General features: G+C 37.8%; 1 protein-coding gene across 1 annotated transcript; it reads left to right on the forward strand.

Annotated features, from left to right (window-relative positions):
- The first annotated feature begins 5,724 nt into the window (after nucleotides 1-5,724).
- On the forward strand, nucleotides 5,725-59,128 carry LOC149278858 (pituitary adenylate cyclase-activating polypeptide type I receptor-like). The gene is made up of 15 exons (XM_089501666.1): nucleotides 5,725-5,796; nucleotides 8,207-8,309; nucleotides 17,978-18,085; nucleotides 24,893-24,925; nucleotides 26,505-26,608; nucleotides 27,842-27,939; nucleotides 30,375-30,507; nucleotides 33,627-33,780; nucleotides 36,610-36,670; nucleotides 39,142-39,211; nucleotides 40,372-40,463; nucleotides 44,105-44,176; nucleotides 51,580-51,709; nucleotides 51,804-51,845; nucleotides 58,940-59,128. The coding sequence occupies exons 1-15, from the start codon at nucleotides 5,725-5,727 to the stop codon at nucleotides 59,126-59,128; spliced, it is 1,461 nt and encodes a 486-aa protein (XP_089357792.1).
- Nucleotides 59,129-72,089: the final 12,961 nt, after the last annotated feature.

The following is a 72,089-nucleotide window of genomic DNA, read 5'->3' on the forward strand; positions in this document are numbered from 1 at the left end:
GCCGCTCGTGTTTAGCTGTAATTTTCTTCTTTCCCGTTTACTGAACCCACACACATTAGATATTGTTTTGATTATATCATATTATTTACTATTAAAAAAAAGTATAAAATATGGGGAAAAATTTAGAAAAAAATGACTGTTTCTAACTTTTAATTGAAAAATCTTTTACTCATCTATAAAAGGTAATGAAAAAACCTGCTAAATAGATTCTACTATTTGTCCTGAGTTTAGAAATACCCAATGTTTTTATGTTTTTTTGCTTTTTTCTACACATTATGGGGCAATAAGTACAGGTAGTGTTTTGCTATTTCAAAGCCATTTTTTCCAAATCTGGTAATTCTTCCCCCCGTGTGCCATTTCGGGTATCTTTGAAGCCGGCCAATGCAATTTACCCCATCAAGTCATATATTTTTGAAAACTAGACAGCCCAGGGTATTCCAAATGCTAGTATTTTAACCCTTTTCAAGCACTAATTCTACCATCAGCCTTTGTCAAACTTTGTGGTAGTAATTTTTTTGCATTTGTTTTTTCACACACATTTTACTTCAGGTATGAATAAACAGGTTCTGGTATATGTCACTATCATAAAACACCTCAATATGTGTTTAGCAACATCTCCTGAGTACAGCGATACCTCACATGAATGATTTTGCCAGGCTGTTTGGGGGTAAAAGGGCCACATTTGGGGCATGGGCATTTTCAATGTTGAACTTTGGCGTTTGGCGATCAACTGCCCATGTCCTATTTGGCACATCTTTGAGCCGGGCCATTTCAGTATGCCCAATAAAGCCAGGGGCGTACTAGAGTATTTGGCACCCGGGACGGATCCTGTAAGTGGCACCCCCCCCACACCAAATGTAAAGACATCTACAAAATTATGTTAAGAATATTTATTGCACCAATTAGTAAACTGTATGTCAACTGTAAACAACAAGAAATCTGAAAAAATAAATTTAATAAATAAAATAAATTAATAGTGCTTTCTTTAATAACCCTCAAAAAAAAACAGCGTCCACATTGCCCACATAGAACCTGACCAGCACCCAAATTACACACACATAGGACGTGCCATCTTTGCCCCCAAACAGCCCAGCATGAGTCAGCATTGTTCCCAAACAGCCGAGTGTACGCCATCTTTGTCCCATAAACACGCTACCTGTGCCATCTTTGTCCCATAAACACCCTGCCTGTGCCATTTTTGTCCCATAAACACCCTGCTTATACCATCTTTGCCTTTTTGACAAATCAACTATACACCTATGATTAACACAAACACTTTTACAGTCACTCACTAATTCACTTTCATTCACACAATTCATTCACACAATCATTTATTCTTTCACACAAATTATTTACACATATTTATTGATGCATTCTCACAAATTCATTAATTCTCTCACTCATTCACACAATTCATCCACACATTAATCCATTCATTTTCGCTCTCTCATTCTGACTCTTTATTTCAATATTCTTGCTACCCTCCTTTCTCCCTACCTACCCATTATCACCCCCTTCTGCCCTATCTACCCCTTCTCACTCCCTTCTCCCTATCTACCCCCTATCCCCCCGTCTCACTCCCTTCTCCCTGTACCTGTACCTGTACCTGTATTCAACCTGCAAGTGGAGCCAGAGTTCTCTAGAGGGTCTGGAGACCATCTAGCGAACTTTTGCATCTTTAGTGTTTTTTTTCCCGGGCCGCCGACATCTTGCGGATGGTGAAGACTGCGTGCAGCTGCGGCTGTGACCGCTCTCCGGAGCGGTCACAGTCCATCCTGGGGTAAGTGTTTGGTGTCGCTGGATGCCTCCTGATCAAGGCATTCCAGCTACACCATTTAAGTTTAGGAGGTGATCGTTGATCGCCTCCTAAACGCTTTTAAAACGGGCGTCTGCCGCCATACAATGTATGGCGGATGTTGACGCCCCAGAGAGGGGCCAGACATGGCCTCTGGTGCCGATCGTGGCGTTGCTGATAGCCTCGAGGTCGAGGCATTACAGCAACGCCGTTTGGGTGAAAAAATCGATCACGGATCACGGATCGATTTTTTTTTAACCCGTTTTAACAAATGACGGTCCTGGCACGTCATTTGTCGTAAACGACTTGTTTTTCCGTGACATGCCCGGACCGGCAATTGTCATCAAGGGGTTAATTAGCATAAGTTTTTTTTCTCCATATGAGTCTGTGACATTTATATGATTTATAAATTATTATTATTAAGTGCTTGGTAACTCAAATCTTACCTTTTCGTAATTAAAAGTTAGCTTCAAATAATTATTAGATAATAACCAAATAAATTACACATTTCGTTAGAGGCATCAGGCGGACGAATCGGAAGTTATAGACTATTAGACACGCCCCACTGCCCGCCCATTGCCACAGCCCCCATAAAAGATAAACTGGTTGGGGCTAGCCTCGCTCGCAATGTCACTGGCCCTGCCCACTGAGGATGTCGGCCCCCACCCTCCACCGTCTTCTCCAAAGACCCCCAGGTATTACTATATATATACCCCCCCAATCCACTCCAAGTCCTGGATTATAATAAAGAACTAATATTCTAGAACTATTCGTTTCATGCATATCATCAATAGATTCATTTTATTTCCAAGTTTCTAGAGCTGGAATGCTCCTAACGCAACTACAACATTAAACATCGTATGCTTGTCAGAACTCATTGCCTGATTTCGGTTAGAAATACAGTCAGGGTTAATTTAATTCACTGGCTGTGTAATTTGTATTTATGACGGTACATTTTACTACTCAATGTTTTCCAAAAAGCTATTCAGTTTACTTATAGATAGTATTATCTATAGATTCTTTTATAGATCCATTATTTTTTTATTTTTTATTTAATCAGCCTCTTTTACCACTAGAAGGGCTTTTCTTATTAATTCCTCAGTACGAGCCACAGAAATGGTATTTGAATAAATATTAATAGAAATAATCTTTTAAAAGTCACGGAAAGCAGTTTTTGGAGCAGTTTTCATTAGGTGGCACTCAGGAAACATTCGTGAATCAGAACGTCGGCTCGGCGCTGGGAGGAAATGTTAACGCCGACTGCAATGCAGGTGTTTTCGTGACGGGTAATAATTCAGAGAGACGCTTGCACCTAATTCCTGGATTCTCACCCGCTAAGGACAGGAAATTCCAGGAATGTTGTTATTTATCATCAGAACGAGTATTTGTTTAAGGGGCTAAAGGACAAATAAACATTCACATAACACTTTGCCTTCGCGATAATACAGAGAACAAAAGCTTTATTGTCACTTAAAGCCTTCATACAGTAAGCGGTCGATGCAACAAAGTGTCGGAAAAAGCTTCGCAGGGTGTCGGGTTGTATAGCGAGAGGCATTAGTAGCGGGAAGAGGGTTCTGACACTTTACGGATCTCTGCTCAGACCTCATCTAGGGTATTAGAGGCAGTTCTGGAGACCCCCATCTCTAGAAGGATATGTAAAAGACTAAGGGATCTCAGTATGTCCAGCTTGGGGGGAGGGAGAAGAGAGAGAAGGGGATGGGAGATAAACATTTAAATGCATAAAGGGATTTAACAAAGGAAAGGGAAGTTTATTTAAAAAGGAGGAGAAATGTTAGAACAAGAGACCAGAATCTAACACTAGAGGGTCTGAGGCTGAGATGCAATGGAAGGAAGTTTTACTTTATTGAGAGGGTGGTAGGTAGGTGGAACAGCCTCCCAGCAGAAGTAGCAGAGGCTCCTGAATCTAGACTGGTTAGATTTGAGACTGGTTATGGTCCTTAACCAGTTTACAGCAGGAAAAACAGGCAGCTATAATGCACTTTAATGGATGTGATAGCTGACTGGTCCCTTTAAATGCATGGAGGGATTTCACAGAATCCTCCCAATATGCATTTGCCTATTTCTCCTGCCCCCAGGTCCTTAGCTTGCAGGAGATGGGTTTGGCTGAACACATCTACTCAGCCAAGTACACGCACGCTATACTCACCTTGCTTGTAAGAGAGTTCCAGGGGGCATCTAATGAGACCCCCCACACACACATTCGCAGAAAGTCCCCTACCAAATCAGTAAAATGCCATCACATGTTTCAGAATTGACACTCTTTTATCTATAGTCAGAGTTTTACTGTTAATGGATGTCAGCGCTCGCTGTTCTTTTATGAGAAAGCGCTGGCCTTTTAACACTAATGAACTCGCGCATGTCGGCAAATTCTTGACTTGACCAAAAATAAAATTGCAGCAGAGTAAATAACCCCCGTGGGAACGGTTGGTGATTGAAAAAGATCTTAAACGCTACCAAGGGGAAAAAAACAAATAAAGACAGTGTTACAGGAGCGGAACGCGTCATCGTCTCTTAGATGTGTCACGGCAAAGGACAACACAGAAGCCTTAAAAATAAACGTAGGATAAGTATACCTGGGAAGTTTTGCTAGTTTTAGTAAAATCCACAGAAATCCATGCAAATGGACTTCAAAATGTATTTAACATTTGATAACATTCACATTTCTGGTGCTGGGAAGCAGAAGTTTTGGCGTCAGGATGCAAAGTACACAAGGATGACACAGATGGAGAGTCCAAGTCTAGGCCAAGGTCAAATACCTGATGATCAAAGATAAATAAGTCGCAGCCCAGGTATATATTGGCCCCTGAGTACTCGATGAACCACAGGTGTGTCAGGAACGGGAACAAGGAGCCTCCTGGTGGTGACTGGATCTAATCTTAAGGTTCCTGATACCCAGCTTCCACGAGTCTACAGGCCAACTTCTTCTCCCTACTGGTAGAGTAGTGGCCTCTGGTCTTGCCAACCCATGTTGGTTATGAGGCTCTAGCTATAGTATTTCTTTTTATTGCTTTGATTTGATCCTTGCTGCCTTGGACCTTGGCCTATACTTCTGGCCCTCGTACTCCCTGACGGTCCACAGAACAGCATAGAGTTAATACAGAGCGTGATGATGCATCTGGTGGAACTTGCTGGGCATTAAAAAAGGTATTTAGAATGAAAGACTCATAGACTGATGTTCAACACTGATTTCCACGGAAACGGGATGAAAGCCACAAATACATTTAGGGTGCCACATAGTTTTTATTTTCAACTCCTTTATGTTCCATGAAAAGGTTCTTCCAGGAGCCAACTCGGAACAATTTTAAAGACACAATGCCTCTGTGATTGCGCACGCATAATCACACAGCCGGATCTTCGTCGAATGCTCAATCTGAAATAATTGCCAATCAATATATCTATGTACATAAGCAGAAAGGATGTGATTACGTTCGGAATGGCAGACAAAATAAAACATTGGATTGTAGACTCTTAATTCAACACATTTCTGGATTTTATTTTAAAAGCTCCTTGTTTAGTTTTCCCGATGTCAGCGGACAACAATTCCCATAATGTTCAATAAGCAGGGACAGGTGACCATACCCTGGCTTTTTTGCAGCACAGTCCTGATTTTCAGGCAGAAGTAACTGTGTCTTAGCGGATCTCCCTCATACCCGTCTTGCCCCTTTAGCTGCCCAACTGTCCCACTTTTGGGGGCAGTGGGGAACATGGGTTGTTTAGGGAGGACCTCTGATCTCCCCTTGATGGGTCCAACGAGTTGAATGCCTGTGGCTATTCGGGTAAGGCCGGTGGGTGGCCACTTCTTCTTCCCTTCCTACTTCTGAGTATAATCCTACCGACTTCCAATCCTCAACTCTTGCCAAACCCCACAGCAAGGTGTCCCGATTTGGTTACCTGCATTGTTGAAGGGCATGGATGACCTGGAACAAGGAGGCGCTGGATGTCTCATGAGAAAAAGTCCCCAGTATGTAGAAATAGGTCAGGTATCTGCCAGCAGGAACAACTAAAATCTAGACATCTTTGCACGGGTGAAGGAGAAGAGAGAGAACTTCGGGGCAGGACCTCAGCTTTCCTTGGGGTAGAATAATCCCTTCCTTTTCGACCAAATATATCCATCACAGTAACAATGACTGCAAACTCACAAAAGAATAAAACATATTTAGTGTTTATGGATGAATCTGGTTATGTTAGGGACAGCTTCTCTTTAATTGCCGTTCTACTTTTCATCAAAATGCCTTCATGAAGAGTCCAACACAGACGCCATTAAAATGACGTCCGTCATTGTACAAGTTAAGCCAACAGTTATGTGGATCGTCATATGAAAAGCACATTTTTCTGGAAATCTCTGTTATATATCATTATTTTGGTTTCCATGCTGTTTTTGTCACTGCGCTGCAAATCCAATCTCACATCAAATCACCACGAGCACAATCTAATTTAAAAGACAGTTGAACAGAAAGCAGAGACTTCTCAGGAAATTAATCATGAGTCTGTGTACTCTAATGCAATCCGAGTTTCCACTTTATCAACGATCTCTCCCCAATATTTTATCACGGCTCCAGTCCGTCGCGGGAGTGCAAGGTGTTGGTCAAGATAAGTGGGTTTGAAGGTCTAAGGCAAGATGAGGACAAAGCTAGTAACATTTCCTTGAAGGTTTTATATGTTTTGAAACCATTTTAGAATGTCCGTGGTAAGCAAAAGTTCGGAGTTGTATGTTGTTAGCCATGAGGCTAATGCCCGGTGGGCCGTTTCCCGACATTAGTCCACATGGGCCCAATATGGCGCTCCATCACCAGATTGGGTTCTGTAGTGTTTGGCCACGGCCTTAAAGTGCCAGAGCCACCCCACCATTACCAGTCCGGTGCTGTTAGACTAATTAGCTTATTTTCATTCCATGGCTAACTGAATTGCATTAGATCGCAAGCTTTGAAGACTTACATATGACTCTTACACCTGAAGGAGAGACCTGAGTAGTCTTGAAAGCTTGCAATCTAATGCATGCAGCTTTTCATTTTGCTTCCTTTAACTATATTATTTCATTTATATTTTGACCAATCATGAGATATCTTATTATCGAGAAAATAGATAGCAATACAAAAGGTATGGCTAATTATGCCAAAGCTTGCGGGTTCCAATCTATTTAAATAGAGAATTCTGCTTTTAGTCGATCCTTGTAATAAAGCACATTTGTAGAACTACATATCTGAATAAATCAATGGAATATTTTTCTCCCCCAAATGTATATAATTTTTTCCTCGTCGGTAAGAGAGAAAAAAAAAATGACTAAACCACTTTAAAGAGGGGATAGCGTTAGATTTTTCTTGCGTTTTATCTAAGTGGCTGAGAAATGACTGTAATTTAAAATGCTTCATGCAGTATTAACGGATACGATTCCAAACCAATCTAAATCAAGTCGCATAGTAAAGCCCGTGACATTCTAATGCTCTGTACACCCGTTCACGGATATCAGGCAAACCCGCCATGCAGAGTTTGTTTTGACACGATTGTCACAGGAGCAGAAATACACGTATGTGTTTTTTCAAACCGTCATGTTAAGAGCTCCACAGGATCATGTAAAAAAAGAGATAAAAATTGTAGACATATCTGGGGCACACAAGAAATGTTGTGATGACTTCTAACAATACCAGTCAAACTAGCGTCACGTAATGTTCTTTTTACCAATATATTTTAGTATGATTTTTTAAGGGTAAATATATGTTATTATTATTATTTTAATTTTTTTATTTATGTTTTATTATTATTACTTTAATTATTGTTTTATTTATTTTTTTATTATTAGTTTCATTATTATTATAGGGAAAATGCAGGAAAATATGTTTTCTATAAATTACTAAATGAACTTCATCCCACATCCTGTATATATATATATATATATTTTAATTGTTAAAATATGGCTAGTAAAGGTCAGATAATAAATATAGTATTATCAGTATCATTACTAGTTGATATCCTATTGAATGCCCAAACCCTTCCTAGAAATAAATTATTTATTCCTGTAACAAGGTGCCTTATTCCTATTTTTTTCCAGGAAATGCTTAATTGTCACGTGACACAAAAACCGTGCACTGATAGGTTGCTGCCATAAAAAAATGAAAATACTTCTTAAGAGTATATGTGTTGTTTAAAGCTTGAGAGAAAAGAATTAAACGAGCCATAAACTAAGGTTTATTTGCATAACAAACTAGAGATTACAGTAAATGTAATGTATAAAGCAGCCTTTTCTGCTTTATATTATAAGACTCTATTGCAATATCGTGCTTGAATCATAAGATGCGTAACATGACTGTTATATAAGTGTAAAAAAATGAAAATGATTGTATGAAAAAAGGAGATAAGATGTCTTATATGAATATGTCTTTTTTTTTTTCCGAGGTGTCTGCCATGCACCCATATTGTATAATAAAGAAGGAGCAGGAAGCCTGCTTGGAGAAGATACAAGCATACGAATCTGAAATGTGGAACGACACTGTGCCAGGTACAGATAACCGTCCATTGGTTCCGAATTATTAGCCCCCCATTATACATTCTCATTTTTACTATATACGGATGTTTTTATGATATTTCCAATGCCCCTGTTTCTTTGTAACCTTTCTTTTGATTGGTGCAGAAAACAGGAAATAGAAGGTGATGTAGATAATTGCCCAACGTAACTATTACATAATGAGTTTTACATCAGGAAAGCTAAACTTTTTTTTTTTTTTTATTACAAATGTGTTAAAATATGCATACCGGGTATAATCCCAGTCCCAATTCAGATCTTCATCTACCCTGCTGTCCTACTTTTGGTTGTCCTGGGGGGTCATTTGGGGAGATCTTCTGACCTCCCCGATCAGTCCATAAAAACTGTGACATCGATAAAAGCTGTATCGCAGCTCCCACATGGCCACCTGGCAAAGCACTTGAGCAATACAAGGAGGGACGTAAGGGGAGGAAAAAAAGGACAAAGGGATTTGGGTCACCAGGACCTTTTCCTTCTCCTACTTTCTTTTTTCTGCCATACGCAAAGAGCTACCCTCCGGTGCTCGGCTTCTCCTGGCATGGCAAGTGTTATATTATCATAGAAATACGCCACAGCCCGTTGAAATGATTTCATTTTATTTCGGAATTTTCATTAGCCGGGAATGGCAGGGACCAAGGGAATTTCAATTCAATTTGGAAGTTGACACCTTCCTGAAGGATGCTCTAATTTATCATTTAGCTGCTTACTGCACAATTGGAAGGATTCTAGCTTGTTTTGAGCGCGATGGTTTTCCACTTATGTGAAAAGCCAGACAGCTTTTGGCCATCGCTCTAACGATCGTATTAAACGCCAATTATAAATTGCACCATTACGTGTTTGCCATTAATTTGTTAAATACAAGGCATTCATTTTTATCGGATGCGATCTTATTATTATGTATATTTTCACATTTAGTCCACAGAATTCTATATTCGCACAATTCAACTAATTTGCTATATTTTCATGGCTCCTAAACATCCCCAATCAGTCTGGCCAGTCCCTTTGCCTGTTTCCACATCCTTTCTCTCTCATTAACGCTACTGATGGAGTTGTTGGTGAAGCCTGGATTATAAAAGCCTGGATTTCACAGTAACGCTTAATAAATTCTAGAAAAATTTCTAAAATTTTGCTTTCTACCATATCCAAAAAAAACTACTTTTCCTTCTTCTTGACATACTATGTACTAGACTTGGGCACCAGGGGGCTCTTCGTGTTCGTCTTCGTGCTCGTCTTCGGGGGGGGGGGGAAATCTTCGTATTCCGCGAATATTCGCCTGTTCCTGTCTTCTCTTCGGGCGAATATTCGTGGACATTCTTCGTGTTCGGTTTTTCTTCGTTTTTCCGGTTAAGGGGTTAGCGCAGCTCTGGCGCCAGGAGTTTAAATGTCCGTATGAGCAACTCTATTGGTCGTCAGCAGGGGGCTCGTCTGCCATTGGTTGATGGCAGACGAGCCCCCTGCTGGCGACCAATAGGGTCGCTCATACAGACTGTTAACTCCTGGTGCCGTAACTTACCCGGCAGATCCCACTGGTCTCCCTCCCTGTTCAATTAGTTAAATGTCCGTACGAGCGACCAATAAATTTGCTCGTACGGACATTTAACTAATTGAACAGAGAGGGAGACCAGTGGCATCTGCAGGGTAAGTTGCAGCATTGGGGTTTTAAAACCTCAACCGCCTTCACCCACTGAATTAATTCTGCAATTAAATTCCATGAAGAGCGGTGTCATTTGTTTTAGAGACCACATAAATAGTCCTCCAGCGTGTCTACAAGATTAGAGTGTTTGTAGTCCAGCAACAGTCAACAAGAAACAATGTTTCTAAATCAAAGACACTTCATTTTAGTGACAAAGGATAAGGGTCTGGAGGAACAATCTCATTTAGAAAGTTTGCAACTACTTGGGGCCCCCAGATAAGTTCTGTAGACCACCCTGATGAGGGGACTGCCCTTTGCATATGTAATAAGTCCTTAATGTAACTGCTGGGACTGATTCCGGTATTTACCGGCATAGCCAGACTTCACGAAGCTCTGGTGGCATTTACAAAGCCAATGGCTGACCTTTGAGCACATGGGGTGAATACAAGAAGGGAAGAATTGAATTTAGGAAAGTGTCACCCCTTAATCTTCACTACAGATGCATTTATTATTCCAGCAGGTTCTCAATTAACATGGGTCAGTCTGTTATTTTGATTTCACAAATTATTAATCATTTTATTTATTTATTTTTTTTAAACGCATTCTTATTTTTGAAGAAATCTGAAATGAACTGCCTTTATTAAAATGTTGGGTCTCTTTCCGTTCGACGTTTTCCTGAAAGAAGTATCTGTGATCTCACTCGGTGCCATTACTCAAAATACCTGTAATTTGGAAGGAAGCGATCACAAATTACCTGCATGGCTCATTAGACCAGCTACAGTAATTTGTTGGTTAAATTGATGGATTGAAAACAGTTACAGCAGGAAAGGAACACAATAGTAGTTGTTTTTGAGAAACGTGTCCAAATAAAATGACACCGGCCCACGGGATTTATTGACTGTGACCTGTAATTAGCAAATAGTTTCCCTCTGTGCGTCACGTTAAGGAAGGCAACAAAAATAAATATTTGTAGCAGTGCAACGAAGGTATGTTTTGGGTTCCAATTCTGTTTTCGGTCATGTTATAGAATATATATATATATATATATATATATATGAGTGGCGGCTATCCACTGACGTGGAAGTTTCTTGTATGAGGGTTCCTCAGCATGGAGTTCCAGGAGTTCCTATAAGGTATATAATTCTGCATTAGAATCCTATGATCTTTACTAGGCGGCATAGTGCAATGCTTAGTGCTAAGGAGAGGTAACAAAGGGGAAGGAGAGGTCATGGAGAAGTAACCAGTAAATCTGGAGCAATTATGGGTCAATGAGCAAGAGTCATCTAAAGAATCAATCCATCAATCAATGCCAGAAGGGAGGAGCGAGTTTATAAAGGGTGTTCCTAATGGAGGAATCAGGTGTGGACAGATTAGACAATGGGGTTTAAAAAATGCCAACATCTAACAGTTGCCCTGGAAGGAAGATCAATGTGCCAGAGGCCCCTGGCTGAACCACTGCGCAAACCATGGGTTCCGACGGCATGGAGTAGAATGTTGGCAACTAGTTTTTGAGCTCTATATAACTGGCTTTTAAACTGCCCCAGTAGGAGCCTTAATATTTAACCCTTTGGCGCCATTGCCAGTTCACCCATTGGACAATGAGGCTTGGCTGCTTGTATTCACTTTGGGGGCCCTGGGTCAGAGTTAAGGCAGTAACCGACATCTAAACCAATGGGGTTTAAAAAATGCCAACATCTAACAGTTGCCCTGGAAGGAAGATCAATGTGCCAGAGGTCCCTGGCTGAACCACTGCGCAAACCATGGCAATTGGGGAAATATGACCCTTCCATGGTATAGCTATTGGCTATAGTTCCCAAGTTTAGCCTACTCAACATATGTCCAACGCTGAGGCTTAGTCAACAACCATTCTCGTTTGCCAGCGTTTGCGTTCAGCATACTGTCAGCTTTTTTTTGGGCTGTGCCCGAGCACCGCTTGTTTCCCAAGCATAGTGTGATGGTACATAGCTGTGCGTTCCGACGGCATGGAGTAGAATGTTGGCAACTAGTTTTTGAGCTCTATATAACTGGCTTTTAAACTGCCCCAGTAGGAGCCTTAATATTTAACCCTTTGGCGCCATTGCCAGTTCACCCATTGGACGATGAGGCTTGGCTGCTTGTATTCACTTTGGGGGCCCTGGGTCAGAGTTAAGGCAGTAACCGAGGACTAAATATGTCACTAACAGGGAAACTTATATAGGAAGGGGACAGTGTAACTACTGATTTCTGATCTGAAGTCCTTTAGATCAATGACGAACGCTCCATAGTTACAGTCCTCTACGGAACGCTATTGCTCTTAGCAAGATCTATCAGTCTGTCTCCATGGAGACAAGTCAGATCTTAATGAGCACTTGTGTATTTTTTCCAACCAGCAGTTCTTTAGGTGTCTGAGATCACATGAACTAGATGTTACAAAGTAACCAGACTTCTAATGGGCAACAGTAACTGGATGATGGAGCAAATAGACTTTCCTGCTTTCCGGTTCCCTTATTGCCGTCATCCCTTATTACCTGCGTTGGGATTGTAGTTAGAGGTTAGAGGCGAGTGTGTAACAAAGCATGGGCCTGATTGTAGATGGGACCATCTGCCCACCTTACCTGATCAGCATACCTGGGAACTTTTAGGCTCCGGTTACCTGGAGCCCCCCCTCGTGGGATGCAGCCAGGTCTACCAGCTGACATCAGTGTCTGGTCGTCAATGGGTGGTCCCGCTGATTTTGCAGGACACACCCCATTTAAGAGGGAAATGGGTGGGCAGTGATATGTGTCAGGATCCAGCTCCCGTGATCAGGAGGATTTGGGTGTCTACCCCGGAGAACCTGAGAAGCAGCGCTTCTCCTGGAGCTTCCCCGTCATTCCCAGCTATGCTAATGAGCCATCGTGTTGCCCTCAGATGCAGAACATTTCTAGAAAGGTCAGGTGGGAGAGGTTAGGGGGGATCAGAGGATCTCTCCAATTGATCACTGATTCCCACGGCAGCTACACGAGACAGCAGGGCAACACCCAAAAAATGGGGACTCTCCCACGAAAACCAGGAAACTTGAGATGTATCCATCTCTATTTTATATAATTTGTTATCGACAGCGTATCGACTATTATTTGCATGGCGAACCCATTTGAAATCTGTATTTCTGCGCGATCGAATTAGAATCAGTGGGTGGTGGTGAATCACAAGATACTTGGAAAACATGATCTTGTCTAAAAAGAAAAAAAAAACAACCCGTAGTTATTGGAAACAAACAGAATATCGACCCCAAAACACATCTCCAAATGTAAATATGGGATAAAACAGAATCCCCCCTTTCCTCTATTATTTTACAAAATGATCATATGGAACGTGCGTGCGGCTGATTTCCAACTTTTAAATTGTATAATCCCTGAAGGTTATTGTAGAAATGATTTTTTTTCAAGGCAAAATTATCCAATATCCAGCAAATCTTCCATGAATGTATCACGCAGATTATAAAACCTGTCACCCGCTGTAAATACTCGGGGATGATTGATTGATTTAAGAACTACGTAGCCGTTGTAAAGTAAGGAAATTTATCATCCTAATGTCACCTGTCAAAAGACTGAATTAAAAGCCGAGCTTCAGACTGGAAGACTTTTCCCGAGAGACTTGGCCTTAAAACCATTTTCTGGACTTAGTTTTCAATTCATTTTGGCTTCCAGCGATTTAAACCCTTGAGTTGCTCTCTTACTGCTGATAGAACAGATGCCGTCAAATTTTTAATATTTTTTTTTTTTGAAAATGTAGAATATTCTTCTACTTATTACTAATGCTGCGGGCACGTGTGTTTTCGGTTTTTAATGAAGAATTAAAAGATATTGTGCTTAGAACTGTATATAGGAGAATGGTTCGAAATTTTTTATTTCATCTACTGTGACCTCATTCTGTGACGTCTGATTTATTATAACATATATATATATATATATATATATATATATATATATATATAACACAGTGTTGCGTTCAGATGGCAGATCCACATTAAACAAATTAGATTGCAATAATTCAGGAGCCATATTCCTGTCCCATTCCCATATTCCTATACTATTCAATCCCTGTATTAGCCTCTACCACTAGTGCTGGGAGTCTGTTCCACATATCTACCACCCTCTTAGTAAAGTAAAATGTCTATACATTCCATTTAGGCCTCTGATCATCTAGTTTTAGATTATTCTGACATTTCTCCTCCTTTGAAATAAGCTTCCCTCCTGTACTTTTTAAAATCCCTTTCTGTATTTAAATCTCTCTCTTCTCTCCTCCGTCTCTCTCTCTCCCATCATCTCTCTCTCTCCCATCCCCTGTCTTTCCCCTCTTCCATCCAAGCCAGACATATAACTAAAACATTCATTTACCTATTAAAATACTACCTTAAGTTATTAAACCTACATTCCTGTCCTACTCAACTACTTAACTTTTTAGCCTTAAAAAATGTAGTTTTTTTTTTTTTTGCATTCCTAAATGTGTATTTGGATCATAACTGTGAATTTATATTTAAATATATTTTACTATATATGAAGTATATCTGCTTGTCTCTAAAAACAAGCACATTTTGTCCATTAAAATAACGTATCAGAAACCCAGCACAGACGGGGTTAATGTTGTCAATGACTACTGTAGCTGGAAACGGCTGATTTTTAATGGAATCTCTTCATAGGCGTACAGAGGCCCTTTATCACTCCCATCACTCCTGTGTCCCAATGGCCCTTTATCACTCCCATCGCTCCTGTGTTCCAGTGGCCCTTTATCACTCCCATCACTCCTGTGTTCCAATGGCCCTTTATCACTCCCATCACTCCTGTGTTCCAATGGCCCTTTATCACTCCCATCACTCCTGTGTTCCAATGGCCCTTTATCACTCCCATCACTCCTGTGTTCCAATGGCACGTTGTGTTCCCTTATCCAAGTTAAAGTTTGTTAAATTTGTACAAATCCCAAACCAGCAGATCCAGAAAGAGTTTCCCATAAACTAAAACCACTTTTAAATATATTTTGTGCTCAGAATAATGAACCTAAATGACCATGAAACTTTTTAACACTTTAAACCTGTAAGGAGCCGAGAATTAATGTATTTGAGTTAGTATTTTCCAGTCAAAATAGAACTATGAGTCAAGGTGATGTTGGGGGGGCTTGCGGACTTAAGGCAAGGCAACCTCTTCTGGGGCTGGTAACACAAAACGTAACTCAGATTTCAAGGTTTTTTTGATGTCATCTTGTTACCTAATTGTGACATCATGTAAACGCTGCTCCTGACTCCTAAGCATAGCTAGGAACTCTTCAGGTTTGACTTGAAGTCTCCGGCTGAAGCTCTTCTACCCTGGGTCTCCGGGTCTGCGTCTTCTTTCTCTGGGCAGCGGAACAGTATATGACCACCAGGGGAGGGCTGGCAGCCTAAGGCCTGGGGGGCAAGTCAAGTGAAGTGGCTCCGCCCCCTCGCACTCACCTTTCACCCCTCACGCTGCTCCCATCACTATGCGGCCATCAGGCTGCTGGAAAACTGATCTAAACGGCCGCTGGGTGCTGATGCCACCGGCCGGAGCTACTTTAATCCTTTTTTTTATTTATTTAATATGCCGGATCGGCTTGCCATATTAAAAATAATTAAATAAAGTATTAAAGTAGCGCCGGCCGGCAGCATCAGCACCCAGCGGCCATTTAGATTCGATTTCCAACAATCTGATGGCCGCATAGTGATGGGAGCAGCGTGAGGGGTGAAAGGTGAGTGCGAGGGGGCGGATACGGCCGCTGGGTGCTGATGCCGCCGGCCGGCGCTGCTTTAATACTATTTTTTTTTCATTTAATAGCCGATCCGGCTTGCCATATTCAATTTTAAAAAAAAGTATTAAAGTAGCGCCGGCCGGCGGCATCAGTACCCAGCGGCCGTTTAGATTAGATTTCGGGCGGCCTGGGGGGCAATTGCCCCCCTGCCCCCCCGGCCCAGCCCGCCCCTGATGACCACGCCCACTAAAGGCTGTTTCGGGCTAGTCCCACCCCCTATGTGTGGCTAGTCCTGCCCCTGCACACAACTACCCCCATCCCACTGTAAAGCCCCCCCCCAAGAGCTCTGGGCAGCCAATGTTTGAAAGCTCCCAGGTATGCACCCTGGAGAACTACTTACCAAATTCTATTGGGTAAAAATGTATCAGGAAAACAACATGAGACGAGGCGTCATTCCCGTCCAGGGGTATCCACATAGACACGTCATAAAAAAGTACCTTTCTATTGCGAGTTATCTTCAGCGCATATAGCATACTTATTATTTTTAAATAATTTGTGCATTTTTATTTCTTTTTGGTGCTTTTTTTTTACCTTTGCTGACAATCTTGGGGAAGCCAATATCAGAAAAATACATGTATTTAAAATAAAAAAATAAAAACACCCAACGGGTCCATCTTACACATTGTTTCCTTCTATTTAGAATAAAGTCTATTTAAAAAACAAATCTTTTATTGAAAAAACAAAATAAAACAAGCTCAAAATCATAAGAGGCTACTAAAAACTTCTGATTTATTATATATATATATATTTATATAAATAACAAAGTGTTGCGTTTATTAGTATTAAATCAATTTTTTTTTAATTATTTTTTTTTTTCATTAGTATTAATTTTAGATGGCAGATCCAGATTAAACAAATTAAACTGCGATAATTAAAATTCTCGCCATGCTCTTGTCATTTAGGAGTGTGCTCTTTGTCAGGTTGATCTACCGTGTAGAACAAAGTACCTTTTAATGTAAAAATATATTAATTAGACGATAAGATGCGTGGATGAAAGCTCATACGCACTTCAATCGACGAGTGCCCCCCGCGTTTCTCTATGAAAAGCTGAGGGCAGGTAGGAGTAAAATGTTCGGGGCCATTAATGTTCTCATAGAGTCCTTCATAAAGCCGCATTCCGCAGCTCCGTGTCTGAGAATCCTGGGTTCGCATTAAAAGGCGTCTGCGGGAGTAAAAAAAACAAGAAATAAAAAATGCACGGCTATAAATGCAAAACCCGCATATGAAAAGAATAAAACAAATAATGTATTTGACTTCTTTTATCTATTTCAATCATGAGATATCTTTGTTATGTATTGATGTGTATACAACTATATATAATTTTTTTATTTTAAAAAACAGTTACAGAGCTGAAACTATAAAGAATTATTTATTTTTGTTAACTGTTCATTTTGTGTTAGGCTAACAAATAGTGTTTTTATTATATAGTGGACACAGATTTTATATGCTAGCTTGCCTGGTTAGCAGATATCATTTTTATATATATGTTCTGTTATATACAGAACATATACTCGAGTGCAGCCCATATCAGTTCTGACCTATATGTCACCTTTAGAAATGGATGGGCAGCATTTACAGGAAATGTTATCTTTAGAAAGAAAGAATAAAAATATAGAAAGTAAGAGAAGAGAAAGATAGATAAATTGGGGGGGGGGCTAATAGCAGCAAAGAAGGCAAGAGCGGAAGTCCACATGAGCCCCAAAACATTTACAACCTTTTGTAGAGCCTAATTCACGAAGGGATTGCATGCTGGCCAACTTTCCCAAACTGTAAGCCTTGATACCTAGCACCCATAAAACGTCATCGCCGACTATGGATGCCTCATTTTGCAAAGTTTACTTTGGAACACAACTGGCGCTGCACATGCGCAAACTGGTGCCATGGAAACTGAAGGAAATGGTTTTGACCGTTTCTTATTGGACCTCTGTCTATTTTGTTTTACTACTTTTGTATAATACTTATGATAAAACAGCTTCATGCCGTGCAAGGGCATGTTGAGACCCACCCTGTGGCCTGTATGCGTTGATTTTAGGGCATTAATGTCCTTTTAAGTGAATTCCATTATGTAAAAGCGGACATTATTCTCTTCCGTTAATCCTAGAACTCATTCATTCACATTTACCGAACCCAAATACAAATAAATGATTGTTTCCGGTAGAATGCTCTAAATATAAATTCTCAATGGCTTCATGATACCAAAACAAGTCAACGTGTTCCCTGTCCTTTTCAGGATGCCCCGGAATGTGGGATAACATAACCTGCTGGATGCCTGCAGTGGTCGGAAAAGTTGCTTACATCCGGTGCCCTGAGTTGTTCAGTATGATAGACTCTGAAGATGGTAAGTGTCACACGATTCGTTACACTTCGCACCGTTTTTAATGTTACAGATGCGTCATTGACAAAGTGTTAGCGTCTGTCGTTTGGGTTATTACGAGTATTTTATAGACAAGGCTTATTCCCCGGTTAATGCTTTTAAGGGAACAAAAGGGAATTTTTATTTTGTTACCATATTCTTAATTTAAATTGATATGGTTTTTACTTTATAAGGGAAAGTCCATGGAAGAGTAAATATTTTCCTATGAACATTAACCGCTGTATACAGTAATATAACCCCCAGCGCTGTATACAGTAATATAACTCCCAGCGCTGTATACAGTAATATAACCCCCAGCGCTGTATACAGTAATATAACTCCCAGCGCTGTATACAGTAATATAACCCCCAGCGCTGTATACAGTAATATAACTCCCAGCGCTGTATACAGTAATATAACCCCCATTGCTGTATACAGAAATATAACCCCCCGCGCTGTATACAGTAATATAACCCCCCAGCACTGTATACAGTAATATAACCCCCAGCACTGTATACACTAATATAACCCCCCAGCGCTGTATACAGTAATATAACCCCCAGCGCTGTATACAGTAATATAACCCCCCAGCGCTGTATACAGTAATATAACCCCCAGCGCTGTATACAGTAATATAACCCCCAGCGCTGTATACAGTAATATAACCCCCAGAACTGCATACAGTAATATAACCCCCAGCGCCGTATACAGTAATATAACCCCCCAGCGCTGTATACAGTAATATAACCCCCAGCGCTGTATATAGTAATATAACCCCCAGCGCTGTATATAGTAATATAACCCTCCAGCGCTGTATACAGTAATATAACCCCCAGTGCTGTATACAGTAATATAACCCCCAGCGCTGTATACAGTAATATAACCCCCAGAACTGCATACAGTAATATAACCCCCAGCGCTGTATACAGTAATATAACCCCCCAGCGCTGTATACAGTAATATAACCCCCCAGCGCTGTATACAATATAACCTCCAGTGCTGTATACAGTAATATAACCCCCCAGCGCTGTGTACTGTAATATAAACCCCAGCGCTGTATACAGTAATATAACCCCCAGCGCTGTATACAGTAATATAACCCCCCAGCGCTGTATACAGTAATATAACCCCCAGCGCTGTATACAGTAATATAACCCCCCAGCGCTGTATACAGTAATATAACCCCCCAGCGCTGTATACAGTAATATAACCCCCCAGCGCTGTATACAGTAATATAACCCCCCAGTGCTGTATACAGTAATATAACCCCCCAGCACTGTATATAGTAATATAACCCCCCCAGCACTGTATACAGTAATATAACCGCCCAGTGCTGTATACAGTAATATAACCCCTAGCGCTGTATACAGTAATATAACCCCCCAGCGCTGTATACAGTAATATAACACCCAGGGCTGTATCTGCAGACCTGAAAGCCGCCATTGCTGTCAGTCGTGTGATATTTAGGGTGACTTTCCCTGCTTAAACACCACACTGAGCTGATGCTTTATGGCAATGGTAATGAAGTCTGTTACTCCATAGACTTTCATTAATCAGAGTGTCAGGTTGGGTGATTGAGACTGAGACATTCTATTGTTCCCCACAGGCAGTATGATAAGGAGTCGGGGGGTTAGTAGATCGGGGCTCAGATAACAGAGTGAGACATACAAATGGCTGCCTGAAAACTACAACTGGGTTAAAGAGAAATCATCACAATACCTTAAAATAAAACTCTGTGACTCTGTCAGGGAAATCAAAGGATCTCCCCAACAGGCCCCTGATCCCCACTACCCACATTACAGCTACGTGGGACAGTTTGTGGGAAATTGGGACTGTCATGTGAAAACCTGGACTGTTGGAAGGTGAACTAAAAAGGTTGATAGGGGCAGCTAACTAAAACTGATTTTGTTGTTAAAAAATGGGTTAAATATATGAAAAACAAGGCTGCAGCAGCACAATGGCCTCATTCGGGATTCAGGCTGGACCTTGTCACATCAGTTTGTTCTTCTCAACAACATCCACAGACGCCCAGACGTTTCCGCCCGGACGCCATTTATATCATCCTGAAAGAACCTGGCACTGAAAGCTTCAAATAAATCACAGGAAACCGCTGTTACCAAAAAAATAAAAACAAAAACTTGTGTTTTTCAATTATTCAACCTCTCCTGGAAATGTAATTTAACTATTAACCATTTAAACACATTTTTAAAACAATATTGCTAAATTCCAATAAAGGGTTCCCGGTGGGTGGGCTACAGGAGGGGCAAGAAGGTTGTGGCAAAAAACATAACCCCCCAAAAATACAGAACTGCTTAAAAATACCCCGAAATATATCCTCTATGCATACCTCCTAAGGCAGGGCCAGTTCTTTAGGACTTAAGTCCCTGTGCCCCCTCTTTCCTCCAAAAATGAAGACTGTCCTGTGAAAACCGGGACTGTTGGGAGTAATATCACCTTTCTCATGTTACTTGGAGTTAAAATTATAGATGTTAGGCCACATTATATCCACAATGTAAATAGATCTAATATAAACATATATATATATATATATATATAACATATATATATTATATATATTATATATATATATATATAACACATATAACATATATCTATAACATATATATTATATATATAACATTTATATAGTATGTATATAATATATATATATATATAATATATATTCTAGTTTATATTTACAGTAATCACATGGTCTGAAAACAAAACTATAATAAAGATTTTAATATATGTCTTAATCTAAGATCTTCCTTAAGAGATACAAGCCCTTAGACTATGTTTGTTTCACTAACAGGCTCGCCACCACCAAGCTTTATCCGCTAAACGAGTTCTTATATCCTCATAGCGAGAGCTTCAGTATACGGCAGTGACTCATAGACTATGCTTTTTCTATACAATATTTACGGGAAACATTCAGCATCTCGCAGGTTGTCATGGTTACCACAAAGATGTTCCCTGCGAAGCAATTTTTTTTTAATGTATTTTATTATTTACCTAATTAGGATAAAATAATTGTTAGTTTCCATGCCTGCTACAGAATTATTACAGATTCATTTAAATGTAACAAATTTGGTTGTAAAGAAATTCTCTTCCCAAAAGACGCCAAAACCATCTCACCTTCATAGTTGTAGGAATTATAAATAAGGATAAACATTAATTCTTTTTTTTGTCTTTTTTTTTGCATGTAATGGTGCAAGAAAAAAATCTTATTCATATATTATTTTCAGAGAATATTAAATTGTCATGTGACACAAAGCAGACACCGGAATGATATTGCCATGGAAACTGAAAAAAAGCTTCTTAATTTTTGAATGTGAATAAACCATTAAACGAAAGAATAAAATGATGGATGATGAAGTTTATGTGCTTAACATACTAAAGAGAGGACTTAATATTTTGTTTAAGTGGAACAGCATCCTTAACTGGAATTTTTTTTTTTAGTTGTCACAGCAGTAATGTTTAAATCAAATTCCAAAACTACAGATATGGAAAGCAGCTCAGATTTGTAAAATTCTACCTACGATAGAAGGTGTTATACCTACGCTAACACACACGCACATGCTAACACACACGCACATGCTTACACTCACACATACATTCTCATTCGATCGCATATTACTTTGCCTGGAGCTTTTCTGTACAGTTCCATCCCTGTTTGGAGAATTTGGGCTGGCCGGAGGGGCCCACATTTTCTGCTGCTTAAAAAATATTCTCATTATTTCTATGGTTTATTGTATTTCAATCATACATGCAAACACACACATACCGTATTTGTTACAACACACATTATCATACTTCATACTTACACTTTAAATGACTTTAAACAGACACCTTAAGTTTAACGAGTATGGTAAGAGGGTGTAAGCAGCAAGGCTTTGCGGCTTTTCATGTCATCTTTTCATTTAGAAGGATAATGTATTTTATTTACGCAGTTTCATTTATAAACCCATTTCCTGCTGTGGATATACACATGACTGTGAGCTTTAGAGCTGTTGAACACTGTCAGGACTGTTCATCCTTAAAAAAAGGACAGTTGGGGGGTATGCAGTATTATAATGGAATCTTTAAAACCAGGCTTAAAGAACAGCCCCATCCCCATCGCTGCTGCTGAGGCTCAGCTTTCATCCGCCCCAGCCGTCTCTATGTATGTGATTGGAATGGCAATGATTCCACATAAAAAGTCATAGTCACTATAGTGCGATAAAACCTCGTATACGCGCCTACTGAGTAACGCGGTGAACAAAAAAATGGAACCCGAGAAAGACGATGAAATTATTTTTAGGTTTTAAAATTGTTTCAGCAGGACCCCTTTTGCTCTAAATCCAAATTTCTCTCCGATGCACTGCTTGGTAAATGTGTGTCCTATCTGCCCATTGTTAAGGATCAATAAAAAAATCGCAAAAAAAAACAATAAATACTAATAAAAAGTCAGAGTTTCCGTGATATTGTTGTAAGTTAAGGGTTAACACAAAGTAACTGCAGTTTCAATGTGACAAAGCTATGAGTCACTGACAAAGTCCCTTTAATAACTGAAGGATTGGGCCAGTGCCCTCTAGTGGCTGAGATGTGAAAAGGCACTTTTGTTTCTTGGATGTTTGACACAAACTTTTTAAATTCAATAAGTTGTTTTGAATCCCATGACTGCTATAGGGCCAACTCAGATCTTTATACAGGATAAACTAATTTCTGGTGGCCCTTCGTGGTGTTTTTTCCACCAGATAGTCTAATTTTTTGGGCAGCGTACCGCTGTCGAGCAAGGCAGCCACACTGTCCTGCTACTGCGGCAGTACAGACCTCAGTCACAGTTCCCGTGTGGCTATCATGCAGTGTAGTGAAGCCGTGCTTTAGGATCTGATGTCTTCGGCTCCAGAGTTTGGCTTCGCTACCTATAAACCTTTTGACCATAGTCCTGCCCCATTTGCCTAAAGTCTTGTCCCCCCAACAAAGGCATTCTAGTTTGAACACCTAAAATGTTGGGGGGTATGTATGTGGGTACATTATTGAGGAGTGGTTCTTTCACGTCTCTCATTGGAGTCCAATTGGAATCCAGTACATCTTACTGTATGCAAAACAGTGCAAATCAGACTCCTCCCCCTTTGCTGCCTCTACAAACAAGGAAGTGTGAGCAGGAAGCATACTTAGGTACACTTCCTGCACATGGTCTGTCCCTCTCCAGCCAATCATATGTATGCTTGTAAAACATCGACGCTTAAGTGAGCATTGACTTCAGTGGGTGCACTTCATATCAGAGGCAGGACAGAGGCGGGGACAGGAGGGAAATATGGCGGAAGTAACGCATGCAGACAGACGCATTGGAGTCCATATAGAATTATATCCAAAATGCATTGGATAAAATAACTTTATCCTTGATGATGGATGAATTAACGATAACGATTATCATTCCACCAAATACAGTGTACACCCCCTCCCCCACCCCTAGATTTTACTTTATTTTTGAAAAAAATGTGCCCTTCTTACGTTATGTGCTCACAGGGGCCACGGCAGCCACCAGGTCCCCCGGGTCTTTATCTTCATGGGTCACACTCCGCGACGAGATATAAGACCGCTTCCTTCCCTCCCCGCAGTGTACGATAACAATGTATCTCCCTCCTAGGCTGCCGGCTTTTATTCTACGGGTTGTTAAACCTCTCTGTAGCCGGACAGATGGTTTTTTTTATACACACAGAAGATTGAATGGCGCAAGCAGATCTCTCGCTGTGTAACGAAAATATATTGTGAAAGGCTGCCCGCGCAGGAACACGACTGAAAAATGTCAAACGCCTAGCAGTTCCATTGCTCCCGCGCGCTCTCCTCCTATTCTCCACTGCCTCAGCGACCCTCTTACACCTGCCTTCTCGGCGATTGATGCGGAAGCTTTTATATCGGCGGACGGGAAGTAATTGGAGTGGAGGGGCCAGGCATGAAATCCTAGCTTTAGTACTGAAGTGTTTTTGATGCCGGAGGAGGTTTTTTTTGTAGTGTAACATTAAAGGAGGAACAGAATCTGAATTTTCAGCCGCATTGCTTTACATTTTTTCACATATTAATATTCGTCGGTTCTTCCTCGGTTCGATGAATATGAATCCTTCAGGGACCCCATTAGCTGCTGTAGATGGGGTATTGTGTGTGGGGGGGGTGGACAGTTTTGTCTGTGGCCATGGACTTTTTTTTTTCTGTGGACCCTCTGACTATTTAACGGACTTCATTAACATATGCAGGACTTCATTAGCATCGCCATAAAGAATCATCTCAGTGTAGTGTTTGAGTTTGGATTGTACCAAATATAACATGACTGCGATTGGAGCCTCCACATCTGCAGATAACCAAGCTTTATTGGAACATCGTCTCGTCCAACAATTACAGCGCGTCCAAACAATTAAACATATACACGAGACTTAGGGCTCACCTAATGCCACCTGTTGCATGCAGTAAAATGCATTGGAATCCATGCAAAAAGGACAGAAACGTGCATTAAAAAATAAATATGAATTTATTGAGCTCTAATAGACTTATGTAGCGCTTTACAGTTCAGAATATAACAAGGGGGGGGCAATAAGTAACGTGGTCTACAGACCTTTGAATGAATACATTGATGTAGAGAGGTCCCCGCCACAAGGAGCTTACAGTCTAAGAATAAGTATGAATAACCTGAGTATCTGGTTTAATATGTACAATCGTATGCAAACATCAGTAATACTTCCCGCTTATTACGAGGTTTTACCCTTTAGTAAGAAAATTGTTGCTGACGTGTCCGTCTTTGTTTTGTTTGCTTAGATGTGGACCTCACTGACAGAGAGTCTCATATAGGTGGGTACACGTTCTCATCTCTTACTAACGTCAGCCTCGTTGGCGCGATTTCACTAGGGGGACATCTATGACTATTTTATCACAATTCCACCATCCGCCATGTTGTAATGTAAGCCATGACAAACTATTTGGGGGTTATGTGCAACACTTGAAAAGAAGTCTTATCACCATAACAACCAGCGAAGATGCACAGTGACTGGAGCGTTCCATCCGTTACTATGGCGATAAGACCAATATTCAAAGCTTTTGCTATCATTTTCTCCCCATCCCTTTCCATACATGAAAGCTTCCAAGGTTTTCTTAGTTGGCGTTTTGTCCAAGTGGAACAACCCCTTTAAGACCCTTAACAAATGACACAAGGAGAAGGATTTCCATAATAAGAGGGTAGCAGATAAGTGGAACAGCCTCCCAGCAGAGGGAGGCATATTTTATATGGAGCGGGTTGTAGGGGTTATACGGACCACTGAATTACGGCTGTTCCAGCCAAGACCCCACTTGTTCACATGCTAAGTGTTTTCCTTCCTTTATTGCAGATTTGGAGTCTCCGGATAACGCAGAGGAGCTGCAAGCAGGTAAAACGAATTTCGCAATTTGCGTGCGAATAGCAAGATAATAGAACTTGAATTAATTGTATCGTTTCTGAAATCCACTCTCGGTTGAGCGAGTCACAGGTCAGGACTGACGGCATGGTTTTTATTCCTTTTTGGCATAAATCTTCGGTAGATGTGACCTTACATCCAGTGTCTTAATAAAACAAATTTATTCGTAGAATGTGAATTATTTCTGTATTTTTTTTTTTTAAATGATTGTTCTATCAAAAGCAGCAGGTGATAAATTCACAGCCCAAATCATTTACAAATGAGGGACCTAGACGGCGTACTGAAGGTCGGAACTATATTTTAGAATTAATTTGGCCAGCCAGAAATAGTAATATACCAAAAAAAACAGTAACCGGCACCAATTCATGTGTAATTATAGAAAGTGACAATGTAGGCCTAGACCAACAATTTATTAACTACATTTATTCTAAATCAAGCTGCGTTTGAATGGCTAATATACCTTGTACTTAACATCTAATATTTTTTTTTTAGAAGAATTGAAAACCCTAGTCATGAGGGACGCCAGAAATTTTTACCAAAATGTTAGATCTCTGATGTGCAGACAGAATGAAAAATAAAGACTAAAAACAAAAGTTTAATTTTAAAAAGCCCATCAACGAGAAACCAACATTATTTTTAGTTGTAAGATGTTTTTTTTGCCGCGTATGACCATAAATCAGGGGCGTCCAACCTGCGGCCCTCCAGCTGCTGCAGGACTCCCATCCTCCTCAGCCAGCCCCTTAGCGGAAAGAGCATTATGGGAGATGTAGTCCTGCAGCAGCTGCCATAAAATCCTTAATTAGTAGCTATAAAGCCGTATTCGTCCTAAATATCACCGTGATCATTTTAATTATGTGTTTTATTTCTGATGTAACAGAATTTTTGTTTTTTGAATAATCAAGCAGAGAAGTCTATTAATACTTGACATTTTCCATAAATTTCATTTTGAATCCCTTGTGCGTTTTTTTTTTCCATTCCAGAAGGCATTATTAGCAGGAACTGCACAGAAAATGGCTGGTCGGAGCCCTTTCCTCATTATTCCGACGCCTGTGGCTTTGATGTAAATGAAACGGGGCCCGACCAGGTAGGAAACTCAAAATATTCCTCCAACTCCAGATTGTTACTAAATAAATCATGTGGAATCCGCTGTTTAACCCCTTAAGGACAATGGGCGGTCCCTAAACCCATTGAAAACAATGCATTTTGAGCCCGTTCATGTACGGGCTTTGTCATTAAGGGGTTAAATGTGGCCTGTGGCGTTTTTTGGAGTGATAGATTTTTAAAACCAATTTCTATACGTGTTTTTCATTTTTTTTTTTATCGTACTCATGACGTTTAATAATTATTTCGCCGTCCAATGACGATAACAAAACTCAATCACTTTTGAAATTGAAGTTAATATTTAAAAATATCTATAAATAATAAGAATAACGATAATAATAAAGTTCTTTGTGCAGAAATACTCGGTGTTTAACCCAACACCAGCTGCACAATGAATCAACGTGGCTCCCCTTTAAAAAAAAAATATCTAACGTAATAAATAAAGTTCTGTCTCTTTCTTTATTACTAATTGAAATCTACATTCGGGTTTACTCATAAAACTGCGAGTGCATGCGAGTTGTTCGAAGCAAAGTTGGAACTCCGTATTCGTATTTTCAACTGACTTCAAGAGACCCCATTGACTTGAATAGGATCCATAGACTTGAAGAAGGGCCGGTGTATCCTTGGGGCCATTGGTGCATGGCGGTGTATATGCGCTTGCCTATGCAAAGAGGAGCCATTTTACAATCTGCTGCCATCAGGCACGGAATTACTTTAATCTTTTTTGCCCTTTTTTGGGTTATAATATGATTTGGGTGGCCTCCTTTCGTGTGCCTAAGATGAGGAATCTTGGGGTCATTTCACGACGCTGGCTCGGCACCAATACATTGTCCACCCTTCGGACTTGGGTGCTCTACCTGGGGGACTTAGAGATGGAGTGGGATAAGTAGGTCTTTTATTATTGGGTATCCTGTTTTATTTACTTTTTTATCGCTAATCCTCAGGCTGAGGCACGGGATGGAATTTCTTTAAACATTACTTGAGCCAAATTTTTACAGCTTTGCTCATTTTCTCCTAGTAGATTAAACAAATGATCTGTCTTTATCTAAACTTCTCCAGGTGGACAGTGGAATCAGGGCATGTTTGACCCAAATTATACAAGTTCTACTTTCTCAGGGAAACTAGTGCGTTTTTCCCCGTTGTCAGCTTGGGCTGTTTGTGAATGTCGCTGCTATTGTTCCTCCTCACATTCTCTCTGAAATGTCTCACGTTCCAGGACACCTACTTTCTGTCCGTGAAAGCGCTCTACACCGTTGGATACAGTACGTCGCTCGTTGCCCTTACTACTGCAATGGTGATTCTCTGTCGCTTCAGGTAGGTGGGCCAAATGAATCTTATGGGTAAACGATTATTTTGTTAACAAAGCATTCATCGGGGTCTACATGTTTTCCTTCGATTTTTTTTCACATGTTAGAAGTGCCCCTGAACATAATTACCAAACTTTATGAGGTTGGGAAAACCAACATGACCAGTTTTATTTATTAATTGATTCATTGATTCCTCGCTTTTCTGAGATTAAATCTCTTTTGATCTGCTTTTTCATACATCGTGCTTGCCGTCTTGTTAGACGTCAGCTTCTTCAATAGTTGTCTTTTGGAATCTAAAAACTTCGAAGGTAATGCTTTGTAATCTTCTGTGTCCACTGCTTCATAGGAGTTGGCGATAAGATGTTATTCCCAACTTCTACAGCCGCGTATTGAGAAGGTCAATTCTAGTGTTGAATTCTTGGAAGGGAAAATAAATGTTCCATACATTTTCAAGCCCAAACTTATTATACGCACGAAGAAGCATTGTGCACATTACTTTAGCTTACATTTATTTATTTATTGTGTATTTTGATATAATGTGTAATTAGATTAAGCGGTAAGAGAACACTTTGGACATTTTTACTTCTATGCAGCTATGGTGATGAATGGTTTTGGCATTTTTGATTGGTCACCTGCAATTGTTTGGTTTTCTATGATTTTAGAGCAGACAAGAAAATCGGTCAATTTTAGTAATGGTATGCATTGAGAGGCTTTCACCAAAAAGTACAGATTTTTTTTTCACCAAAAAGTACAGAAAATCACACTTTTAAAATGCTTAAAAGCATTAGAAATAAAAGTTCATGGAAAGGACACATATTACTAAGTAAAATAACCTTAAATTTTTTACCATTTTCAATTAGTTTAATCGTATTTATGTTCGCATACCTAAAAAAAATTATGCTCTTAACGCCTTTGACGCTCAAAGGTTTACATTGGTTATATTTTTGTCTTGTTATATACAGTGCTGTGCAAAGGTTTTAGGTGATGATTCAAAAATAGACATGTTAATTTTTTTTTTTTTTTTATTTTATTTAACACAATGCAAATTGAGTAAACAGAAGAAAAATCTAAATCAAATCAATATTTGGTGAGATATTTGTAGGCATATAGTTAGGTGTTTGATTAAACAATTATATCAAAGAGGTGCTAATGATCATTAATTTAATATATAGGTAGAAAAACAATCATTAATTGAAACAGAAACAGCTGTGTAGGAGGATTAAACCAGGGCGAGGGGCAGCCAAACTCGCTGACAAGGTGAGGTTGCTGAATGTCAAAAGTCATACACCATGGCACGACCGAGCACAGCAACAAGCCACAAGGTAGCTACACCGCTTCAGCAAGTTTTCTTCCTGGCAGAAAGCTTAAGGCAGAGTTTCCAGATGTTCTGTCCAAGCTCTTTTGAAGAAGCACAAAGAAATGGGCAATATTGTGGACTGTAGATGCAATGATAGGTCAAGGAAACTGCAGCAGATGAAAGACCTACTTGTCCAGCAGTGCCATGAGCCCAGCAAGGAAGAAAACAGTAGGACGCTGTTACACCCATCTACTGTCTGGAGAAGTCTGGTCACAAGTGATCTTCATGGAAGACTTGGGGGCCAAATTCCTCCAATGGAAACAATGCCAAGTGACTCAACTATTCACAAAATCACAGGAGCTGGGGTGCAGAAAATGGCAGCTGGTGGACTGAAGAAGCAAAGGTGTAAATAGTTGGCTGTAGCAGAAAGGCTATTGCAGGCAACAGTGAAGCATGGCGGAGGTTCCTTGCAAGTTTGGGGCTGCATTTCTGCAAACAGAGTTGGAGATTTGGTCAGACTAATTGTCTCCTGAATGCTGAGAAGTACAGGCAGATACTTATCCATCATGCTATACCACCAGGGAGGCATCTGATTGGCCCTGAATTTATTCAGCAGCGTGACAATGACCCCGAAAATATAGCTAAAGCCATTAAGAACTATCTTCAGCATAAACAAGTCCTCCACAGAGCCCTGATCTTAACATTGAATCTCTTTGAGAATTCATGAAGAGAGAGAGGCAACCGAGGAGCCTACCGGCCGAGTTCCTTAAAAAACTGTGTGCGAGTGGACCTAGAAGAACTGATGCTGTTTTGAAGGCAAAGGGAGGTCATCAAATATCGATTCCAATTAGAATGTTCTTTTGTTCACTTAATTTGCATTTTGTTAAATGATAAAAATCGATTGCCCACTGGCATGGCCAACTTCGGCTATTATAACAACCCATGAGGTCAATTAAAGCAGTTTGATGAGAGACGTACAATGTCAAGTTTGTAAGAACCCAACAGCAAGACGAGTTTGGCTAACAACTGTTATCAGACATTGGAAAAACAACATAGGTCAGCGAATAAAAAAAAAATAACGGTCTTATATCCTCTGTCTTATTATAATTATCATAATATTATTGAACATATTTTTAATTTTGCAGAAAACTTCACTGCACCAGGAACTTCATCCACATGAACCTGTTTGTATCGTTCATACTGCGAGCGATATCTGTTTTTATTAAAGACGAAGTTCTGTACGCTGAGCAAGATGGAAACCCTTGTCATGTTTCAACGGTAAGTGCCGAAACACCACCACCCGGACCGGTCCAGAACGTGATGTGGTTGCGTTGTGACATCATGCCATCTCCACATTAGGTCATGCAGTGACCAATTCTAGGGGCACTTTATAAATGGGTGATGCCCATCTCAATGCACTATAGAGCACACCACCTACGATTACGACCTGCTGGTGTACATGTGTTCCGTTAAGCATGATCACACCAAAATCATTATCTTTCACATACATTCATTATATTATTTAGGTGAATATAAGTCCTTTCTCCTGCTGTAAAGAATCAAACCTTAATCAGTCGTTGGTCTCGTCTTAGATTCAGGAGCCGTATGTCTGTCCCCTGCATGTTTAATCCCCTCACTGTATTAGCCTCTACCACTCCTGCTGGGAGGCTGTTCCACTCTCTCAGTAATATAACCAGTGGCAATTGCCCCCCCTAGGTTATTCCTTGCCCCCCCTGTTGCCCCCCCGCCGAATTTGTAACCACCCAGGACAGTCCTTGACTGCTAACGACAGCATGGTGCCGTCGCTAGCAGTCCCAGTCAGGTGCTAACGACGGCACCATGCCGTCACTAGCATTATCTTACCTCGATGGAGGTCTGTGGACCTCCATCACCACCTACCCCGGCGATCTGCCCCTCACACTGAAGGGCATCACCGGGGCCACCCGATCTGCCCGGTGACGTCTCGCGCAATGACGCGATGACGTCACCGTGCAACTTTATTAACAACTGACAATTGTCAGTTAAAGAGGTATGGGGGCATGCTGCTTAGATGCCTGTATCTCAGGCATCTAAGCAGCTACATACCCCCAACATATACCATTGGAAAGGTAATCGCCTCACCTTTATATATATAGATTGTAAAAAGAATAAAAAATATTAAGTTAAAAAAAATAAAAAATGATTTGGGGGTCTCTAAAGGCAGATAAAAAAAGATCAAAATTGCCTAGAGACCCCCAAATTAAATTATTTAAACATAAAGTAGTTTAACTTTAAAAAAAAAAAAAAAAGTTTAAGTATTCTAGCTAAATGATCACTGTGGTAGCCAATGTTACCACAGCGATCATATAGCTATAAAAAGTCACATTCCCTTTTTAAAAATGGCCGATACTAATTTTTAATCCTATGATCCCTTTGATCATGGGGTTAAATTTAGCCAACGGTAGAGGGAGGCAATTTTTGAAATCCTGATGAACTGCAAATATTATTAAAATTAGCCATTTAGCCTGTGCGGTACGTGAGTAACCATCTCATCCCTGGAGCGCCTTGCATTTTTACTGCAAAACTTATTTTTGCTGTAAAAGTGATTTTTTTTTTCTCCCTTTACCATCATTCCTTTGGGATTGTAAGGGGAAAGAATGGTGTGTGCTACTGTGAGTGAATGTATGGAAAGAATGGCGTGTGCTTCTGTGAGTGAATGGAGATATGAAAGGCGTATGAATGATCAGTAATTAGGGTTGAAGCCTTGACGTGGCATTACTGCTCACGTGGGAAGTTAAATTATGGCACAAAAAGTAAACATTTGCAAAAACGACATCCCTTGGCGCATCAAATGAGGGGCTTCATGTGTTTCTAGTACAAACCTGGAGTGCGCAAGACACAAATGAACATGTCGTTATGGTTAGAAAAAACATATTTTCTAGCCAAAGCTACATATTACATCATTATTTGTGCACTCAACTTTTGTCCTAGAAATACATGTAGCCCCTCATTTGAAGCTCCAAGGGGTCTAGTTTCTTAAAATGGATGAATTGTCTGAATGAGGGAGAGCATGAGTTAATGTGATTGTGTGTATCATAGATGTATAATTGTGGAAGGGCAAAGATGGCACTAGCAGGATGTTTGAGCCTTGGGGAACAGGATGGCACAGGCAGGGTGTATATGGGACAAAGATGGCAAATCTTATGTGTGTTATCTGGGTGCTGGCCAGGTTCTATGTGGGCAGCGTGGTTGGGGTGTGCAACCTGTGATCTATGCCTGTAATTTAGGGGGTTTTAAATATACCTTTAATGCCGTGTTTTTATGTGAATTCCAATTGATCTGTACCTGCAAAGCTGGGTTTGTGTGTTCTTCTGTAGATCCATATGTGCCATGCTATGTTTCCATACATTATTTATGTATACCTGCAAATACAGGGTTTGTATGTCTTGTTCAGTTGATTAATACCTGCAATGCTGTTTCCATGTATTGATTTGATCTATACCTGCAATGCTACATTTCATATATTATTATTGTATACCTGCAAATACAGGATTTGTATGTCTGATTCTGTTTATTTGATATATACCTTCAGAGATCACAAGTGAATTTCAATTGATCTATACATGCAAAGCTGGGTTTGTGTGTTAATGTGTTGATCTATACCTGCTATCGGCAGCAGGGTCTAATATTTATATATATATTTATATATATATATCGGCAGCAGGGACTAATATTAGGCCCTGAAATCATTTAGTGGAAAAGTTAAGGTATTGTGTTGTTTAAAGGATTTCAAGGATTAGTCGTACTAAATTGTGGCTTCAGGCTTCCCATGTTGAATGATCAAGTATTGTATTGTCCAATAACAAAAGTATCATTCCATAGCACATTACTTTTGGCAATATATATATATATATATATATATATATATATATATATATATATATATATATATATATATGTGTGTGTGTGTGTGTTTTTTTTCAGTGGTATGATTTAATGGTGGAAATTATTAATGCCCCCCCAGTTTGACTGTGGTATCTTGTGTGCCCCCCCCTATATATTGTTTCTAGAGTCACCACCGAATATAACACTTCCTTTCATTACATCTTAGTCTCTAAGTTTAAGTTCGTGACCTAATATTTTTCTTTTTCTGGGAGGTCACCTGTCCTACAGAGCTTACAATCTGTTTGTTTTAGTTCCCTTTGCAAGAAGGGCGCAGAACCATTGGGACTCCGAGCCATTATGTGGGTGTTTAGAACGACCAAAGATTTTTTTTACTTATGTAAACTTTTATACGTTCATTGTCTATATCTTCTATGCATTTCCAGGTTTTAATGGTGTTTTCACAATGTTTTGTGTTTATTTTGTAAGTATTGTGTACACAGCATGTTTCTTATAACGGAATGCTTTCTTCGTAGGTGGAATGTAAAGCGGTGATGGTGTTTTTCCATTATTGCGTCATGTCCAATTACTTCTGGCTTTTCATAGAAGGACTTTATCTCTTTACACTCCTGGTGGAGACATTTTTTCCAGAAAGGAGATACTTTTATTGGTACACAATAATCGGATGGGGTATGTTGTCAATATTTTTATTATTATTATTATTATATATTATATGACTAAAAATGTTTTCAATATTATTATTATTTTTATTATTATTATAAAGATTTTTATGTGACTATTTTTAAAATTATTATTTTTATTATTATTATAATGATTAGGATTTTTTATGTGACCATATTTTTAAAATTATTATTTTTATTATTGTTATAATGATTAGGATTTTTTATGTGACTAACTACAGGTTTAGGACTATAATTGTCATTAGTATCAAGAAATACCAGAAAATCAAGGGAAAGATAATTTCAATAATACGATGATCATGCCTACACTTTCAGCTCCTCTAATGCTTTCATGCTAATGCTGCTGTGGATTATCCATTAAATCACTAGGGTCCCCTAAAAAGCTTAGGGGCCCCTAGGCATATGCCTAGCCCGTCTGATGGATAGTACACCATTGTTATGTATTAACACATACCTGCTTGTTATTAAATACTAAACACATATAATATAATTAAAAAAAGGAATTGTTTCCTTTTAATGCAACAAAATTCTGTTTAAGAGACGGCAAAAGTCTTTAGCGCCACCTGGTGGTAGAGAAATGAGGGTAAAAAAATAAAATACATAGCGTACGAGAATAATTTGTTGCAGAATCCAACAGAGATGTTTGTATTTCTTCTGCATTATCAGCCACATTAGTATCTACAGATGTAAAATAAGTTATTGTTTTAGTTGTAAAAAATAGCAAAAAATCACTAGCATGGGGCAAACGCTGGAGAAAAATGTTTCCACTCGAATGATCCCGGAACATTCACCGTTTCGCCTGATTCCATGGTAAGGCCAACAAGAGCAAAAGAAGAGTACGAAAGCTAGCAATTAGCGACGGCTGATGCCCCCCACAGTTTAAGTGACCTAAATGTCAGAATGCTTGTAATGCAAGCAACTGCAGGAACTCAGTCGCTGACACACAATATACAAATGTCCAGCCTTATCAAACCGTCAATCTAGGCAAGCACTTTATAGTTTAAAGTGACCACTATATTATATAAATGTTCTAGACGTGACACGGTGATTGTTCTACTTATTTAACAATATGGGGTCGCGGACATGCTTAGCGGCCAAGACATTAATAATTTGTCTGTTGAAAGAATTGAGTGGAAATCGTTGATAGGAAGAGATATTCCATGCTTCCAGTAGAAAGAATGAACAGCTGTGCAGATCAGCAACCAAGGCTTGGTCACCCCTTAAAGATAAAACGGGAACAAACTTTTACAGCCATTAAATCTTCATAAAAACTGTGGAAGAAGACACTACATGGACAATGCGGCCAGTCAAATTATTTAAATATATTTAATAATCGATAGTCTACAATAACAATAATAAGAGATGACACCCCACAATGAGACAGCATGTATGTATCCTGTCGTCAAAGAGAAAGCATCAAGTCCAACCAACTAGACTTCTGTAGAGCAAGCAGGAGGCACTTCATAGACTCGCGCACCAGAAAAACATGGCGCCGGTAGGCAAGCCAAAGGGCCTGACTTGGCGCCATACGAGGAGGTGGAAGCCAAGCCTTAAAGCTTCAACACAGGCCCCTATGTGTCCTATGTGTCTGCCTACGGCCCATTGGACTGTATCTGGACTTGAAGGGTCTGACCTTTACCCTGCTCCATCACACCTGCCCTTCTTCTATCCCAGATACCCAACCGGGTCCTAACACAAATAAACAAATGCATAACGAACATCCAGAGATTTCGGGGGTCGGTTTGGTTTCTGCGGTTGGGGTCCCGCCTCGTTTAGTGAGATGCGTACGAAGGGGCGAATCGGGGGGGGAAATCCGTTAAAATTCAGTTCCTTAAATATTTAGAGCCAAAGTAAATCGAGATAGTTTATTATAAAATGAGACTTGCAAATATTATATGCCGACGTTCATTCATCACATAATCACGTAGAACAGTATGTATTCCATCATTTTATTTGGCCAGTCTGATTAATAGTTAATTTAATCGAGTCCCTCTGAGTATGTTTTAATACCGTCTGATGTTCATTTGCATTTTAATTGCACGCTCTTATCAAAAAAAGAGTGAGTTACGCCTCGGACAATTTATTCTGGAGAATCCTATGACACCGGTTTTGCATTTCAAAGTGGATCTGCCAATCCGAGCTACTAAATTTCAAGGACTCTTTTTCTGAGCCTCTCAAAGCCCTTCATTTCCATAGCGCTTCCCTTCCATTCTTTTATATATTTATTTATTTATTTAACGGCTCTTTGAATACGTGGTATCTGCTGGCATGTTTTGACAGCTCTGATCTGTGTTCATGAATTATTACATATCTCTCGTGCCATCAGACGAGTAGAAAGAAATATACATTCATGGTATAATGAGCTCTGGAATCCGGCTACAAGCTGGCGCTTCTTATATTTTATTTATTTCCCATTGCCGCTAATAAATAGAACAGAGAACGTGACGCTAAATACCAGGAATCTACTTTCATTCATGCGCTTATTCGGATTTCTCTCTCTTTTGTTGGTTTATCGCCATGATGCTTTGAAATAACGTTTTTGCTGGAACATCAAACATTCTAAGGTCGGGTTATGGAATGTTCTTGCTGATTCTCCATTATGCGTGTGTCTAGATTTTTCATTTACTGGCGATTCATCAGGTGGACGTTTACGGAGATATGGCGGACTTTGCACATTATTGAGTAACAATGTATTCCAAATGGGGCTATTACAAAAAAAGAGTTCTACAAATCAGATACCTTTTTTCGATTTGAGCTCCGATTGTCTTTTGTAAACCTCCATCTCTGTTTCTGGATGCTGACTTCCTTTTATTTACAGGAACACCACTGATTTGCGTTACCATCTGGGCTGTATTACGACTTCACTTTGATAACATGGGGTATGTATACGGTTCATCCCTGAGTACTGGTGTAATTTAACCCTGCTGCATACAGTAACAATACAGTAATAACCCCCCAGCGCTGTATACAGTAATAACCCCCCAGCGCTGTATAAAGTAATAACCCCCAGCGCTATATACAGTAATAACCCCCCAGCGCTGTATACAGTAATATAACCCCCCAGTGCTATATACAGTACCATAACCCCCCAGCGCTATATACAGTAACATAACCCCCCAGCGCTGTATACAGTAATAAACTCCCCAGCGCTGTATACAGTAATAACCCCAGCACTGTATACAGTAATAACCCCAGCGCTGTATACAGTAATATACCCCCCAGCGCTGTATACAGTAATAACCCCCTCGCTGTATACAGTAATAATCCCCCAAGCGCTGTATACAGTAATATAACCCCCAGCGCTCTATAAAGTAATAACCCCCAGCGCTGTATACAGTAATATACCCCCCCAGCGCTGTATACAGTAATATACCCCCAAGCGCTGTATACAGTAATAACCCCCAGTGCTGTATACAGTAATATAACCCCCAATGCTGTATACAGTAATATACCCCCCCAGCGCTGTATACAGTAATATACCCCCAAGCGCTGTATACAGTAATAACCCCCAGTGCTGTATACAGTAATATAACCCCCAATGCTGTATACAGTAATATAACCCCCCAGCGCTGTATACAGTAATATTACCCCCAGCACTTTATACAGTAACATAACCCCCCAGCGCTATATACAGTAACATAACCCCCCAGCGCTGTATACAGTTATAACCCCCCCAGCTCTGTATACAGTTATAACCCCCCAGCGCTGTATACAGTAATAAACCCCCCAGCGCTGTATACAGTAATAACCCCCAGCGCTGTATACAGTAATATAACCCCCCGGTGCTGTATACAGTAATATAACCCCCAGCGCTGTATACAGTAATATAAACCCCCAGCGCTGTATACAGTAATATAACCCCCAGCACTGTATACAGTAATATAACCCCCAGTGCTGTATACAGTAATATAACCCCCAGCACTGTATACAGTAATATAACCCCCCAGCACTGTATACAGTAATATAACCCCCAGGTTTTATCTCATTTTGTTCCAATAAACTCCCTTTATCTACAAATCTGGAGCCGCCGTTGCTGTCAGTCATGTGATATTTTGGGTGACTTTTCCGGCTCAAACAGCACACTGAGCTGATGTTTTATGGCAATGCTAATGAAGTCCGTTCCTCCATAGACTTTCATTAGTCAGAGAGTCCGGCTGTGTCATTAAGACCTAGCCATTCAATATTTTCCCACAGGCAGTATGATAAGGAGTCGGGGGGTTTGTCTAGTAGATTGAGGCTCATATAACAGAGCGAGAACTCAAATGGTTGATACGTAGCTGCCTGAAAATATTACATTATAGGGCAAAAACTATGGAATAAAAGCAGCAAACTTTTCATTTATTTGATACTAGTAATGAAAAGTTTTGGTGGGAGTTTGATTTTTTTAAATCTTTTTACAGCTACTTTTTGTCTGACAGGCACTCTCATTTTCAATGAAAGTATGATATAGACATGGAATCTTCAATAAAAATGTATTCATTAAACAGTAGTTTAGTTAAAATTACAAAGCTTTAGTGTTCAGAATGTGTGTTCAGGTTCGCTGAACAATTATTCACACCGAAGTGTTATATATTTTTGATATTTATCAATGCTTGGCACTTTTTTAGGTAATTATGAGATTATGTCTAATGTAGTGATCAAAAAACAGAATTACCATTGTAAAATTAAAAGCATTAGCTGTAGAAACCACTTTTTTCTGCATATTGGTCCAAAATAAACACTTTTTATCCCACAGACACTCCAGGTGAACCTTTATTAATTCCTTTATTAATTGTTGTTTCAGTATATGCATCTGAGAGGGTGGTAGGTACATGGAAAAGTTTCCCAGCAGAGGTGGTAGACGTTAATACAGCGAGGGGATTTAAACATGCGCGGGATAGACATACTGCTCCTGAATCTAAGACGAGACCAACGACTGATTAAGCTTTCAGTCTTTACAGCAGGAAAAATGGGCAGACTAGACGGGGGCCGGATGGATCTTATTGGCCATAGTTCTATATTTCCGGCATATCTGCGAATTTTTTTCTGGATAAAGAAAAAAATCAAAAAAAAATCCTGGAACTTTAATTTCAAATATATTGCCACAGATACTAAATGCAACTCGAAATGAGCCCCGTATGAAGAGATATGCAAAGATTATCGACTTGCAGAATTGCTGGCCCAAAATTGCAAGGTGCCGCTTTTTGCCCCCGATTCTGGTGCCCGTGCACTATGCTAACATTAAATCATAACATTTATTCCAGAAGCTTCCATAGGACCATTTTTTATTATTATTATTATTATTTAATTGTAAACAGTTTAATAAAAAATAGCATATTTAAATATTTTACAAATTCTCTGTTCTTTTTAGCTGTTGGGATACAAACAACAAGACTGCTCTGTGGTGGGTGATTAAGGGTCCTGTCATCGGCTCAATCATGGTAAGTTAGATGCAATATTAATTCAAATATTTATTCATAAATAATATTCTAAATATGTTGGGCTGATCTTTTTTATTTGATATTTTACCATCTGCAGACATAAGTGCCAAAGTTCTTATTTTAATATAATTATTTCATGAAATATTAATATTTATAATCAATTATTAATAAACATTAACAGCCACCGTGTACCTGACCTGGGATATAAAAAAGTGGATTGTAGTGATAACCACTTTGTGTATAAAAAGTGATTCTGGTGCAAAGTTTGAAAATTTGTCTTATTATCAGAGCAACTTGTAGAATGTTCCACTCAACATGAACATTTCATTACTTGCTATAATGAATAGACCACTTTGTACTTTGTCGCAGCGTCACATTTCATACCTGACCTCTTGCTTGAACACTTGTCACACAACTGGTTGACTCAGGAACATTTAAATTGTACAACATAATAAGAAATATTTAACAGTAAAAATCATGGGGTTTTTTTTCCATTATAGTTATTTATTTGGCTCACACCAGGGCTGTATGTTATTGTTTGTTAATGCGATGTTTAAATTAGAATTGTCTGTATTGTTATAGAGCCAGATAATTAGGAAATTGATTATATTTATTTTAAAAAGCACCAAGGATTATTAATTGCAAAACAAGAATATGATCTTCTTACACAAAGATATCCCATATCATAGAGGTCCCCATAAAACCATGCATTTAAAGGTGTTATTTAACTATTTTCTGCCTGTACATAGATGGTAAAGGAAAAGATTAGCAAGGGTTACACAGAGCTGGATAACTAGTGCCACCTAGTGCTCAGTCCTTAAATTACAGGCGTGACTGAACATGCAATGCAGTCTCTCATCAGTAGGGGGTGCTGGATATACAGGAGTGTATATACCACATCCTATACAGCCAGTTGCTATTTTTTTAATCTATTGCTACAGGTTTCTGGTATTCTGGCACCTTGTCTTTTTATTTTTGCATAGTCCCTTTCCATGGGCTTATGTCAAGGTTCTGAAGATACCAGCTGACAGCACTGGATGTACATAATTTGTATCAAAATGACTCTATGATATCTTTAGCAGGAGAGACTCAAATTCAGGGATACCTTCCTAGGGATATGTTCATTATGATTACACCTGATGTATCATCCTTATCCACAGATCAACTTTGTGTTGTTCGTCGGAATCATCATCATCCTCGTTCAGAAGCTCCAGTCGCCTGATATAGGAGGCAATGAATCCAGTATATACCTGTAAGTATAATAATATCCACATCGAGCAGAGATATAATATGGTGTACACCGATTGAAGGGATATGTCTAAAAGAATGTTCACACTTACAGAATACTTGTGCATATTGTAATGCAGCGCATTCTAATTACAGAATGTAAAAATTGTAGGCTATATATATATATATATATATACTGTATATAGACGACTATATGAATATATGTTTATGGAACCATTTTTGCTTTTCAAGTGCCTTGATTATAACGCACCTTAACCCACCATGTGCCAACTATTAACTCTATGTGGGTTTCCAACTGCTACATTTAATATTGAATATATAATATCTATATTGATTATAAGCTCCTTCGAGCAGGGACGGCCTCACCTTTTCTTTCCGCAAGTCCCAATTGTTATATGATGCACTATGTGTTATGTCCTAATTACCCATTGTACAGCGCTATGGAATATGATGGCGCTACGTGTATACCAGTAAATAACAATATTGCAAAACCAACACGATAGTGAGTCACCAGGACAACTCAAGCAATGCATTCGGGAACCAAAAGAACAAATACACAAACATTGTTTAATTAAAAATTAAAAACAAAACTTGTTTGCGCAGGAGTATCAGAATTACAAGCAAAAGTGTAACATAAGATATAAAGGATACATCGTGATTTACTGGCTGCCCTCCTGGGCAAAAAATCTGGCCATAGTGACAACATGACGTATACGTGTTATTGCATCATACAGGTATTTCTATAAGTGACCTGATGTATATAGTTCTATACACAAAGGATCCTCAAGCCTTTATTACACGCTAAAAAAAAGGTGCACGCAGTATATAGTCATATGAAAATAAATGGATTAATAGGTCACCTGAACTTTATGGGGTTGTGTGGATGAATGGTGCAATCACCATAGCAACCAGTAGAATGTTCCTGGCAATGGTGCTAATATATTACCCAAGCCGTGCTTAAAAAAAGAAAAATCTTTATTGTCATAAACATACATAAGGATATCCAACTATACTTCTCCTTCAGTGCGTAACTTTTATAATTTGATATATTTTATATTTATTTTAGAATTTTATATATTGCTTGCACTTTAACATGTAGGAGTGTTACCTTATAATAATATACTTTTTAAAAATGCATAGAAGGGTTCATCAGAATCCCTTCCATGAATTTGCCGCTTTTCCCCTTTTTTCCTGCTATTTGACTTTTTGCCCAAATGCATCTCCTGTCCAGCAGCGCGCATGCGTGATCACTCACCCCCGGCCAATGATACATTTTTGGGGGTCTAATTAGACATTTGGGGCTCTCCTACTGGTTTCAGTGGGATCTCTTTTCTGCCAAAACCAGCGCTAGAACACGGAGAGGCAAAAGGGGTTTTCTCAGCAGGTAAGTAGAGTAGTGTTTTTAGCAACATTTAGACAAAAAATGCATATTAAAGTACTTACTGAGTATTTTAATATGAACCCAAGTCGGGTGAGGCTGCTTGGGGCAGAACATGGTCCCTTTAACTTTATATTTCCATTTTGTTTATTGATAAAATGGTATCAAGCGAAGAGTCGTTGAGTCTTTAGTTTTGCATTTTTATTAGTACCATTTATTGCAATTGGTGTCAAAAAGTTCCTGATTAAGGTTTATGTTTTTTATAGGGTGATGGCGTTTAATAAAATTTCTGGCACTCGTTAAGCTTTTACCGAAGCACACAGCGGGATGCATTGTATAATTCAATGTAATATGATCAAAAAAAAGATCATTTTAAACCATGTAAAGGATAAAAAAAAATCCTATTGTTTCCTACGGGTTGTAGAAGTCGTATCATTGGCTGTATTTCACTTTAATTTCCATCTGTTGTGAGGTTGTCGGCTATCACAAATAGGCGATTATTCATGGTTCTACCCTCCCTCAACCCTTTTAAAGCTTTTTAGGTTATAGCTCCACCCTTTTTATATTTAGCCACACCCCTGTTAGATCTAACTCCACCCATTTCCCACAATTCCTCATGTATGTTAATTACACATCAGAATTCATCACCAAACCCGTCAGCAGGTCCATTTAAATATTTCCATGTGTATTTTGCATGATTTTGGTTAAATGCATTTAACCAAAGGTAACAGATCAGATTCCGTTAATTGTATTTCGGATTATAAATTGAGTTTGTGCTTTTATCTATCTTTATGTTCATCGTTGAGTTTATTTTAAAAACTTCATACAGTGTTTTTTTTTTCCGTTTTAACAACTTTCAGATGCTTTACTTTTTTGCTCTAAATGTCGCTCAAACCCTTGATTTAAAATAAATAAATAATAAGTTCCCTAAATAAACATAAAGTTCTCAAGACTCGTGGCCTCCTACAAGCTTCAAGAGCACAAAAAAACCTCAATCAATAAAAAGCTCTATTTTGTTTAATTTAGAGGGGGTTTTTTCTCTTTATAGTTTGTTCTTTCAATTGATTCTCCGATAGTTTTGTATAGAATTTTTTTTTCATTATTCTTATTTTTTTATTCTTAAATTATTTTATTCTTATTTATTTATTCTTATATCATTTTATTCTTAAATTATTATTATTATAATCCTTATTATTGATTTATTATATAGAAATATAGAGACCTTAATATTAGGATTTTATCTTTAGTAAAATATGTTAGAGATGTTCCGTTAAAGTCTTTGGTTTTATGCGTCTTCTGCTTTGTATGTTATTCTGCCAAAACGCTTCTTTTGATCACTTTTCTATGTAAAAAGGGAGTGCTGGCAAAAGCCAAATGCTTGCTGGTTTGATGCCGTTCTTCAGTGTGTTTTAAACCAGTCCTGTTTGATTTCTATAATTAAGAAGTAGGTAAGGAAACTAGTAAAAGTAGACCCTTATCCACGTTTCTAATATCCTTTTCCATTCCAATGTTTCCATTGTTTAAATTAATATTTTTTTTCTTTATTTTGACCCCTCAGATTAGGTTTCTAACTAGCACATTTTTAGAAAGGATGTTTGAACGTATCAATGTGAATTGATAGATAGAGATAGAAAGGGGTTCTACCTTTTTTAACGTATGGTACTCAGTAGAATGTGGTCTCAGATTCCTATTGGCTAAGGAGACACCCTATAAGGAAGCCATGGATTACTGATTCATTTTAATAAATAATAATATTTATTATTTTATTATTATTTTTATTCTTTATTCACGTTTTGATTGTGAAAATGTATCGAAGACAATGCTAGAAACATTCACTAGGCGTTGAGAAAGTACATTAAATTAAATTAAATACCTTTTAATGTATCAAATAATCGGAAACACCATTGTATGATATTCTCGTATGGTAAATAAGGATTCAGCCATAGTCTGGATAAAAATCATCGTCTTGGGGAATAGCGGTGACAAAGTGGAATGCTCCCTACCCATAGATCACAAAGAACAGCTTTTTCACACCAAACCAAATGGGAAAATTCCCCCAAAAAATTCAAATACAATACATTTCGGGCATCCTTTAAATATTAATAGTAATGAAGTAACACAGTCATTACAGATCTTGTTAAGTGTATTCGTCATAACCGTAGGTGTTCATTGTCCGTTGAGTTTGCCGTTCTGCTGTGTCCTGTGTATTGTGTGACTTTCTGCCAAAACCGCCTACAAAAGCTGAAATATACTAATTTTATCAGCAGCTGCTTTCAGAAATGCTACTGTAAGACAGACAGTGCTCACCAGCACAGTTGCAAGATGTCCACCATTACTCTGTAAGTGTACGCACTCCTGTGACGTTACCGTGTTTGTGAAGCATGATTCCGATACTTGTTGTCCATGTTTGCTGGGTCAGAGGCATTTTGTTGCATGATACATTGATGTTGTGTGTCTGTGTGAAATAAAGAACCCTTAGATGTTTGAATAAGTCAGGACCCTGTTATGATCGAGCTCTACACGATATAATTATAGGCAAACCATTCATTATATATGTTTAGACCGCAGACGACATCTCTACAATACACATAATATATACCTAATCAATATTTCTTTCAATGAAAACTGACAGAGAACCTCTCCATTATTCTTTTTAATTGTGGCAATGTACCTCCTGAACTATATAAATTTAACATATGTCCTAAATTAATTACCGGTATCTATTAATATATATTAATTAAATTAATTATATTTCACTACATTTTGGTTCTCAAATGTTGCTGGGTTGCAATGTCATTTAAATATATAAATGTCAAATATAATATAAATATATAACTAAATACATTTAGTTATTTGTGTGCATATATATATATATATATATATATATATATATATATATATATATATATATATATATATAAATGGCTTAGGTGAACATGCCTTATAGCTGAAACTTGTAATAATACTAGTAAAACTAGTGTTATTGTTACAAAGGGAAGTCCAAGGATAATTTTATAAATTGATAATATTTTTATAGCTTTTACCAGTGTATAGTTGTCTTTTTTTAAAATAGTATTAAATTAGGATAATCTCTTGACGGGTGCCTTTACAACACAATGTGCTCTTAGAATTATACCTGTTCCTCCGGGTCTACACCCAGATCCTTCAGGCCACAGTAGCGGGGTCCTGATACGCCCCACTCCCAGCCAATTTTTCCTTTATATTTGGGGGGGGGGGCAGTCCTGGCCACGTCCCTCAAGGGTAGGCTTCGGGTAGCCAGAGCCCACAAGTTCCCAGGTATGATCATAATGCATCCACAGCATCATTCCTCATGCTGTAGAAATAATTCTTTAATCATACAAAATGTGTCATGTGACACAAAAGCAGCTACCGATAGGCTGTTTTTCAAAGAAAAGAATAAAACGATTCAGTTAATATATTACAGAATACAATGTATCAATACGGGGAAAACATCATTTTCTTTGGTGCTATACTACATTAGTTTCTACCACACTGTGTTTAATACTATAGGAACACTTATTTAAAAATGTATACCAAAAAAATAAAAAAAAAATGTAAAATTAAAATATTTATAAAAAAATACAATGTTAACTTTCATGTTTAAAAATCCTAGAATCCAGAAAGCTCAATATTAGATGATTTTATAGTATATATTTATATAGTGGGAGAATAAACTTTGTAGAGTATATCATTTGTAGTCCTTCCTACTGTTTGATTTTATCTGTTTCCCATCTATATGTTATTTCATTGTGTGTCACAATATATGTTTTGTTTTTCTATTTAATAATAATAATAATTATTTCCTGAAAATAAAATTAAGAAAATTTGTTCCGTTAAATAATTCTTTGCATTTACTATTTGTAATATAAGATGGATCCATAACTATGTCTGACTCCATAATCTGTATTTACTGTGTTGCTTTGTAATTAAAGATTTTTCTCAAAAAAAAATTAATATCACCACTTTACAAATATTTGCTGAATATGTTGGGATGTTAATTAATTTTCTCCTTTTGGTTTTTGTAAATATTGTGATTTATTATTTTTGCTGAAAGATGATTTAGTCGGAAGTGGTATTTAAATTTTTAGAACAAAAAAGGAAAAGGTATACATTTCAGAAAAAAAAAAGTATTAATTTTAGATCTGTATTTAGCAAAGGTTAGTAAACTCATATTTGGACATTTTACAACCCAGGAACAATTTAAATAAAAAAAAGTGTGTCTATGTCACAGAACCCAGCCGCATTGTCTCATTTTTGTGACCAGGTTTAATGTTTTTGTTGTCATTTTGTTACTGCTGTTGTCGTTGTTTATGTGACACACCACATCTCTCGCAATGAATTTAATAAACTGATCTTCAGGGTGACGCTCGCAATTTTGCCATATATCAGGATAACTGATATGTAGGAAAACAAATAGATGAGGCTGATAAAGCCTCAGATTTACAGAATATGGGGATTATGTTATTCGATATACGCAATCTGTTACACATTCTTACCTAAAATTAAACACATTCAATGGCTCTTCAATAACACATAACATTATGTTGCCTTCTACATTTCTTTCGAGGCGTCTATCTCCCCAGTGGGCTTTTGTAGATATTTCTATGAGCAAATGAGTCCAGAAACAACAAAATTGACATGATTTTCTCCTCCTTCTTCATACCTAACACTATGATTAACCCCTTCATGACAAAGCCTGTACATTGTAGGGCTCACAATGCATTGACCTTAATGGGTTTAAAGCCTGAAACTCTTCGTTCTCTGTGGCTTGCCAGATAAAAATTCCAAAATACCTTAACAAAAGAAACAAGTGTTTTTTTCTTCCTTGTTTCTAAATGACCACTTCAGGTCAGACCCGATCCAATTTTTTCCCACCATGGCTTCATTGTCTCTCCCTTTCTACGGCTATCTCGACCACCATTTATGTACCAAACTCTCAATTCAACACTGAAGCCTTAAAACATTTGTCGCAATAAAATAAAAAAAGAGAAGGCAAAGGACACCTAAAGGAAATTTGGGAAGAGAAGGTAAGTATTCAAAGTAGAATTCTGGAGATCAAGACCAGTGTAGTGTTATGTTATAAAACCACCTTACAAACAATATAAAATACCAGACGTTATTTTATAAAATGTAGTTTATACGTGGCCTTTTAAATAGTGACCGTGACATTTGTTGTATAACATACATTCCGTTTGTTGACCAGGAAGTTAACAAGTCCCAGGATAAAAACCCTAAATATGGTAGCAAGATGTGCATCAGCGTTGTCTTCATTCGGTTGTTTTAAGGCTAGATTCGTCTGCTCCAAACCTCTCACACAAAGTGCTCTTTGCTCCGTAGCCCCTCACCCATTGCATCTGTATTGGGAATTCAGCAGAGGGCAGATCAGAAGACTGGTCAACACGCAGTAGGACCCGAAAGAACTTGGAGCACCCGGTCAACCGGTGTCAGGTCAGTGGCACCTCTCGGGGCTACTGGGTATGCAGCTTGCTTGAGCGTTATTAAACATTCTACACAAAAGAATGTTACAAATTGTATGAAAACAAGACCAGAAGAGGCAGCCAATGCTAGGACGTTCATATTGGATGTCTCTTTTTACCTCCCTGGTCTTAGAATATGAATAGATGATTGGACATTGGTGGAAAAGTATTAGGGCTCCTTCCAATGGAAGTCTACATGCATATGATGCCCAATTCACTTTGTGAATGTTGAGATCCACATGCCCAGTTCTGATGAGAAGAAGGTTGCCAACGTGATATCACTTCCCGGATGACCACCTCAGTCTTGGATTTCAACGAAGATGGTAATCCATGGGGACAACAAGTGTCAAATAGAAGGGGCATCAGGACAAAATCGCAAAGAAAAGTTTAACCTCTGGAAGATGCGGATATCTATGTACGTGGAAATATTGGGCTTGACGGTGGACACGGAGAAACAGTCATCAACTGAACAAAGAGAAGTCATGAAACTAGTAAGGCTGGCTTTATAATAGTCACAGAAGACACCATCCACTTACCTGGCCGTATTAAATAAACTTCCAAAGAACAAGAAGTACTTGAATGGAATAATTAGAAGCATAACGTAGAAACATAGAAACAAAATAGAATCAAGCCAATTACTTCAGAGGAACACCTCTTACGAGTTGTTTAAAAGTTTGTAAAGACCATGTCGAAATTCTGTGAAATACGAACGTTCAACTTTTTTTTTTTTTTACTATGTACATTTTATGGGGGGGGGGATTATCGTTGATCTTGCAAATAAATATGTGTCTAAGAAAACGTGTATGTGTAAAAAATTAGGTCACAGGGTCTTGAATTACACCTGAAAGTGACAAATAACGGAAGTATACATTCATATCCATAGTTTAGTATGAATATGTGGGTCTACCTTTTTAGGTTTTTGATAATGTTACGTGGGTTCTGTACATACTGATTTTTAATAAATATTTTTTATATATTATATAACGGAAAACTTTTGCTAGAACCTTTAGATACACATTATATATATATATTATTATTATATATTATTATACTTTAAACACAATATGATAAGTCAGTACATTTGAAGACTAGTCGGATTGGCGGTATATATTATCACTGTATCGAGGAATAACATTTTATTATAATATGTTTTACTTGTGAAACAGGTAGAAAAAAAATCTGTTATGGACCTAAACCCCAAAAGAGTTTATTCATCATAGAAATGTACAGTTCCTTTTCTTATCCATTGTGTTTTATGGGTAACATGGATATATAATATATCTGGCATACTGGGCAATTGCCTAGTGGGCCACTGGCTAACAACACCCCATACTCCAGTGGCAGGTCGGGTGCCTGATGACACTGGCTGGATACTCCTGTCTGCATGAACATTAAAAATGTAACTTGTGGCTGTAGTTACGTCATCAGGCAGCCGCCGGCCTTAAAGTGCCGGTGCCGCCACATCATCCCTAGTCCTACAGTGAGGGAATTTAAACATGCACGGGATAAGCATTTAGCTCCTGAATATAAGATTTAAAAAAATGGGCAGATTAGATGAGCCAAATGGTTATTTTCTGCCAGGAAATTTGGTGATGATGATACCTTCATAACATAAAGTTAATTTTGATTGCAAGCTTCCAAGGCTATGGTATTTTCATTGTCTTTACTAATTTAATAAAACTTCAGTGATTTTGAATTAGGTGATAATTACAGGAGACAATCCTATAGGCACACTTGGGAACTCTCCAGGTTTAGCTCTGAGTCTCTGGGTCTCCAGCCCAGCTTCTTCATTTTACACTCTAGCCCAGCTTCTTCATTTTACACTCTGGTCCATTTTTCTGACAATGCTTCACCAGTTCTCTCATGATCCCTACCCACTCACCCTCCAAAAAAAAGCCACACACAATTAGCACTCCAGAATGGAGACAGCTCCTGACAGCGTACCCGTGGAAGTTCCCAGGTATGGGTTAACTGTATTAACATGTTACTGTGACAGAAACCACCGAGATTCCAGCTCAAGGAAGTTCCATAATGCAATAGTGGTTTTAATAGGTATATATATATGTAGTGTATATATATGTAAATATATATATTAAATAGATATATATAGTGTATGTATATATGTAATTATATATATATATTAGATATATAAATATAGTGTATGTATATATATATATATGTATGTATATATAAACTTAATATTCTAATGGCTTTGCCCATTAAGTATTACCGGTATTTAGTGAATATTTATACCTTGGAAAAGAGTTATTTTTATAAAACCTTTTCATTATTAAAAAGTAAGACGTTTCTGCAGTTAACATGTTTTACTGAAGTCCTTCAGGACTTGTTTTTTTTATCAATAAGATGATGTATTAGGATTTTACTCCCACAATATATTAGCAGTAGTGTATTTTTTTTTAAAGGAATGGAAGTATATTGTAAAAAAAAAAGGCCACTGTTAGCGTTTGTTTAACTGTTTTTCGAAATTTGCCAGAAAGTAACACTTTCTGTCCAGTATTGTTTGCGTAAAGAGTGTCATAACAATTAAATTTCTCGGGACATCATCTTGTGATGTCACAGCTGAAGTTAAAGCTGAAACAGGCAAGAAAATTAGCTTTTCCCGGTATCTCCCGCGGCAGCCGTTTTTCTCCTTTCTTTATTGGTAATTTAACTTTAAAGGGTCAGCTGCTTAGATGGAACTTGATAAACTATATATATATTTTTAATTTAGAGCATGGGGGATGAGCCTCCAGCCCAGGTTCTTCTCTATGTTCCATGTTTATTCATATATTTCCAGGTAATCAGTCCTCTGAGATATATATATATATATATATATATCTTATCTTGATTTATAAAGGCTATAGGGGTCGCGTATATTTGTATCAAAGACCTTTAATGTGAAAATCATCTGAATGCTACAAGAAAATTAGGAGATGATATATATATATATATATATATACCGGTGCATATATATACTTTCCATAACTATAAACACTATACTTAAATACATTGAATTCATGAATAATCCATATTATGCCTCTGTGAAGGAGAATATCGTAAACATCTGTAGCATAAATGAATCTTATCCTAAAGAGCCATCTGTCGGGGGTTATAAATATATTTATAATAATATTATATTCCTTATTCGTCAACTGCAACATTAAAGAGACAGTTCAGTGCCCCTTAAAGTGTTATCTTTAGAAGAAGCCGCTTCACTCTCCACGTTTGAAGTGAGTTTTGATTGTTTCAGTGGTCTCGTTGGACCCTCTCGATGTTTTGTGCGAGCCAGCGCTGGGAGCTGGCTGATGGTCATGCATGCGCACTGTTAAGCAGAAGGTGCCTTCACACACATGCATCTCCCGCAAGCCAAGGAGCTGGAAGGGAAGGGAAATGTTAAAGTACATGGCTGGAGCGTCATTAACTTTAAAAGAATAGAAAGATAACTGCCTGTCCGGAATGTTAATCCATCAGTTCAGTGGATATGCGCTCACCCTGGGGCTTCTTCAAACATTAACCCTTTAGTAGCCCATAAAAAAGGTTCTATTGTAGTGACTTCCTAGAGTGGTGGCAGCCAAATGGTTCTAATAACGGTCCTTATGGAAACCATTACTTCTGAATGAAGTCACCTGTATTCATGCAGGAATCCCAGTTGTGAGAAAAGCACCAATCAGGACGTTCAGATATCATTAAATTAAATCAGAGCAGAATATTTAAGAGTTGACTTCAGACTGTGTGACCCTGAAAATCTTCTCATTCACCCCGAGACCCTGAGATTGGGGTACGAACCCTGAGGCTCCGGGGCAAATCCTGACAGTTCCCATGAATGCTCGTGTAACATAAACACAAATAAAAATTTATTTATTTTTTAAAAACAGCTTTCATGTTAACCCTTTCACTATCCGGCTTAATGTTAAAGATGGGCAGATACATTGTTCAGTCAATGTAAGTATAGGTATAATTGGATTATGTTTCTGTATAGATGTAATTGACCCGCTTTATCCCAGATATATTTTCTACCCTCAGAATACATTTATTACATTTTCCGATGCACCCTTTTTAACAAAGCCTTTAAAAATAATAAAATTTTTGGACAATGTTGGACAACCACCAATCCTATATAGAGGTGCATGGAATGTGAAACTGTCCTGGTCTATGAAGTAATAAAAGTATCTAATACATAGACAGTATTATTGTTGTAAAGTCAAATGACATCACTTTAACAATGACATCATTTCCTGTTACAGGAGGCTGGCGCGATCCACACTGCTGCTTATCCCGTTGTTCGGAATCCACTACACCGTCTTCGCCTTCTCGCCTGAAAATGTCAGCAAGCGGGAGAGACTAGTGTTTGAGTTGGGTCTTGGGTCCTTCCAGGTAAATGATGGCAAAAAGAAGAATTTATTTCATATTTCCTTTTTCAAAATGAACAGTTCACAGATTTTCTTCCTTTCTTTTCCCCTCCCCAAAGGGCTTTGTCGTTGCAATTCTCTATTGTTTCCTGAATGGGGAGGTAAGATCCTTTTAACTTTTACATTTTATTTTCTTGCGTCTGCATGGAAAAAAAAAAAACTTCATTCTGTTCATCCATTCTGTCGCAAGACGCTATTGAAGTCACGTGAACTATACCGTAAATCTGTAAATCTTTCGTTATTTTCATTAAAATAGTTCAATTATCGCATGAAGTGAAAGACTTCCTTTTACTATATTATATTTAACCTTTTCATGACCAGAGCGTTTATCACCATCATGACCGGAGCTCTTTTGGCGTTATTACCATACGTTCGCTCAAATAACGATTCCCTTTTTTCATGTTTATTGTACGCTCGCAAATTATACATATTGTTGTTTTTTTTCCAACAAGAGACAGGGCTTTCATATGAGACAGTTCTATATATTTATACACACATTTTTTAAAACAGATTTGGTGCTGTTCTTGAAAAACATAAACATTAGACTTTTTGTATGTTTTGGAGTGTAAATTTTTCCTTTATATCATATACTGTTTTTTTCTTTTATGTTTTTTAACACTTTTGGGTTGAGGCAGCAAATTACGTTTTATTTATATTTGTAATGGGAGGACTATAAGAGATTTTTTTTTACATTTTTTTTACACTTTTTATAAAAAAACACCCCACTTTTGTAATTATCTCGAGGAGACGGCATAATAATCCCGCACACACAAAAAAGAGGGGCCCTCTTTGCAAAAGTGCTTTAATCCTATTGATGTTAGATGTACTTTCTACTAAAAAATGCTATGGAAAGAAAATGGTATTTGGGGGTTCAGCGTCCCAAAGGAATCAATTCTCTTGATTAATTTGTCCCCCAAACCTTTCCAATGAAATTAAAAACTTAGTTTTCATATTAAATCCTTAAAAAATTGTGTAAAAAATATAGACCAGTATTTTAAATATTTATTGAGTCTGACGGCTGATAATATTAATGGGGAGAGTTATAAGACGCAATGGGCTCAATTCAGTGGATTTTAGTGGAGGTGAAAAATGCACAGCAAGTGATTTATTAACCTGTCAGTGCTAAAAAAAAAATTTTTAAATGGGTGCATAGAGATCAACCTCACCTAAACGGAGTACAAATTTGTACCGCATCTTAAATTGAATGCGTAACAAAAAATCAACAATGCTGGAGATTCCGCAATTTGATCTTCAAGTTAACACATAGGTTTTATTAGAATAAAAGTAAAAAAACAAATAAAACATGGGAGCAGATAAGGAATGTCATGGGCCTATGATTAAGTCCTACTTGGACGAAACGCGTCGGGCTGCTTTTGATCTAATGAAAGCTATTAAGAATTTCAGCTTCGCTCCCTTCCCTAAACACCAAACTGCTGAATGTCCGGCATTGCTGGGGGGGCTTTTGTGGCGTATTCCATAGAACGGACGGGACTTATACCTGGAGCCTGGCGGGAGTGAACAGTCTGTATCGGGGCTTCTTTCCCTCCTTGAATGTTTAAACTCATTTAACACACTGGTAAAACATAAAAATCCATATATATGCCCATAGACAGTTTAACCCAGACACCTGGACCCTTTCATTGCCATATTAGATTAAACAAGTAACATAGTAACATAGTAACATAGTTCATAAGGTTGAAAAAAGACCAAAGTCCATCAAGTTCAACCTATATACATATTGTGTCCCTACTGTGTTGATCCAGAGGAAGGCAAAAAACCCTTATGAAGCAGATGCCAATTGCCCCATACCAGGGGGAAAATTCCTTCCCGACTCCAAATATGGCAATCAGAATAAATCCCTGGATCAACGTTCTGTCCCTATTAATCTAATATCCATAACTTGTAATATTATTGCTTTCAAGAAACACGTCCAGGCTCCTTTTGAACTCTTTTATTGAGTTTACCATCACCACTTCCTCTGGCAGAGAGTTCCATAATCTCACCGCTCTTACTGTAAAGAACCCCCGTCTGTGCTGGTGTAGAAACCTTCTTTCCTCCAGCCGTAGAGGATGTCCCCTTGTTATAGATACAGTCCTGGGTATAAATAGGTCCTGGGAGTGATCTCTGTACTGTCCCCTTATATATTTATACATAGTTATTAAGTCCCCCCTAAGCCGTCTTTTTTCCAAACTAAATAACCCCAATTCTGATAATCTTTCTGGGTACTGTAGTCCTCCCATTCCCCTTATTACTCTGGTTGCCCGTCTTTGAACCCTCTCCAGCTCCACTATATCTTTCTTGTACACTGGTGCCCAGTACTGTACACAGTATTCCATGTGTGGTCTGACTAGTGACTTGTACAGGGGTAGAATTATTTCCTTGTCGTGGGCATCTATGCCCCTTTTGATGCACCCCATGATTTTATTTGCCTTAGCAGCAGCTGCCTGACACTGGTCGCTACAGGTAAATTTACTGTTAACTAAAACTCCTAAGTCCTTTTCCATGTCAGTCGTCCCCAGTGTTTTCCCATTTAATACATATTCCCAGCCTGGATTTTTCTTCCCCATGTGCATAACCTTACATTTATCTGTGTTGAACCTCATCTGCCACATCCCAGCCCAAGCCTCCAACCTATGCAGATCCATTTGTAATCGTGCGCTGTCCTCTATTGTGTTAACCACGTTACAGAGCTTAGTATCGTCTGCAAAGATTGATACTTTACTATGCAATCCCTCTACAAGGTCATTAATAAATATATTAAAAAGAATAGGACCCAAAACTGACCCCTGTGGTACCCCACTAGCAACAGTCACCCACTCAGAGTATGTACCATTAATAACCACCCTCTGTTTCCTATCACTGAGCCAGTTACTTACCCACATGCACACATTCTCCCCCAGCCCAAGCATTCTCATTTTATGTACGAGCCTTTTATGTGGCACCGTATCAAATGCTTTGGAAAAATCAAGATATACGACATCCAGCGATTCACCCCGATCCAGTCTTGAGCTCACCTCCTCATAAAAGCTGATCAGGTTAGTTTGACAGGACCGATCCCTTGTAAACCCATGCTGATATGGAGTCATACACTTATTTTCATTGAGATACTCCAAAATAGCATCTCTTAGGAAACCCTCAAACAGTTTACACACAACAGAAGTTAAACTAACAGGCCTATAATTCCCCGGGTCACTTTTTGAATATTGGCACAACATTTGCTATGCGCCAGTCCTGGGGAACAGACCCTGTCACTATAGAGTCCTTGAATATTAGAAATAGGGGTCTGTCTATTACATTACTTAACTCCCTTAGAACGCGGGGGTGAATGCCATCTGGACCTGGTGATTTGTCTATTTTGATTTTTTTTAGGCGGCACTGCACTTCTTCCTGGGTTAGACAGGCGACATGTACTGGGGCATTTATCTCATCCTGCTGTATATTACCTGGCATTTCATTTTCCTCTGTGAATACAGCAGAGAAGAATATATTTAATAGATTAGCTTTTTCCTGATCCCCGTCTATAACTTCTCCCTCATTACTTTTTAAGGGGCCAACGCTTTCATTGTTAACCTTTTTACTATTTATATAGTTAAAGAACATTTTGGGGTTTGTTTTACTCTCTTTGGCAATGAGTCTTTCTGTCTCCAATTTTGCTGCTTTTATCTGATTTTTACATATTTTATTTTTTTCCCGATAGCTTTTTAGTGCTTCCTCACTGCCTTCCTGTTTTAGTAGCTTAAATGCCTTTTTTTTGCCATTTATTGCCCCCTTTACATTTTTATTTATCCACATTGGTTTTCTCTTGTTCCTGACTCTTTTATTCCCATACGGTATGTACCTTTCACAGTGAGAATTTAAGATATTCTTAAAAATCTCCCATTGAGCGTCTGTACTCTTGTTTTTGAGGACATTTTCCCAATTTACAGTGTTAAGGGCTTCTCTTAGTTGATCAAACTTTGCCCTCCTAAAGTGCATAGTTCTTGTGGCTCCTCTAAGAGTTCCCTTATTGAAGGACAAGTTATAATGCATCATATTGTGATCACTATTTCCTAGATGTCCCCTGACCTGCACATTAGTTACTCTGTCAGGTCTGTTGGTTAATATTAAGTCCAGTAGGGCGCCCCCTCTGGTCGGGTCCTGTACCATTTGGGACAGATAATTATCCTTACTTATAGTCAGAAACCGGTTTCCTTTATGAGATTCACAGGTCTCGGTTTCCCAGTTTATGTCGGGATAGTTAAAGTCCCCCATAATAACCACCTCATTGTGATTAGCTGCCTTGTTTATTTGCTTTAATAATTGATCTTCTGCTGCTTCCATTATATTTGGTGGCTTATAGCAAACCCCGATCAGTATTTTATTATTTTTCTTTCCATATATTTCTACCCATAATGACTCCACATTATCATTTCCCTCACATATATTCTCCCGCAGTGTGGCCTTTAGGCTGGACTTTACATAAAGGCAAACTCCTCCCCCTTTTCGTTTTTTCCGATCCTTCCTGAATAGACTATACCCCTGTATGTTAACCGCCCAGTCATAGCTATCATCCAACCATGTCTCTGTTATACCCACTATGTCATAATTTTCTTCAGACATTATTAACTCCAGTTCGTCAGTTTTATTGGTCAGACTTCTGGCATTAGTAAGCATACAATTTAGAGGTGTATGGTTTTTTTCCCTATGAAGCCTATCCCTATTAACTATTCTAACCCCTCCCTCTGCTCCACCCCCAGGTACATTTATAAGCCCCAGCTCTCTATCTACACTATCTTCCCCTTCTATATTGTAGTTTCCCTCCCCCCCTTTCCCTAGTTTAAACACTCCTCCACCCTTCTGACCATCTTCTCCCCAAGCACAGCTGCACCCTCCCCATTGAGGTGCAGCCCGTCCCTACCGTAGAGCCTGTATCCGACAGAGAAGTCGGCCCAGTTCTCCATGAACCCAAACCCCTCCTTCCTACACCAGCTTCTGAGCCACTTGTTTAGCTCCCTAATCTCCCGCTGCCTCTCTGGTGTGGCACGTGGTACAGGTAATATTTCAGAAAATACTACCTTGGAGGTCCTTGCCTTAAGCTTGCTACCTAAGTCCCTGAAATCATTTTTAAGGACACTCCGCCTCCCTCTCACTTTGTCATTGGTGCCAATGTGCACCATGACTGCTGGGTCTTCTCCAGCCCCTCCCAGTAATCTGTCAACCCGATCCGCGATGTGCCGAACTGGAGCGCCAGGCAGACAACACACTGTTCGGCGATCCCGGTCTTTGTGACAGATCGCCCTGTCTGTCCCCCTAATAATTGAGTCCCCCACTACCAGCACCTGTCTGGCCTGCCCTGCGCTCCTCCTTCCCTCCTTACTGGAGCAGACACCCCTCTGGTGGTCAGAGGCAGTGACTTGCTGCAGTACTGCTAACTCTGAACTAACATCCCCCTCATCTGCCAACCGGGCAAACTTGTTGGGGTGTGCTAGATCAGGACTAGCCTCCCTGGCGCTTTTCCCCCTACCCCGCCTTCTAACTGTAACCCAGCTAGCTGCCTGACTGTCCTGTACCTCCATCCCACTATCCTCCCCCACCTCTACCTGCGAGAGAGCTTGCTCAGTGAGCAGCAGACTCCTCTCCAAGTTGTCAATAGATCTCAGTGTTGCCAGTTGCTCCTCTAGACTCAGGATTTGTGCTTCCAAATGAGCAACCCGCACACATCTCGCACAGCAATATGCACCCTCGAAGCGCTGCTCAAGGATTGCATACATTGAGCAAGATGTACACCTGACCGCATTGTCAAACATGGAGGACATCTTGGCAATGGGGATAGCTCCAATAACTGGCAAAAACAGACAGTAAGGCGCAAAATATATATAAATATATTATATGCAATCACAAGGATTTATACTTTACCCTCCTTCTTGCTTTTTAACTCCTTCTTTGCTTGTAACTCCTCACTTAGAGATGTCACTTAGGAGATTCACCCCAGCTCAGGATTCGCTTGTGTGTCCAAGCTAAATGCAACTGCAAAAGCCAAGCAGAACTCACAGAGAAGGTTACTTAATTAGCAACACACCTGAAATAGCCCTTACCCTTTTTTTTTTTGCTTTTTTCAACAAAACTTTACACTGAACACAACACAAACAAACACAGTGCTCCCCCTTGCAATAGTAATGAATATACTCTCCTTCTTTGCTTGTAACTCCTCACTTAGAGATGTCACTTAGGAGATTCACCCCAGCTCAGGATTCGCTTGTGTGTCCAAGCTAAATGCAACTGCAAAAGCCAAGCAGAACTCACAGAGAAGGTTACTTAATTAGCAACACACCTGAAATAGTATTTGTATTTTTATCTCCTTTATATGTTTAAGTTGTTTTTTTTAATATTTCATAAACTTTTGCCGGAAGGACTTTCAAATAAAATTAACAAATTTATTACATTCTCTGCAACTCCGTATGAAACTTCAAAGACAGATGGGATTCTGGCACAAAGCCCGTTCTCAAGTCGAGTTTCCGAAATTGATAAACAAGCCGCCGGCTTTGAAGTTTGATACAAATGTCCCAGAAATGTGTTGGTTTTGTTGAAAGCCAAATATATTCACATTTTGTACATAAGGGTTCCTTGGGGTCAGATACATAGTGACCATAAAATGAATATTTAAATATTTAAATACTACCATTTAAATTAATTTTAATACTGGAAGGACCTCTACCAACGTGCCAATGTCTACTGGTTAGTATGCAGTACCTTTTAAATGTGTTTTTAAATAAAGTCTATAGTGTATTTATTAAAAAAAATAAAACACATAGGAAACATAGTTATTTATTATTATTAATATTATTATTATTATTTATCCAATTCCAGTCTTTTCTGCAAGATATAGCCCTAGGCATTTCTCTTGATTATATTCATCAGGCCACATATCTCATTGACTAACATATATTTCTGTTGGTTTTATGAATATAAATAAATAATATTGCGTAACTAAATAAAATAAAAAAAGGGAAAAAGATTCACACATTATCATTTTCCTTTAACCGTATTTGGACATTTTTATATTTTATTTTTTTTAGATACGTAATGTATGTAAATATTTTAGTTATTCTATGATCTTTATTTATTTATTATTATTTTATTTGTATTTATTTTTAGCCAGCATGTTCCATAACAGCAAAGTACATAAAAAATGACCTTTTGAAGTTTCTCCCTAAAGGTGCAATCAGAAATAAAGAGAAAGTGGCGGAGTTGGAAAGTCAACCGGTACTTTGCTGTGGATTTCAAACATCGCCACCCTTCGCTGGCAAGCAGCGGTGTCAACGGGGGGACGCAACTCTCCATTCTGAGCAAGAGCAGTTCCCAGATCAGGATGTCGAGCATAAATGCGGAGAACCTGGCGACATGAGTTCCCAAAATGCTTAATTCCACCCAAATCTCACTTTATTATTTTTTATTTTTTTTTTGTTGTTTTACTTCTCATTTGTAATAGAAAAGCGGGACGGAACATCATAAGTTGTCTCGGAATGTTTAGTTTAGTTGGGTTTGTTGCGGATGGGTCATTCATCTTAACTCCACGATGTTGACTATCCATGAATCCATGCCGACTAACGATAGACGGGCTTTCATATCAAATAGGAGAACAACGAGTCTTTGTAAAAGGTACATTTTGTGTATTACAGCAGAATACACAACATAGCACCTTCGATTAACATTATTGCGTCGGCATACCTACTTATTTCATAGGTAGTAGTCTAAGAGAGAGCAAGTAATAAAAAATTGGAGCACTTGATAAGTACTACAGATGAGTCGTATGTAAATACTTATCGTTTGTTTACAGAGTAATAAGTGTGGCAGCTTGTATATTGTGTACTTAGAAAGAATTTTATTATTTTTTAAAAAAAGTAGTTTTTTGTTTTTTTTAGATTAAACATTTGTGCGTTAACCAATTTTAATGTGAAATAACTGACCGGGGACATAATATGTACATAGGTTGCACTGACGACGCAGATGGTCGAAGAGTGTAACGCTTGATAACGATTAACACAAACGTCATGGAGGTATCTTGGTAATATTTTTGGATCGTGTTGATAAATAAGCGTCACGGTGAATATAATATAGGTTATATGGATAATGTGTATGTGCCAATTTTTGTTGTGTAGAACACTGGAAAATGGCGAAATGTATTGGGAAACCAATATGCCATTGATCATTTGTAACATATATATATATATATATATATATATATATATATATATATATATATATATATATACATACACACACATATAATATATATATATATATACACACACACACACATATAATATATATAATAAATATATATATATATATACACACACATATATATATATATATATATATACATATATAAATGCACATATAATATATATATATATCTCAAATGCTTACTTTATAATTGACCATTTTTAACATGTAATATATATATGTAAATATATATATATATATATATACACATATATATATATATATACACACATATATATATATATATATATATATATATATATATATATATATATAAAATGCCTACTTTACGACAATGCTCCTCAATTTTGCCTTGTTTTCAGAGTTATAACAGGTACATATTTTGCTATGAAACTGCTATGATGTCAATTAACTCTGAAAATACTTTATGCAATGCATAAAGACTGGATCAACCTAGTAGATTAACTTAAGTTCGAAATACTAAATAATAGAAAATAACATAGAAACTGGAAACTTTATACATCTATAAATAATTTTACTTTTTTAATTAACACGGTAATGAGAAATGTCGGAATTTAAATGACGTACGTCATGTCAGTTCGAATGTAAAAAATTACAAAACTCATAAAAACTGTTATTTTTGTGAACAACGGAAAACTAGGCGAAGCCTATATAAATGCAGAATGTGTATATTAAATGCAGAATGTCCATAGTTTATATATTTGTGTAAACGACCATAATACATTTTTTTTTTCAGGAGAATTCTAGAAATGGATTGTAATATGCATAGTGCCATATGTTTCTGAGCAATTTTGACAGATCTTTAGTGATAAAATACATCTTTTATTATCAATATCGATTTTTAATGTTAAAAAGATATATGTAGTGATTATCTTGTAGCTATACTTTATGCACTGAGAGTATTATATTCTTTGTAATAACCTGTGCAGATGAATGTATTCACAGGAGCTTACAATTAAATTGCTCGATATCCCAGCCCAATACCTGATAAATGTGAAATATGAAGCAACTATAGTTATCATGTCATGGTATATATCGTCTATATATCTCTACATACATGTTTTCCACGTCATACTGTGAAATAGGGAAGACCAACCAACAACAAAAAAGTTTTTTTCCTACAATTTTTTTAATCATCAGCCATGCAAATATTTATTTTGGGTGCAGGGAAAAAAAATAGTTTAAAAACATTTTCTACGTTATCCGCGTCTTTTCTATTTTAATTTGCAGAGCAAAGGTCCCTCAAGTGCCTTTTCACGACCAGAGCTATGGAAATAAGAGGTTTTTCATCAACATCATTTTTTATTATTATTATTTAATTTTTTAAGTGTCCATCTACCTATATTACTAAAGGCAAGAATATTTTAGAGAAACCTAAAATGTGGTTCAGTGGATACTAAAAAAGTGAGTTTTAATCTTTTACAGAATTACTTTTCTAATAATAATAAATTAAATATATCCATTCAAATAATCACATATAAAAGAGATAAAGATGAAGAAGAGCTACGTAATCCCCTATTTAAAGTCAAATTTTATTTTGCAATAAAAGATTATAAAATGGCGTAAAAAAATTTGCCGTATTAAATATGTACACAAATATTTCTATAATCCTGACAGTTATTTTAGTGTATTTTCCAACATTTTTAAAATGTTAAAAAACAATACATTCAAATATTTTTATAATTAATAATTAATTATAAATTAATAATACTTTGAGTAGGGTAAAAAATATTGATATTATTCGTTTACCAAGAAATTCTTGTATGTTTCAAGTAGTTAACCGAATCGGGATACATAAAGCGCCTCCAGTCATGTGTTTCAGAATTTGAGATTTAATACATAAGTTTTAGTAACTAAATGCGCCCATGCTGATAGATCGGGCTGTTTGGAATTATTAATTAACGTGATATTTATCCCTTGACTTTATCTCCAGATTTACTGTATGCTTAAAAAGATTTCAGATTTTTTTAAAAAAAAAAGTCATTATTTTAATTTTAACCAATTGTAACTAATAAATGTATATATAAAAAAAATGTAGTGGTGAGTCAAATACTATGGATGGGACTACCCTGGGATTTGCCACATGAATGTAACAATTTTTGTTTGCAATTAGGTTCTTTTGGAGGTGATTAATACTTAAAAGGCCCTTAAACATTTGATTCTGGGGATCAGTAAAGCAAGCACTGCCGTCGTAGCCGTACCCATCAGCTGCCTTCGGGTGTCAGAGGTTCAGTAAACCAATACCTTAAATTAGACGAGCTGACACTTTGCACATGCATGTGATTCCCGCTTATGGCTTGGTTTAGTTAATGAGCCCCACATAGACCCATCAGTGCCACTAGCTACAAGCAATATGCTTTCATATAGCAGCTGCTAAGCAGGGGTTCAATAATTTGTTAACAAGAACAACATGACCTCTAAGCACCGCAGAATCGATGGCGGCCGTTCCATGTAACAGAGTCCTTAAATGTACGTTTGTTCACAAAAAAAATTGCATGTTTATAAGCTCTACACGTAATTGGATATTAAAAAAATACTAATGGCTTGAATTGGAAAAGGTAACATCAGAGTAGAATATTTTTTTTTAAGAAAAACTATTTATATAGGAAATCATTTGAAGTCTAAATACTGATTCTAGAATTCAGTAACTTTAAAATTCAGATTTCAAAAACTAAGTTTTTTATAACCCCCCAAAAATGCATTCAAAAAGCTTATTTCACTTTTCTTCCAATGCTCAAAGAACATTTGATACAATTTTTAAAACACATTACTTCTTATATTTTATATGAATTAAAGAATTTCTCAGAAATGGTAAACCTGTATAATATTATTTTTTAATATTAAATTGTTATTGTTACCTTAAAAAACTGGAAAGTTAAAATTAATAGAATTAAAGTGAATAAAATATTACATTAAACTATTGTGTGTGCCGACATTAATGCAAACGCTGAAGATATCATTGTGAGACAATTCCAATTCATTTATTTTTGACAGATTTATCTCTGGCATTATATCTTAAATTTTAGTGTCTCTTTATCTCAATTATATACCGGAATCCAAAACTGTTCTCATCAAATAAGTATTACAACATAATCAAAATTAAATTTGATTTTATAAAAAGAGGTAAATCACTAATTTGCACATAGAACATGATTGCCAATTTGCATTAATAAATTATATTTTCTCAGTTATTACTTTTCCAGTATTTGCAGAATAAAAAACGTATAAACATACTGTAATATTTTCCACAGCATATTATTTTAGAATATCGTGGACCATTATGTGAAAGATTAAATAATTTAACCAAAATAAAAGAATGGTTAATCATTTTATAGCGTAACAAACATTAAATGACTCCACTGCAAACAAAATAATTATAAAATAGCACACAATACAGACAAAATAAATAGACTTAATCTACTCTATATAGTATAATTTATTCAACATTCTGTTTGCCAAAGCATGCTCTAATATGTAAATATATCAAATTTAAAATAATACTTTTTAGGGCAATAAAACTGTAGAATTTTCTAAAAATTATGTCATACATATATATTTTATGTATGGATAATGAACTATTGTCTCAAAACTTGTCAGGGGTGTTTCAGTTGAAATTAAATATAAAGCAGTAAATTCAGATTGACTTCTCTTCTTCAGTCTGCGCAGTTTAAATCATCAGGAGCTGCCCATGTGCTCTTTAAATTAAAATAAATAGGAATGGATAAAACTGCCAGATTAATAAAAAGGGCAAATGGTCATCTTGACAATAATTACAATATTTGCTTCCTAACACAAACCAAAATAAAATCTAATAAATTAACAAACCTGAGAACTTCCCAGGGCAGGCTGGACGGGGTGCTCCCTTTTCTTAAGAGGGGTGGGTGGGGCTAGCCCCACATGGCATGAAAAGGATTGGGAGTGGGAGGGGAATTGGGTGGAGATTGGGCTCGGCTAAATACTGCTCCCCCACCCTGGGGAATGAGGGGTGTGACCCGGAGACCCCAAGGAAGCACTTCTTCCCCCGGAGACTCTGGGTAAAACCTGGAGACTTTCTGAATATCCAAATGAGCATAGCTTAAAAAAAAGATATAATACAGAATTCCCAGAATTTAATTGGACATATTAAAGTTTTTTGGGTTTTTTTTGGCCATATGGTTAAAAAAATGTATCCTTCAAAAACCCATTATCATTTGATTGAGGTGTTTTAATTTTATTAAAATGGGCACATTACTTGGCTGTATACTTGGGTGAAAACCAGTGACGTATCCTGGCCTAGGCCAAGGGTGGCCGGTCCAGGGAGGAGGCAGTCCCTGGGTACAAGACTAGGGGGCCGATTGTCCCTTGGGCCGGTTACAAGGGAGAACTTTGATCTATTTATGCTATTGAAAAGCACTCCGCTCCTTTAAGACACAGCGCTGGGATATGATGTGCTCAGTTTTCTTAAAGGCGCGCAAAACCTTTTATTTTATTTGGGTTGCTGATCGCGGAGGGTGCCCCCAAAAGGTAAATTCAACTCTTATAAAACCTCCTCAGTGTTTAGCTTTGGTATTAAAACAAACAAAAAAATCATATAGTTAATTATTACATAATTCTCATTGTGTCTGGCAAAACATAAAAATTCTAGGCAGAGTAGGAATTTGTTTTCAAAAATAAACTCTGCATGTAAAATAAACCATTTCCACTTACTATCAATAATAGTAGTGAATAATAATTAGTATGTGCCATGCGATAAACATGATTCCATGTATGTGCTTTACCGTCCGCCATGTTCAGTGCAATAGGTGCTTCTAAGATTGGGTTACTTGTACGGAGTCATGTGCTAACACATTTATTAGATGATTCATGCTAGGACAAACTCTTGCTACATGTTTTAAATATTCAGACGTATAGACATTTTGTTTTTAGATGTTTGCATGTGTGTACGTCATACAGGACCTCAAAAAAAATAAAAAAAATAAGTACAATTAACCCCAAAATTTTAGATTTTCTAATGGCTGGGAAACATGGAAATAAAATAAATTTCAGCTTTTAGTAAAAACTTATCAAATCCGATTATGGAGCGATTCAATGGCATCAGATTTATTGTCCAGTTTGAATATTAATGGCTTCTCTTATAGAAGAAACTTTGGAATTTTGAGAAAAGGCTTTTGGGTACTTTTTTGAAGAAAAAAAAAAGGATATTGCTCTATTGGCCCAAGAGAAAAATGAGTCGATGATTTTTACTGAGCCAACATGAAAAGTGACAAAAGCTTTTGGGATCTACAAGCTCTACAAGTCTTCTTCAGACGGTCACCGATACTTTTTTGTGGTATAGAACGTTTTTTCACTCTTTTTCAAAAGTGGCGGCGGATCACCTGCACAAAAAAGTAGAAATTAAAATTGAGCCGGCGCTGTAGACAAAATATTTTACATTTTTACCTGATAATTTTAATACTTGACAAAAACGAGCCAATTTTGCAATTACTTCTTTTTTTCTTTTTTTTGTCGTTCTTATTACCAACGCACCGCAAGCAGCTATGTAAGCCCCGTAATTAATGCACCCCAGGATATTTCCAAACCACAACCTTTTTTTGCCAAATATTATTATTTTATTTGTTTCATTATTGTCTTGGGATTTTTTTTTACATACAAAGTGGAATTTTGTGTATCTCTTACAGAAACTCAACATTTGGAGTGCCTTATTGCATTTACAGACTAACCATTATTCTTTTGTAACACATTTCTTTTCTTAATTGTCTGCAGTTTCTTTCCCACCGTGTCATCGATCCAACGGCTTTTAGTTGTCTGTAACATAGATGGAGCTTTAAAAATGTGAGAAACCCTTTGTTGAGATGTCAGATGTCAGTAAATAGTTAATGCCAAATTAACCTAGCGGTGTTCAGCATGCTGTAATTTTGTCTAATGATGTTGTGACGTACAGTTGTGTCTTTGTTTTTAAGTACAAAAGAAAATAAAGTTGACTTATGTGAATATTGTATTTTAATATATATAGATCATGCATTTTTTTTAAAAAATTCTATGTTGTGTAAAACTCCCCTTTTCATTATAATAGCTTTTTTTAATATATTTTTTTTTTTGGTTGGGGAGGTGGACTTATGGTGACCAGTTCGTTTTTCCTTTTTTAATTTTAACCTAAAGTACTTGAAGTCTTGTAGACGTACGAATATATTTGTTATCGTAGAATTTTTTTTAGGTGGTCTTATTAAAATAAACTGTACTGTAATTAAGCATTTGTCGCTTCTTAATGTGACATCACAAGCCATTTTATATCATGTAAAGTGTATTCGAGCCAGCGTATGTATGACCATCCTTTTAACTTTTGAAATATCGAAATAGAAATTAATCACAGAGTTAAAAAAAAAAAAAGAGAATTCGGTTTTTGTTAAAGAAATTGTCAACTTATTAAACAATGTTTGCTAACTATAAATCCCGTGTAAATTGTTAAAAAAAAAAAAAAAAAAAAGATTGTCCGTGTCTTTATTTGTGTAATTTTGAATTTGGGGGTTATCATTTTTGCGCACACTCATATGAATTACTAAAACGACATTTTAAAAAAGGCACATAATTCCCATTTTTAATGGATTCTATCAAATTTATAGTTTTACTTACTTTAATGGTGGGATTTTTTTTAAAATGTGTTTTTTTTAGATGGACCCTACCAGGTTAAATTGTCAATGCAGTTCTAGTTTTGGGACAACCTGGCAAGGGTGAAGAACATCAATGTATTTTTCTGTAAGCCAGCTAGAAATTGGTGTTCTTCAGAGCTTGGTGTGTGTGGGACATCACTAGTCAAACAAAAAAAAAAAAAAGCCAATTTGATATGTATTGGCCCCCAGAGGGGCGATTTTCACGCTAGTAAATAACCTGGTTCATTTAAAAGGGCAACCTGGCATGGGTTGCATGTTAAGAACATTGGTAGTCTTTCTCCAGCTGGAGACTCCTGTGCACTCCTTGGCATGCGTCAGAGCTTAATCATGGGACATCAACAGGCAAGGAGGGCGCTTAAGCCGGCGCAATCCTGAGTGATAGCCCAAACTCAGGTGACCTGGTACATCATTTAGACCATAAGCCTTGATCTTTCTTTAAAGGTAAAAATTAACCATAGAAATTATGTAAAAGACAAGTATGACATCATGGACACATCTCAACTTTCCTTTTGGAGTCAAGAAGGAATTTTTCCCCTTATGGCAGAATTGGAAGTAGCTTAATTAGGGGTTTTTTGCCTTCTTTTGGATCAAGAATAGGAAAGTTAGGTAGAAGGGTTGAACTTGATGGACATTTTTCAGCCTTATGTACTATGTAACTATGTAACCATAGAGTTGCTTATTTGAGAATATGCCTTTTTGTGTTATTTACAGGATAATGTTATTTGAAAATAACTGATTTTCTTTATTCGAGCTCAAAATGAATGTCAGCACTAATGTCACCAAACTGCAGTGCAGAAGCTGCTGTGAGTCCTGCTTGTGGCATCTGCTGTGCTGGGGGTTTAATGCCCCGGGAGAAGCCACGATCAACAGCGACATGCGACGACTCTCCAAAGACCCCCCTCGGCAAAGCATGACGGCTGGCGATTCAAACTGCTTTAGTAGGCAAATGAACAGAAGACAAGGAAATAAAATATTAAACTATAAAAAAAAACAGTAAACTTACCAAAAAAAGGTAATATAAATAAATTATAATAAATAATTAGCTTTATGGTTTGATGTACAAAAAACTTTCTTAACATTTGTATTCACAAAATAGTAACCGCATATTGTCTACCCTTCTTTAAAAGGGATGGTGATGTTCTGAACAATTAGAGTAGACCTATTACTGTATACAGCGCTGGGGGGCTATATTACTGTATACAGCGCTGGGGGGCTATATTACTGTATACAGCGCTGGGGGTTATTACTGTATACAGCGCTGGGGGTTATATTACTGTATACAGCGCTGGGGTTTATATTACTGTATACAGCGCTGGGGGGTTATATTACTGTATACAGTGCTGGGGGTTATATTACTGTATACAGCGCTGGGGGTTATATTACTGTATACAGCGCTGGGGGGTTATATTTCTGTATACAGCGCTTGGGATATATTACTATATACAGCGCTTGGGGGTTTATGCTCAAGGAGAAAATATTTATAATTAAAAAAATAATACATAGCACACAATACAGAAAAGGGGCAGCTGAATTATCTTCAAGAAAAACCTCACTGCTTGCCTCTATATGCTATTATTTTTTTTCTGAAATCTTGCTAAGTGGGGGTAACGCGTGTGCCTGGTGTCACTTGGAATGTAGATCTTTTACAAGAGATATAGAAAAGGCTGCTGGGTTATATGGAGAGAGGCATTAATAGCAGGAAGAGGCTTGGAGGAGAGAAGCGAGAGTTACAACAAGAGACCGGAATCTAACACAAGAGGGTCAGAGGCTGAGATGGAACGTAAGGAAGTTTGACTTTACTGAGAGGGTGGTAGATAAATGGAACAACCTCCCAGCAGAAGTAGTAGAGCCTAATAGAGTAAGGGAAATTAACATGCATGGGATACGCATATGGCTCCTGAATCTAAGACGAGACCAACGACTGATTAAGACCTAAATCTTTCATGAAAAAAAAACCGAGCCAAATGGGCCAGCAAATTCTATGTTTCGGTTATTATTATTATTATTATTATTGCACCAGCTAGGTTATCTTTCAATCGACATGAAAAGTAGCAGAACACTAGTTATCTATTCTCTAAATATTAACATATATATATATATAGCACCGACACTTTTAGTACAAATAAGCATTTTCAGAGACATTTCATGCATTCTTTAAATAAACATAGAAACATAACTTTTTAGTGGATATCAGAATTACTTTGTATTTCATTAAAGCTGATGAGCAAGTTCTGTATATTGTCACTTGGGAAAGCCATCTTAACTTGATTCTTAAATATAATGCCAATAGGAAAGGACCCCAAAAATGAGTTCTTCTGGCTTATAACTGAAAAATGTTTCTGGAAATAAGTCCAACAAAGTAAAAATTCAGATGTAATACAACTTTGTGGGGGTTTTTTTTCTTTTTTGACCTGCAAATAGAAAAATTAATAAAGCTAAATTGCAATTTTTTTCTGCCTGAGATGATTGGTGTTTGCATTTAAAATAGATTACAGTTGATTCTGCCATTAGTGAACATTCCACTAGGTGGTGATATTTAACCGATAATTGTTTCCCAAATTTTCATGACTCTTGTCGAGCGAGTGAATGCACAAACATGAACCTCACCACTAGGTGGCAGTGTTTATTTTATTTTTTTTACAAAAATGTCTGAAAAACTACATATCCCGATAAGTGGCCGAGACCAATTAAAATGTATAAAAACAGGTGCTAATATTTGCAGAGATTTATTTTCATAGTAGAAACAAAATAATGGAAACATCAGAAGTGTCTTACAATAATATCTATACATTATTATTTCTTCCAACAAGGCTTCTTTGATGTTGCTATTTCTGAAACACAAAAAAACTTTTGTCGAAACCCAAATCTCATTTTCCACCGTGCTATAAATAGGCAGTTAGATTCCAGCTTTAATTAGTAGTAACGCGGCGTGAACAGAAAATGGGTTCTCATCTCTGCATACGTCGGAAACAGTAATAAGGCAGGTGCTATACCATCGCTGCCGACGGCAGGTAATTAAACACACAACAGGGCGCTTAAATGGTGAATGTTTATTATTTATAAGTGTCTGTGACACAGAAATATGTTTACATTTCTAGTGAGAGCTTAAAAAGCTTCGCATTTAGCAAAAGAAAAGTATTTTTAACAACAAAACCTCTGTATGTGTGCCGCCATTTTGTCTTTATAAGAACCGCCCCCTGCCTCTCTTTTCTGAAATGACTACATTATCAGGTTCCTGTGGATCTCTTAATCGAGTTGTTATTGGTTCAAAGCTCCGGCCCAATATTAAACTTGGAGAACAATTTCACTTTAACCGAGTGGAACATTTTCTGTACTACGTTATAGATAAACTAATCGCAAAATATCGGTAGATTACTAATGATTAAGGGCAGTTATCAAGATGGAGGAACCTGTGTATCCAGTAAGTCACTGAAGCTTGGTTTGTGAGTGGGCTAGGCGGGCTGGACCCGTTATAATATGGCCACCACTCAGCTTGTAACCCACTATAGCTGGTACCTCCACTCGTTGAGGTCCACAATTCTCATATTTTGTCATTATTATTATAATTATATTTGATTTATATAAGAGGTTCTTTATTACTATTACAATGAAGTAGAATACAGGTTGAACAATACATTAAAATTAACAATAAACAATATTAACAATTACATTAACACGTAAATATAATAACACGTTAAGAAATATTGGTAGAGAAGGAGAACAGGGCTTTTGTGAGCTTACAATCTATTAGGAGGTTGAGGGGGAATGAGGGTTTTTTGGGTGACTCTCAAATAGACTGTAAGCTTCTCTGAACAGGTGGGGTTTTAGAAAGTGTTTAACATAGAGGAGACACAAGTGGAAATACGTGATAAGGGCATTCACAATTTAATCTTGGATGAGACATTGGCCTACTTTTGAGTGCGTATAAAGTTGAAGAGGGATGATACAGGAATGGTAACAGGTTGTATCAGGGAAGTTTGCCTCCGACTCTTAGTTTAGGTAACAGTGTGGGGATTGTGAATAAAGCTTCTATTTCCCGAATTGCATTTTCTGCTTGTTTTTGTGATACACTATATGACCAAAAGTATGTGGACCCCCCTCCTAATTATTGAGTTTAGGTATTTCAGCTGCACTCATTAATAACATCACTCGCTACAGAGATCCAAACTGCCTCTGGAAGCCAGATCAGCTCAACTTCTGTGCACCAGGAGCTTCATGAAATGGGTTTTTGTGGCCAAGCAGCTGCACACAAGTCGAAGATCATTATGCACAATGCCAAGTGTCAGCTGGAGGGGTGTAAAGCCACCGCCATTGGACTCTGAAGCAGTTACAATTAACGATTATAATTATAAAAATAATAATAAGCATTATATTATGCAACACAGCACTGGAGGGAGGTTGTTACTGTATACAGCGCTGGGGGTTATATTACTGTATACAGCGCTGAGGGTTATTACTGTATACAGCGCTGGGGGTTATATTACTGTATACAGCACTGGGGGATTATCACTGTATACTCAAGGAGAAAAATATTTCTTTGTTCCCCTTTAAGTCCTATGGGCACTTATTGACTTTACGGTCTTTGTCTTTGTCATGGGGTATGTGTTAATTGGTGTATGAGTCCCTAGATCAGTAGATAATTCATGCGACAATGGTTTTTATTTCTTTATTTCTTACTCTATTATTATTGAATAATTTACTCAAAAAATGCTTGCTTCTTATTCATTAGATGCAAGTGACATAAAGATAATTAGTCGTGATTTATCTCCAAATCCTCCTTATCAATCTTATTTAATTATCTAAAGCCCGAAGGATTTAGATTTCAACCGACACAGACACGTTTTGTCAATGAAGATACAGCGTTTCAGCCTGTAACGAAATTAACGGGATCCATGTGTTTAATAACTGCTTATTTAGACAGATGTTTTTATTTTTTAGAAAAAAAAAACAAACATTTTCTAGAAACAATAAATGTTCCTCATTTTATACAATCTAAACAACCCTTATCTGATTTATAGACAGACGTTTTTGGGGGGTTTTCAGAAATATAAATTATATTGGTTGTTTTTTTTGTCTGGATAATCTGTTTCCGTTGTATATTTTTTATACATACGTTAGTATGGTTTTGTATATTTTCTTCTCTTGTTGATTATTCATGTAGTCTGTCAAACCAAATTCTTGCGTTGTGATGCGCAGATTAACACCTTAATGTCTCCGGGTGACTCTTCAACCATTGAAGGCACTTGGAGTTTATGAGAAAGTGCTAGGTTTATCGCAAAAAAACTTTCATCTGGGGTCTTTGGCACTTTATTGAATATAATAATACTTTACATTGGAGCTGCCTGAAGCAGCCAAAATGGCACAAAAAACTGGACCATGGAGAGGGTAGCGTGCTGCAGCTCTGGAGCTGCAGCAGCTCCTAAAGTTATATTTACCTATTTTTAATAGAAT

This window comes from Sceloporus occidentalis, unplaced genomic scaffold, assembly GCF_023333645.1.
Source record: "Sceloporus occidentalis isolate IW3139 unplaced genomic scaffold, rSceOcc1.0.p SCAF_178, whole genome shotgun sequence".
NCBI classification, from domain to species: Eukaryota; Metazoa; Chordata; class Lepidosauria; order Squamata; family Phrynosomatidae; genus Sceloporus; species Sceloporus occidentalis.

What these genes read in the sequence shown, in the direction of transcription:
- LOC149278858 (XM_089501666.1), top strand. Translation starts at nt 5,725, where the DNA reads ATGGATGACCTGGAACAAGGAGGCGCTGGATGTCTCATGAGAAAAAGT. An exon ending in ACCCTTGTCATGTTTCAACG is followed by an intron (nt 30,508 to 33,626) that starts GTAAGTGCCGAA and finishes CTTTCTTCGTAG; the next exon opens with GTGGAATGTAAAGCGGTGAT. An exon ending in ATTGTTTCCTGAATGGGGAG is followed by an intron (nt 51,846 to 58,939) that starts GTAAGATCCTTT and finishes TTCTCCCTAAAG; the next exon opens with GTGCAATCAGAAATAAAGAG.